Source organism: Rhipicephalus sanguineus, chromosome 7 (assembly GCF_013339695.2).
Source record: "Rhipicephalus sanguineus isolate Rsan-2018 chromosome 7, BIME_Rsan_1.4, whole genome shotgun sequence".
Taxonomy (NCBI): domain Eukaryota; kingdom Metazoa; phylum Arthropoda; class Arachnida; order Ixodida; family Ixodidae; genus Rhipicephalus; species Rhipicephalus sanguineus.
Window position 1 is genome coordinate 137,929,799 of NC_051182.1, and position 72,089 is coordinate 138,001,887.

The 72,089-nt window shown below is 47.9% G+C and overlaps 2 protein-coding genes and 1 non-coding gene across 4 annotated transcripts in view; 1 reads left to right on the forward strand and 2 right to left on the reverse strand.

Annotated features, from left to right (window-relative positions):
* Window positions 1–11,357: 11,357 nt before the first annotated feature.
* Window positions 11,358–19,479, reverse strand: LOC119399067 (uncharacterized). The gene is made up of 5 exons (XM_037665884.2): window positions 19,377–19,479; window positions 18,405–18,549; window positions 16,564–16,740; window positions 14,596–14,727; window positions 11,358–11,607 (listed from the first exon to the last, which is right to left on the reverse strand). Exons 1-5 carry the CDS (start codon window positions 19,418–19,420, stop codon window positions 11,365–11,367), a joined length of 741 nt encoding a protein of 246 aa, XP_037521812.2. The 5' UTR covers window positions 19,421–19,479; the 3' UTR covers window positions 11,358–11,364.
* Window positions 19,480–25,891: 6,412 nt separating this feature from the next.
* Trnas-gcu (transfer RNA serine (anticodon GCU)) lies at window positions 25,892–25,964 on the forward strand. The gene has a single exon. It is a non-coding gene; the product is annotated as a tRNA-Ser (tRNA).
* A 22,686-nt stretch (window positions 25,965–48,650) lies between these two features.
* Window positions 48,651–72,089, reverse strand: part of LOC119400063 (uncharacterized) — a 28,456-nt gene continuing 5,017 nt past the window's right edge. Inside the window, exon 2 of one of the 2 annotated variants that reach the window (XM_037666988.2) lies at window positions 48,651–51,442. In XM_037666988.2, the coding sequence (XP_037522916.1) occupies window positions 48,968–51,109 (2,142 nt within the window). In that variant the 5' untranslated portion in view covers window positions 51,110–51,442 and the 3' untranslated portion in view covers window positions 48,651–48,967. The remainder of the gene's footprint in view (window positions 51,443–72,089) is intronic. The other variant, XM_049417953.1, reaches the window with a different exon arrangement.

Sequence of the window (72,089 nt, forward strand, 5' to 3'; positions counted from 1 at the left end):
TTAACAATAGACTAGTATCAATCATAATTGTGACGAAACAATAGAAAACACCTAAAAACACAAACCCTTTATACTAGTCGGCGACTTCAACGTACACTTTATGGACCTCAGAACCTAGCATTGTCGTCGACTCTCACTGTCGGCTGTCACGGTATATAGAAAACCGTTGCTATAGTCTAAACATATGTGTGTATGTGAATAAGACAAAGGTTTACAATAGAATAACATCAATCATAATTGTGACGGACAATATAAAACTCATACAAGCACAAACCCTTTATACTAGCCGGTGACTTCAACGTAGACATTATATACCTCAGGAACTAGCTTCGTCGTCGACTCTTTATGTCACTTTATGTCACTCAATTTACATTACATATATGTGTGTATGCGAATAAAAAAGGCTTACAATAGACGAACATCAATGATAAATGTGAACATAAAACACCTGCAAGCACAAACCCTTTATACTAGTCGGCGACTTCAACGTAGGCATTATGGACCTAGCTTTGTCGTCGACTCTTTATGTCACTCAGTTTACATTATATGGGGAAACGCTCGGGTAAACGTATTTCGTATTTGTCGGAATGAAGAATAATAGACCTATTGAAGGCTGCTAGTGACAGGGGCCCGGGACAGGGGCCCGTGACAGGTGCTTAGCACCATTTCTTTCCACCGGTCGCGGTGGTTTCGTGATTGCTTACCTGTAAAGATGTTACCCACAACACAATCACCATACGCAATCTACGTGCACGAATGAAATGTCGAATGTAATTTGCAGAAGTAGAGCCCCGGTTTACACATTTGTTCCAGGTTTTGTCTCCTGATTGGCAGCTGGGTTGAAACGATCTAAAAAGGGCTAAGGTCAATATATATCCTTGTTTATACATTCTGTTTCAGGACTATGTTTTGTTTCAGAACATGAAACACATGTTCCTGCAATTTAGATTGCAGAAATATGTGTTCCAAAGAAGTTAAATAACATCATATCATGCGTTTCGTCAGTGACACACGAAAGATGCATGCGCGCGGACCTTGCCCTCGCCGTAACCTATCTCGGGTTGCATGCTTTTGCTTACCGCTCCGGCAATTGCGTATTTCTAAAGCTTTAGTCGAGAGTGACAAGGCAATCAATCAATACATTTACATCAATCAGTCAATACGTACAGAAATATTTGCTTACTTGCGTAGAACGTCGTTGTCTCGCGTAATGATGGATCTGTTTACTCTTTCGAGGCAGAAAACGTCATCCCTTTGGTCACCGTAGTCGCACAAAGAACCACACAAGCCGACGCTTGCTCGTTTTTAAACTCGCTTCACTTTCTAACGGACTGCCTTCAAACAGTTGTAACGCACCTCGGAAGCACTGACCTCAGCAAGCGCCAAATTCAGTACATCAGAGTACGGGGAACACGCGTAGAAATAAAATCCCGACATCTTTTTTGTGGCGTAACACAGCAGACTAACTTTACGAGCGCACTTTTCTGCAGCGCCGTGTGCGCCCCCCATTTCCCCGAAGGGCATTAATAACAATACGTTTCAAAGGCAGTCTAATTTAGTAAGAGTAAATTGTGTTTATATCAGGCCATCACGCTATATAACAGTAAGTATGAATAAAATAAGAATAAAATCTGATGTGTAAATTGCTTTAATAATTACTTTTGAAAGAGTACTGACACAAATATTTAAGTCCGGCCTTTCTTTTTCTTTTTTTTTTTTGTGTGCGGCAGTACGTTGCTATGGGCCTTAGTTATATATGGCATATCGCTTACTGTAGTGTGCTACAGGTAATTAATTACACTCTGTTTATAAACCGACCAGTTTCAGTTTCGATTTGAGCGATCTACGAGCGACAAGCCGCCTTGCGCAACTAGCGTCCGAAACGGCGCACAGAACTGTGACGCCTTGGCCTCCACGATCAGCTCCCGCAATGCATCGTTTCTGCGTTGCCGGAGCTGATCGCGGAGGCCACAGTGCTGCTATTCCGCGCTGCCCGCATCGTCTGCACACGTTCTCTCGCGTGCCGCGCGTGCTGTCCGATGATGTCCACGTCATCGTCGTTATCACTGTCGTCTGCTGGCAAATACTTTCTTTAGGCTTCAGCACTTTCCACACGTTTTCCCGCCCCCATGGACTAGCGAGCGGTCACTGCAACAAGCGCTGCAAAAGGGCAATGCCGACTGTGACGTCATCATTAGTAGCTGCGGCAGCTCAGAGCTCGGTCGCAGTGGTGACGGCTCGGATGCTGGGGGTCAACTTCAGGTCGCCTTATATGATGTCAATGTCGCACGATGCGGCGTATAGCGCTGGATCGCGCACGCAAACTTCCGAATTCACATAACTTACCTTCCAAGCTATATTCGCTGTTGAGATTTCGTAGATGGCGTACGTATGCTCGCGGGAATCGAGCCCGCAGATCACCTCAGCCCGCGAGGTCCTGTGTTAGTGCCCCTTTGTTGGTGCCAGCAACACCGTCAACATCACTGCCAACGTGCCGGCACATGCAGGTACAAGTTTTGTCATAAAAGGGCGAAAACAATTCTTTTTGTTTCTCTTTGTACAAATTGCTCTTTTTACAATCGTACATACGATTTAGAATGCTTTCAGCGTGATTAGACGGGAGATCTTGCATGCGGACGCAGTCACAGCTGCGTTTAACGGGCGGCTCGCGGCTTCTGTCCAAAGGTCGTAAAAGTGCCATGAGGACGTGCCCGCAACAGGCTATTAAGGCGAAAGCCTTAGGTGCCTCATCGAACGCGAAAATTGACCGGCGTCCGATGTCTCCCGTCGGTGGCGTCTACGCGAGCAATGCAAAAAACCATCATCACGTGGTGACGTCACCATATGACGTCACAATGGCGTCACAGATCGCCAGAATTTACGACGTCATCCCGATGTCACTGTGGCATCACATCACGTGACGTCCCATGCTAACGTCCTCACATATGGTATCATCACTTGGTCAAACGTGAGCTTATCACGGAGGCAGTGCAGAACCAGTTGATGTGCTCCGATCCTGGAGGTGGTGCAAAATCAGGTTAGGTGCGGAAAGCTCTTGTTGGGTGTCGGCGAAGGATAAACACATCGAATGAGATAGCAAGAAGATGACTTTCGCTTTCGAGTCATCTTAGGTGAATGCATGAGGAACCCTGTGAGTGTTTTTTCTTTCTTTAGGGGCCACTACTCTGGGATGCAACCACAGGGAGTGTTTTCTTCTCCATTGAGGAATTCATCATTGAGACTAAAACAGTATCTCGCTAAATACTGCCGGCTATAATATTGCTTTACTGATAACTGGCAATTGAAATCTATATGTCAACTATAGCACCTGGGAAGCTTACCCTACAGAAAAAAAAGAAAATTCGCTACTCGGCCAATCCCCTTCAATTTTACCAGATACTGCTTACGCGACAGCATTAAGATTCAAAAATGCTGTGTTGCAAAGCGAATAGGCAAATTCTCGTTGGATAAGTTTAAAGACTTCGCACATCTAAAATATTGCTGGAATAAACGGTGGTGTTTATCTCGCCAGATTACGATGTAGAATTCCGCAATTGAATTATTACCTACATAAAGCTGGACTGAAGGCGTCCTCGTTATGCATGTTTTGCAACGAAATCGAAACAATAGAGCATTTCTTTTTATTTTATCGCCTCTATTCTAATCAGAGAAAAAGATACCTTGTAGCTGCATTTCAGAGTTAGGATTAGCAATAAATGTTCCAGTAATTTTATCATTTGGCGGCACTTCGAGTAGGTTATAGCCACAGGTATGTCTGCTCTGCTGTGTTCGGTTACATAACTGAACAAAAAGATTACCGTGTTAGTCTATTTTTCTATGTTCATAATCTTGATATGAAATGCGTCATCATTTTTCACAAACGATAGTCTGACCGCTGCTCATCGGCAATTGCATTTATTCGATGTTTAATTTTTAATCTAAATATCCAGATTGTTTAGTTTCATAGGTCTTCTACCTTAAGTATCCTGCCGCCCAGTTCTTGGCCCATCCCCCTCTGTGGACGAGCGCCATCAGGAAGAGGTCATCATTACCATCATCATCATCATTGGGTATGAGCACGGTTAGAGGACAACAACAAAAACACAACTTCGTCTCCGTCGAACTCTTTAATGCAGTTTTACTTCTATAGAGATTTAACGGAGTTCGCTGGTGCCCCTGTGACAAGGGCATCAGTCGCATAGTCGCCTCAGTCCTCCCATCCCCTTTGTTTTTTGGACAGTTTTTCCCTCCAAAGATTCATGTGAATTGGACTTGCACCACGCCCATGCCTACATTTGAAAGCCGCATCGTCATCGTCATCAACATTCCGATTTGGCGACAGGGTTCCATCACGCGATCCGCCACGGCAGCGCTTCGACGACGACGTCCTCGGCGTCCCTTCACTAGTGAGCAAGTACGTTTGTTGTTTGATTGGACTCACGTGCTACGTCACGTTCAGCGATCGAGGCATTACCTCTGGTTAGTTATATATAATATGAAATCGGGAACGAACGTCTCGTTGCGGCAAGTTTCCTATTTGGATGAGCAAAATAAAAGGTACGATCATCTTCCACGCTGTGGAATAATATCATATGCAAAATAATACCACAGCGTGGATAGTTATTTAGAACCTAATGAAAAGGGGGCCACTTACACTCTCAAAGCACAGAGAAATACCTAATATATCTGTTGATTCTCACAACGACATCGGTGTAGGAACGGTAATGAGGGTGCCTGGGAGCTGGGCTGTAAAACTTGAATAAAACAATGGCGCAGAGAGAGAGCAACCCACTACAATTTTACGCAAGACCTCTGTTCAGACTTCCCTACTTACGCGTATACTGACAGCAGTGGTTAGATATTTGGTTTATATTCGTTGTTTTTACTATATTACGGATAATATCGAATATTGTTGGTTAAAGGAACGCATATGCTGAGTAGTGGTGCCTGTTTGGTGGTTAATGATGGCTATTTGCTTCCGTTGCGTAAGCGATGACTACTGTCACTGTTGTTTCATGTGGAGTAATGCTTGCTAAACAAGGCTAACATCGACTAATGATGGCTTAATTAATCTTAGTGTCGGTTAGTGTTGTCTAAAGTTCGCTACACGATGGCTCATATCGAACGCTGTTGGCTAATGTCGACTAAGTATTGGATAATGTTACCTAACTTGCCATATCTTGGTCAAATGAGCGACTTCAAACAGCGCTTGAGCACTGCATCACACTCCTGAGTAGAGATATCGCCGTTCAATTTCTTTATTACGCATTTTTTGTCACACTCCTTACTGGGGAGATTATCCTTTAATTTTTTGCTGAGTATGCCTTTGCCACACTTAAATATTCCTGATCCCATTTGCGTACATGGGAAACCTGAGCAGGCATTGAGTACAGTATCATCCTTTTTGCGCAGGCTGAATCTCAGCTGACTCGAGCGAACCTCCACAGAAACACGATGGAAAACCTCTCTGCGGCAAGAGAGCATCCGTCGCTTGCTGCCTTCACAGGGAGGGTTGACATCGCGACCGTTTTTGTTGGCAGAGGCGCGGAATGTTTACGACTACCATGCACAGCTGGTGTTACAACAGCAACGCAGAACGATCAAGTCTGTCCCCTTAACGATTGTCTTCCCATCTGCAACGAGCTGCTCTTCGACATCGGCATTGAGCTACGGGAACAACGCGGAGGCTCCTTGACCTTGGCGACCTATCCGCCTTTTGAAGCCGATATGATGCCTGTTCCCGGCGAACATGCGGACAGGGCAAATGCATTCCTTCGCTGGCTTCTCAGAACCCACGTCTGCATCACCGGCCTCGAACTCATGTACGAACTGGTAAAGATGCACAGCCAACTCGTCTTGGAAGAAGTGCCCGAGGACTCCCGCCTGAGGAAGTTGAAAGTGCATTTTCCCCCTCGAACGCACCGTGCAGACGCCTTTCGCGACACTCTTTCCGAGGCTGAAATACCTGGAAGAGCTCGAATGCTTTATGTCTCCGAGCACAGACGCTGTTGTGGCCGCCATATCTGCGCTCCTAAGAACTACGACCTGCCTTACCTCCCTGGTTTTCCAAGCGTGCTTCGATCACGGCCAACCACCGAGAACATTTGTCGACGCACTAGCCGCGAACCTCGACACTGAAGTCGCTTGAGCTGTGGGCGAACTGGAGTACCACCGAGCCGCCAGGTACCCTCGGGGAATACGTGAGGAGTAACCGATTGATCACAAATCTGAACCTTTTCGGCGAAGAAACGGATCGTGAAGCACTGTCACTCGACGAGGCCCTTGTTCGTACTCTACTCTGTCCACGCTTATTATCGGTAGACTCTGCGGCGGCGAAGTAAACCGCGCGTTTCTTGACGAGGATCCTCGCGGAATGTGCCTCCATAAAAAAACTCACTCTCGGCGGGTTACGGGACGAGTATGTCGATATATCCGAGGCAACACTGACACGCTGCGGGGAAGCCCTGGCACAGAACGAGACGTTGGAAGAGCTCACGCTTTCGTACTCCTTGTGGCACCCGAACACTGGATAGCTTTCTTCGCGTTCCTACCACACAACAAACATCTCAAGAAGCTGGAAGTCTCAAATCACGGAATGCGGATTACGACACAATTAGGCCTGTCCTTGAAGCGTTGACCCGGACAAGATCATGGAACGTGTTTGCTTCGGTGGTTTCCCAAACAAATCAGGATTGCCCGACGACATGCACATAGGGGCCTTTTCGGAAATCGCGATTACGGAGCGGCGAGTCTGAAAGTTGCCGCTTTACAACGGCTGCCTTCGTTGCATCACTTCACTTCTCTTTCGCTAGATCTATTCGAGTCTGATGAACCTCTGTTCTCTACTTTCGCCCAGTACATCCGGGGCAACAACTGCGCTACGAGAACTGCGCCTGTTAGCGGCAAATGCAGCCGACGCCGCGCCCCCTTCATGCTGGACGCTGCTCTTCGAATCGATCTTGGCCAACACCAGCATCGCACATCTCATGATTTCCACGAGCGAAAATCTCAGGAACATTGACCGCCTTGCTCGCACAGTTGGGCTCAGCAGGTACATCAGTCGAGTGACCTATGTACAGTGCAGAGGAGATTGGGACCCAACTGGCTTTGTTTTACACTTGTCGGAGGTTGTCGGCGACAACTACAATCTCCTGCAAGTCTTTCTGAAGGGCGCGAAATTGGGTACCGATGCAACGCGCCCCTTTTTCACAATCTGGGACACTACGCGAAGGAACTGTGGCATCGTGGAGCGCGCATCTGCCTTCAACCAGAATACTCCTCTTGATTGGTAGGGTCTCGGCTTTTTGGTTTTCCTTTTTTAAGCATTAAGTGCTTTTAGCTCCCTTTGTCGATGGCCTTCAAGTGACCTTGAGCGAAACCTAGTGTCGTTATCCGGGCACTAAATCGAGACATCCGGGAGCCCAAACGGGATCATCCGGGCATCGTTGCGAGAACGAAACGATACATGCCGGCAGTCAGGCCAGAAGTTAGAACGAGCTATTTGGCAGTCAACCCTTCGCACAGGACCGCATTGCATACGCTATAGGTACGGTCCAAACCAATTACAAGAAATGATTCAGGGTTATTGTCTGTTCACACTATCACTGAAGCTGCCACATGTCGATGCAACGTCAATTGCGTTTGTTGTGCTGCTATCTAATTTTACAAGAAAGCGATAACACTACATATGTACACCTACGATAGAGGCGTCATATCAGATCAATGTCTGCGGTTTAAGTGTTGGCCCACTTTTATAGCAGTCTCATAATATTACATTTGTATTCCTATGATTCAGCAAGCTATATTGAAGCATTGCTCAACCCGGTGGAATACATTAACGAAAGTTACGTGTGATATTCACATGATTGTACATTAAGTGCACTTAGTTTCGATAATACTGACGTATGTACTCTAACGTGAGATCTTACAGTACGTCGCACCATAAGTTACCCTTTAAACGCCAGCGTTGTCGACGTGCCTGGTAAGCCCACGATGTGCACACAGCTCACACTTACAACACGTCGATCCACCTCGTAACGCTTGGCTCAAAGCCATAAAATACAGCATAGAAGTACTCGCTGACTGCTTCGCATGACACCGATTCCACAAAGCGTGGGTCTGCCGATTTTTTTCGTTTATCAGCTTTCAGTTTATACTTACGCTGCGTCTTCCTTCTAACCAACTGTTATTTGTTTCACCTCCATCATCGAAAATAGGTACACGGCGAACGCATTAGAGAAAGTCTCACGGAATCCTGCGTTGGTGAGAGAGCTCGCAGAGAAGGAGGGCATCGGCGCATGCGAAGTGGCTAGGATGGTCCGAAGTCGGCTCAGAAGCGTCGATGGGCTGCACGACTTCATGCGACTGACCGGCGTCGTAAAGGACGCGTGACGTGCGTGCCACCTGTCGACGACTGCGGCACGCAACTGCAGGACCTGGGGAACGACTGCTGGCGCCTGCTGAGGCGATACTTGAGTTTCGATGATGTAAAACGCTTCACCGTCGGCACACTGGACAACACGTTTAGCTGAACAGGACTGAGCCATGAGCAATAAAGGCTTTATTGGTTGTGCAACCTCGGTTATTAAGGCTAAATCCTTAAATGCTTCATCAAACGCGAAAATTGAGCATCGGCGTTCCGTGTGCATCGGCGTAAACACGAGTATTTACAAGAAAATACTCACGGTATGGCGCACCATATGACGTCATGACGTCACACGATGACACGTGATCGTCATGTGGCGCCATCACATGACATTCTCGCTTGGTCAAAGATGGGCGGATCACGGAGGCGGTGCAAAACTATAGGTGAGGTGCAGAAAGTTTCGGAGTGGACGCCGAGGGATCAATGCATCCATTTGAAAGAAAAAGATGACTTTCGACTTCGGTCGTCTTAGGCGATTGCATAAGGGATCCTGTGAGTTATTCAAGCTCGCCATTCTCGTGTGCTGCAGAGCCGAGTCTTTCTTGGGTGCACGACTGCGCAAAAGGTGACCTTTGAACACAGCTTAGCTCCGTTGCGAGCCCAGGATTTCTGTCATGGGGGAGGAGTAGTTTGAACGAGATCATGGTATTGTGGAAGACGGGGGAAGCAAGCAGGCAATTTGCGTTTTATGCCATTTTCTTGCTTCAGCTGGACGAATTCAACATTAAAAAAAAGACTGAATAACAAGATAATATTATCTGGGGTTTAACGCCCCAAAACCACGCTATGATTATGAGAGACGCCGTAGTGGAGGGCTCCGGAAAGTTCGACCACCTGGGGTTCTTTAACGTGCACCTAAATCTAAGTACACGGGCCTCAAACATTTTCGCCTCCATCGAAAATGCAGCCGCCGCGGCCGGGATTCGATCCCGCGACCTTCGGGTCAGCAGCGAGCGCCCTAACCACTAGACCACCGTGGCGGGGCTGAATAACAAGATCAAGAGTGATGCTGAAGTTTTCTTCTTCTTCTTCACCATTTTACCAAAGGGCTTGACAGAGCCAAGAAGTTGTACAAACTACGGAAGATTGATTCGCGTGGTTTCCCTTGCGTTTATGTTCTGTTTATCTGCCTTGTTGTTCTCTTTCTTGTAATGTTCGCGTGATTGTGTGATATTTTCTATTCCTTTCCGTTCTTTTCTTGTGCTTATCTGATTTGTGTTTCGGACTGTTTGTTTTCTGTTATACTGTTTTGTTTTTACTGTTTGCTGCTCCGAGCACGGTGCGTCCAACTCCAGGCGCTGACGTTCGCTGCGCTCTTTCGCAGACAGACGAATTAGCCCTTCGGCAACGCTATAGCATTCACGTGCAAGCAAGAACTGACATTTCAAACGTGCAGCCTGCTTACGTTATGTGCATCAAACGTGGGACCCTTAAACTGCTCTGCAGTTAAAAGTAGGGGACCTTAATGTCAGTTCCGTGTTTTGAATGGCGTCAGCCTCAGCGTTTAGCGCGGAGGAGTGCGAGGAGGCTGGCGCGCCGCCCGCTCAACGAGCGGCCTCAAGGGCAGCGGGTTATGAACCCAGAGATTCTCATTTCCCTGTTTTATTCTCATCACCCACGCGCGCCCTTGCAGGACCCAATAAGTTTTTCAACCAATCGACCAACCACAAGAAACGCTTGGCCTGCGCGGAACACGCAGCACAGCCACAGCGTCAGCTCGAGGAGCGATCTTTTTAGACCCCGTTGTACTCACTTGGGGCGATCGCTGCAAGTACACCTGCGAGGTCATGATGCACGAATAGCTAGGGAGTAACCACTGCACTATATTCCATCGTTTTTCGAAGTAGCGAGGTAATTCGCGCAATGCTTTGCTGTTACTGTGGCTGATGACGCCGAAGAATTACGGCTAAGCCCTTTGTACGGATGGGAACCTTTAAACCGTGCACTCAATGCGCTATTTACATTGTGTGACGCCCAATGCAATTTCATTCTGCCATGCATATTATACGTGTTAACGTGATTCCTCGCCCGACATGACCCCTGGGTCCTTTTCCGAAAACATTTCAAGCGCCGGCTTGGCTATGTGGTAGAATACTCGGCCGCCACGCACAGTGCCTTGGTCGACTCACACTATTGCATTGCTGCGACGGACACCGTCGGCGGTAGCGGAGAACTACGCCGCCCATATCGGCTGCTGTGCCACCTCATAACAGTTACGCTGCGAAACTGGTATATGACCGCTGAGATACATGAAACGCATAATGGAGCAGTCTTTTTACAAAAGTATGGTCATGGGAAAAGGGTAGAGAAATCGTTCTTCGCCGTCCAGTGTCCCTTTTGGCATAACCTTACTAATGAGATAAAAAGATTCAGCGAGCTCTACGCCGTGAAAACCGAAAGACAGCGCAGCTGTATAGCTCCCTAGTGTGTTTGTGATTGGCTAGAGCGATTACCTGCATAATCACCATCATCATCATCACTTAGCAGCCTCATGATCATTTCCGTTGTCTTCATTCACTTCCTCACCCCATCTGGTCACGTGACCTGCGTAATGTAAACGACTACTACTACTACTACTTACTACTACTACTACTACTACTACTACCTACTACTACTACTACTACTACTACTACTACTACTACACAATAACGGCACAGGGTAGACAAGGACGGCTGCATTTTCGATGGACGCTATAATGTTTGAGGCCCGTGAACTTATATTTAGGCACACGTTAAAGAATCCCAGGTGGTCGAAATTCCGGAGCCCTCCACTACGGCGTCGCTCATAATCATATCGTGGTTCTGAGACGTTAAACCCGAGATGTTATTATTATTATAGGGTAGACAAGGACAGCTTCACTGCAAACAACCAGACAAACATCGTGGCAGACGGGTGATTCTTTTCGATTTATTATACAACGCTGTAGCTTATGCTGTCCATTAGTTTATTCCCCTTTGGGACCCTACGCAGATCACGTGACCAGATTGGCAATCCGGCAAGAAGTCGCTCGAGGGTTGAGCCTGACCCAGGAAGTCGCGAAGCCTCATCAGGAAACGGAACCGGAACCACGTTCCGTTGATCCACCGACGGTCGCACCTGCTAGACCTTCGGTCGTAATTGACGTCGTACACGGCCAGGCCCACTGGTGTAGCGATCGCTCCGGGATTCCAGGCATCGCAGAGCTGAGCGAGACATGTCCACTAAGAACTCTCTCGAATAAACCCATATATCTCTATCACCCGACCAATCAAGCGCTCTCTAATCAGACTGGTCTATAACGCACGTGATTGACCTGGCTGCTGTTATTTAAGGGGCCCTCCAACACCTTTTCAGCATGGTCAGAAAACGCTGCGGCACGGTAGTCGAGGCTCCTAAGAACATGTGAGCCAAACATTATAGCAGGCACGTAGCCAGGATATTTTTTCGGGGGGGGGGGGGGGGGGGGGCAAGGCCTAATTATTCGAAAGAAAGTATTTTCATGTCAAAAAGAAAAAAGTTGCCCGGGAATATAAAAGGCTGAACGAATATCGGGGGGGGGGGGGGTCCCTTGCCTACGTGCCTGCTATATAGTGCATGCAAATGAGTTCTGCGGAATACCGCAAGGTGGCTGAAGGGTGAAGAAAGGGAAAATATACAACCACCCGTTTGTAAAACGAAGCCACAAGGCCATCGTGCTACGAACGGTGGTTGTCTATTATAGCGCGGCCTGGAATTTACAATCGATTCCCAAAGTCAGCTAGAAATCGCCGGCTCTTCTCTCAGAAAATATCATCGTAAACCCAAATCACCGCGCCATAAACACAAAGCATCGGCCATTGGCTTTCTTGAGCATCGTGAACTGCACAGATACCGCGGCCGCCGCGACGTGCCCGCGCGCTCGCTCGCGATCACACTGAAAGTAAGCCGGGCATATGAAAGAGAAAAAAAAAGGAGGAAGTGCTCAAGGTCATGACGCTTGCTGACAGACGGACGTAGCTTCCTTCGCCTTGGAATGCCTCCGATCCTGGAGACAGTGCACACTCACGTTAGGTAGAGAAGTTCTCCGGGGAGGATCAATAGAATCGACTGAGAAGAAAAAAAATTACACCATCTCCCACTAAAGGGAACCATGTGGGGATGCAGCGCATGGGTCGACATAAAGTTCCGTTCATCACGGGCACCTTGCCCGATGTTTACGCGTCCTTGCAAGTGGAGCACACCATGAATTCACTGTAGTTGCTGCTGCTGTTACTCGTCCCGAACTCTTGTTGGAGCACGCCACGCGGTTTCATCGCGCGCCTGCAGAATCTCGTTTTCGGACGCCATCACATAATTGCTGAGAGTGTAATAGGGGGAGAGGCCACAGCGTTTTACCCAGCCCCTTACACAGGCCCGAACGCGCTAGCGCATGCCAGCACATATGGTTCCCTTTAGTTGGAGATGAGCGGACGGTCCCCAGTGGAAGGACGGACACGGCCCCGAGCAAAAGCTGCTTCGCATCTGAAAATCTAAGTATAAGCTAACGTACTTATTTATAAGTCTACTCACGCTCGAAGAACAAGAGGACGAAGACTTCTCGTTGGCGCGAGCGCGCGCTCCATATGCTACAGATGGCTATGCCATTCGTGGTTTTGCCTGCGTTACGCCCAGCTAGGACAGCATACGGCAGCCCGGGTCCCTAAAGTGCTCCGCACGTATCATCACCAAGGCGGTCGAAAAACAAGAGGAAGAAGACCTCTCCTTGGCGCGAGCGCGCGCTCAATACGTTACAGATGGCTATGCTAGGTGGTAGAAAGCGGACGGTTGCCAATGGAAGGATGGACACGGCCCCGAGCAAAAGCTGCTTCGCATCTAGCCCTTCTCCGCGACGTTGAGGGTCTCCATGGGGGTGGCTGTTTCGTAGACGCGGCAGAATATGACGACAACAGGGGCAGGTTTACGGTAGTTGCAATTAACCAAAAGGGGGAATGCGGTGTCGGTATACGCCCAAACTGCTAATGCAGCCGAGCAGCTTACCATCGCCATGGCTCTCCTAGATGAAAATCACAAAAATATATATAGTGATTCTAGGGCGGCCATTCGCGCTTTCACTGTTGGTGCTGTGTGCAAAGAGGTCAAAGCAATACTCGGTGAGAAGTCAATTACAACTCATACCCTTACATGGTTCCCTGTTCATATGGGCTCCATGGTAGGAGGGATTATCAATCTCAATGAGCTGACCCACTCCAGGGCGCGAGGGTTAACTATCCGCGACCATGGAGGACTTCTGGGTCAACCTGGAGGATTGGTAAATAGGGATCAACCGAGCACGTACAATGAAATTACTCTACATTTCGCTATGGGTAGGAGAGTCTTTCCGTCTCCAGCTCGGAAGTTAAACAGGGCGCAGGCTTTGACACTGAGATTGCTGCAAACTGAAACCTATCCTAACCCTGCATTTCTACACAAGCTTTATCCTGTACGAAATGTGGCGGTTTAGCCACCTTACACCACATGCTCTGGGAGTGCCCCTCGGTACGTGGCACTGATACAGCATCGGCCAGCAAGTGGGGCTCCGCTCTGAGGAGTCCGGACATTCAGTCACAACTTGGGTCCAGAGGGCCCACGATGCGGCGGTAGGTCTCGGCCTGACTGTCCCGTCGTGGGACACGCCTCCGGACTTTTTTAATAAAGTTATTCCAATCCAATGCAATCTAAAATGGGACATCATTCGCCTTCGAATAGGATAAGTGACCGTGCGGCTTTCTTGTAACTGAGACGGTTCTGGCGATTTCTTCTACAAACCCTCCGAACGGGTATAGGAGGTATCCGCTGAGCTCGACCATTCAGGCGGCGCCAGCGAGTGCCTAACTCAGGCCACCATAGCCGTGGTCGTTCAGCGATTCGGCATATGACAGTCTGATGTCATGCGCAAAGAAATGAGAACAACACGCACGTCCAAGCACCGTGGTTGTAGTCCTACGATGCTGACCGCGTGCGCGACCACGGGCACGGCGACTGCTACGCTGGCTCCCCTTGCGTAGACACGCAAATACCTTCTATAGCCTAGGACTTTCGGATCAGCAACATAACAACTTAAGCATCCAACGATAATCGTGCAGTTAGTTAGTGTTCCTATCATGCAAACGGGTACCTATATTTCACAGCGTGCCCCGCTGCGCGATACCAGAGGTATGCGTCGCGCCACTCACCTTCGTACGCAACGACATAGCGTTCTCAAACGTGACGGCGAAACCGTCCGCATTGTCATAAGTGATCAGCGACGCGTACTGAGCGGCGTAATAGATGTTCCGACTGTACCCCGACTTCGGGTCGTCGCAAATCTGTAATGCAGAGAAAGCAAAGCGCGAATAGGGTGATGAGTTACCCTGATTGTACTGATTGAATTAAAACGCCAAGCGTATGCTATGGTCCCAGTTTGTTAGCCTCAACTATGTGTTTCGGTGAGAAGGCGTCATATGTATCTGCATGTATATCACACGATGGTTACTAAACTCAGCGTACGAGCCAGAAGGCATGATTATATCCTCACTTGATCGTCACTACATAATTACTAGTTACTATATTTTATGCATCGCTTAGAAATTATGATGAAAATTGGCGCATGAAGACGAGGGGCGGGTTCAAGAGAAGGCAGGGCAGGCGCTGTTTTCAACAGTCCCTCGCCTCTGTGCGCTGTTTCATTATCACGAATTTTTACCAATAACTTGCCCGACTTTCCACTTCGATGGGTCTGAAGGAGCTCACGACTGACGAGTGGTGACGTAAGAACTGTGAACGCAACTGCGGACAACAGAGCAAGCGGGAACAACTAAAGGCACAAAGGAGTAAACGCAAGCATTTTTCCACTTGCTAAACCCTGCCGATATGTCACATAGCGTCAGAACAACAGGACAGAACAGTAGCGCAGAAGACGGCGGTAAGTAGCAAGCGGTACAGTGCCTATGCATACCTGGACAACACCGGGGGAGCTTCTGCAGCACTTTTTATGCCACTTAGATAGTAGTTTCCTTTTCTTTTTTTTCTTTTTTTTAGAGCGACAGCGCTACTCCTCCTGGTACAGACAAAGTACACGCCCTGATGCATGCGTTTGACCTCTACGCCAAGCCAAGGTCAATTTCCTCCTCTTCCTCCTCGTATACGAGTGTCGCCACAGAAACGGACATGCGCAGTGTTTGTTCGTTCTGCTCTTCCGCGCACCCCTCTCCGTCGGTCGCCGAGAACCGCGAGCCGGCAGGTGCGCGCGCGCCTCGAGACCTCAAGTCCCATCACGTGATCTCCTCTCCGGCACTACGAAGAGAAATGTGGACTGCGTGCAGCTGCTAGCCGAGCCGACACGCAGGACACCACCGCGGCATGCTTCCGGAGGCAGCCGCTGCTATCGCTCGACAAACTCGGTTTAACCGCGTTCAACAACAGCATTTTCAAGTGAAGCTTGTATTACATCACACGTGTCATTGACGACGTTGCAGAGGCAACCACACAACAACAACAACAACAACAAAAAACGGCGCCCACGAGGACAAAGAATGTGCACCTCGAAGGTGCGCTAGTCACTTGGGCATCTGTTTGCGCCGTTTTCCAATAACTGACGCATGCTCAATTGTGAGATTGTCGACGATAAGCCGTTTCTGATACGGCAATCTGGTCTTTTGTAGACGTTATCGTGGTAACTAGCGAATTCCTGTTGCCAGATTTTGTTGTTACGTGGATATCAAAACATGACCGTGCTCGTTACTTGTAGTAACTGAAGTGTGTCGCTGCTAAGCACGTGGATGACGGTCCAATTTCCGCATGGTGGAATGAATTAAGAGTGCGCATTGCTCATTGAGAAAGAAAGGAAAAGAAAGAAAGAAAGAAAGAAAGAAAGAAAGAGAAAGAAAGAAAGAAAGAAAGAAAGAAAGAAAGAAAGAAAGAAAGAAAGAAAGAAAGAAAGAAAGAAAGAAAGAAAGAAAGAAAGAAAGAAAGAAAGAAAGAAAGAAAGAAAAGTTGCAGCTCAGCCACGCGAACGCCAAGCTTCGCTTGTCCCCATTATCGCGATAGGGCACGAGCTCTTGAACTTTTTGTATTGGCCCTGCTCTAGGGGCGCGTACAGGTTACACCACGGTGCAGCCACAGAATCCTACCGTCGTAGAAGTAGATCGGGTGGCTGGGCCTACCTCTTGAGATGTGATACGTTGTTCGTATGTGCCAGATCCGCAGTCTGTGTAGAACAGCGTCTGGCCCTGTACCAATGTTCTCAGCTTGTATCGGCGAGCTTGCATCGTGACGGACACGGAAAGGCTGGTCTGGACGCCTTGGTTCCAGAGGCAGGCCACAGCGTGCATGGCGTCATGCTATCGACAGAAAACACCGTACGCGTTGAAAACACGATGAAGCTCGGATTGATCTCGCGCACAAGGTTAGCAGCAGCGAAATCGTGTAGTTTTAAGAAACATCGCCAGTATTTTTTAAAGGGGAACCTTTCTTAGCGATACCTTGGCACTTTGAGCGTTTCTATCGATCTATCTATCTATCTATCTATCTATCTATCTATCTATCCGCCTACGCGTGCTCTCATGACCGCCTCCTTAACTTGATGTAGACCAAAATTAGCATGGGAGGGTAAGAGGATTTGACGAATATGACTGTCGGGTCATAACATGAATACCATTAAAATCCTGTCGCGTACGTCGTCAAACCCTTTCCTCAAAATACGTGTGGCACATACCCGTTTACAACGGGCCGCGGTGCACGGGTATGCGTCACAGGTGATAAACTATCTACCCAGGAACGGCGAGAACAGACATTGGTAATTTAAGTGCGACAGCGTTAAGAAAAACCGACATCGGCAGCGTTGACCCGACGAATGGAAAGAATAGAAATTAGGATCCCAGCAGGAATCGAACCCAAGCATTTTGCGTGGCATTCGGGTGCTCTACCACAGATCCGCGCCAGGGTTATAAACTTGCTTGGAAAAACAGCCTATGCAGGCGTAATGTTGGTGCAACGTCAATTGTGGTTGTGGTGCTGGCTATCGAATTTTACAAGAAAGCAATAAACACTACACATGTGCTTCTACAAAACAGGCGTCATGTCAGATTAACGTCTGTGGTTCCAGTGTTGGCTCCGCTTTTATAGCAGCCTAATAAACGTTACATTTGCATTCCTATAATTCAGCAAGCTATATTGAGGCATTGCTCGACCCCGGAGGAATACATTAACGAAAGCTACGTATGATATTCACATGATTGCACCATAAAGTGCACTTAGTTTCGATAATACTGACGTATGTACTCTAACGCGAGGGCTGACGTTACGTCGCACTATAAGTTACCCTTTAAACGCCAGTGTTGCCGACGTGCCTGGTAAGCGCACAATGTGCACACAGCTACTACACTTACAAAAAATACGTCGATCCACCTGGTAACGCTTGGCTCAAAGCCATAAAATACAGCATAAAAGTACTCGCTGACTGCTTCGCATGAAACCGGTTCCCACAACGCGTGGGATTTGCTGAATTTTTATTAGTACATGTGATTTGAACTAATCTGCTTTCTAACTGTAGAGTGAATTCTCGACGTCGTCACTGCCATGACTAAGCACGATACATTCTGCGAGCAACAACACTCTCCTAGAATCATTGCATTAGGCATTTACATAAATCTATGCATGTATTATGAGTGGCATTGTTATCTTTCAAAATATGACGTTTTATTATTGGTATTATTTTATGTTGTCGCTGTCATATGCTTAATTTGCAACAGTCAATTTCTGCAATTTGTTTTTTTTTCCTAATTAGACATGTATTATGCTTTAGTATACCAAGCCCCTTGTAAGATGGTGCGTAATATCTATTTGGTGATTTAATTTCCAGTGCAGCGCTTGTTCAGGACATATCGGTGCAGGTTAACGAGGCACTTAGTACGCATAGCACGTCCAGCACTTTACGTGCATTCGCTGAACACACCGCATTGAATACGAAAACAGCGCGTGCCTTACGGTTCGATGCGCGACTTACAATGCTGTGACCGTATCCGATTCCGGGATTCAGAACGCCCGGGTCCACGTAGTTGATGGGCGGCATGATGGCGCAATCGGGCCTCAAGTTATCGCCGTAAGACAGATGTCCCAAGACGATAATGCCGGTCGGAGCGAAGATGGTACTGCGAAGGGTGAAGTAGGTTAGATGCGTTTGTTATTAAGGAGAAAATCTTGTATGTCTCATGAGTAAAGACAGTCAGCTCCGCGCCGTGAAAATCGTCTGACAGCGAAGATGTAAGAGCGCGGACTAAGACACCTTAGTCTCATTTCAAGTATCATAATCATCATCACTTGGCATCATCAGCAACATTTCAGGCGTCATGGTCACGATCACCCTCATTAATCATCATCTCGAACATCATATTCACCGCCATTTCAATCATTATCATCATTAGCGTAATCATAATTTCGTTTTATTTATCTCTTTATCCACTCCCCTTCTGGTCACGTGACCTGCGTGACACCGGACACACGTGCAGACGACGTAGCCTCAACTTAGAACTGCTCCGCCGTTAAAATCCGGTGTCTGGCGTCGTGAACACAAATGCTATCAAAAGTCACGAGACCTAGCGATGGCGCCACACGATAACGTCACGTAACAAAGTCGTTATGACGTAATCAGACGGCGTCGTAACGACTTCATCTGATGAAGTGTCCCTGCGCGGTCAGAAGTGGGCCGATCCCGGAAGCAATGCAACACCGTTTGACGTGCATAAACCTTAAGAGAGAAAGGAGAGGGGACTGAGCAACGCACTTAACTGAGAACGTGAAGGAAATTTGATTATTTAATAAGTATCTCGTCCGTACATTCACTTTCACCTGTGTTCTGCTTAGGTCTAGATAAAAGCACAGTCAACTTTTAACTAAACATACGCAGCAAGTTGTTCGAGAGTGCCAACCTCTATACGAAACGGCACTTCGAGTGAGAACTGCAGTGAGCCACCCGTACCGGATATATCCGGCCACTGTGGCGCAGGACTGGTCTGACCTCATGTAGATGCCCAGAAATGTGCCAGGCGTCTGGCCAGCCGCCGACAACGCGTGTTCGTGCATTTCCTGTGATAGAATAACACAAAGTGCACACGCAAAGTTCAGCGGAATCACGCTAGCTCCCAATTTGGATTCGTATCACGCAACGTCAGGCGTCACTAAGTTCTTAAAGGGACGCGTAAATCGCTGAATCCTTTCACTGAATCAGATATGCTGATAAAGGATTCGTTTGCCATTCTAATGACGCAATATTTGTTCTTTTATAGCGATGCTGTAAACAGCATACGTTCTTGAATTCGTGGCGTCCGTCCGCGTGCAAAAATCGTCCAGCGGTAGTATTGGAGTGGCGATATTGAAGCATTAAAGTGAAACCCCTGACGCCTTCTGTGTAGTGGTAGAAGACACTAACGCCTTAACGTGGGCAAAAATCCGCAGCTGGGCGTTTCGTACGTGTTACAAAAAACGCCTGGCGCCCCATAAGGAGCAGTTGTTTATAATGAAGCATTTTGAAGCATTAAAGCGGAACCCTCGACACCCGCTATAGAATGGCGAAAGAAACTATAATGCATTAGAGTGGAAAAACAACATCGGTAAGCGTTCCGTACGTGTTTCGCTGCGTCAGTCCAATCTACTGCGCTCGAGCGGTCGTGCCTGGCATTTATGGGTCGAACACGCATTGTGAGAACGCCCCAGGCACAGCGCATCTATGAAGATTGGTGATGACGGGAACAGAGACTACCGGTGCAACCGCCAGCCCCGCTGAACACACACCTTCACAGAGTGTGATGGTCTTGATGTTTTTGTTTGTTTGTTTGTTTCTTGTTTTTCAATTTTCCCGCGAATATTTTAACGCTGGCACGTCTTGTTGACATCAATGATTTCTAAGTACTGTGTCGTGTTTTGTTAATTCTTGCTGAGTGTAACTTCTCAAAACCTGCAAAGACCTGCCGTCTTACGTCTGTGCACCTCTGTTAAAAACGCCACACATTTTTACAGACAAGGAACTCCGTTGGCCTTCGTAGGTGCCACGGAAGTTCATGACGTCCTGAATGCGTTCTCGGATAACTTCTGTCCGCGGGTTTCGCCATATGCATTGTACACAGCAGCCGACGTCTAAAAAGCATAAAAAAGCGAAATATTGCAAAAGCAAAGAGGTATACAGCGGGATATCAAAGAAAAATAGATAGATAGATAGATAGATAGATAGATAGATAGATAGATAGATAGATAGATAGATAGATAGATAGATAGATAGATAGATAGATAGATAGATAGATAGATAGATAGATAGATAGATAGATAGATAGATAGATAGATAGATAGATAGATAGATAGATAGATAGATAGATAGATAGATAGATAGATAGATAGATAGATAGATAGATAGATAGATAGATAGATAGATAGATAGATAGATAGATAGATAGATAGATAGATAGATAGATAGATAGATAGATAGATAGATAGATACGAGCGCTCACCTTGAGTGTGGTGAGCGCGACACTGACGTCGGCGATCTGTGCATTGGCCTCGTCGATGTGGAGGAAGCCCCAGTGGTAGACGTTGAATACCCAGTAACTCTCGTAATCGGTTTTTCCGTGGCTTGAGCGGAAGGCGTTGCTGAAGGTCACTACGTCCCTGCAGAGGAAGTGGTTTCTGGCATTTCGAAGAAGTCTGGCAGGATCAGTCTACAATGATTGTCTAGGTGACACGGGAGGTGTTTGATATGCTCAACATACTTTATTTTGGCTCCGTTACAATCGACAGAACGGGGTGTGACAAATCGTCCGTTAGGCTTCGTTGCCTCACCAGCCGAAAGCACTGTGCGTCTTAGAAACCTTCAACTATCCCCACATGAGTCGTGCAAATTCTCTTTTCAGCGTGTCTCTTTATGAAGAGTCATAAACGGGGCAAGTCACGACTCACCGCATAGAGTAACACTTTTCTTTTCTTACAGTACATCACAAAACAGACGCGGACGCAGGACTAGAGAACCACACAGCGCAAAGGCTGACTACACTGACAGAAAGGGTGCGCTGTGACATCAAACAAGGCCGGCACAAAACCTGTCCGCGCATGCTCAGGTATCGTAGCACCACCTATCAGAGCAGACTGCGTTCGGTGAGTAGTTGGTACCACTGGTACTTCCATACTCGTAGTACGTACAACGGTGCGAGCTTGCTCACCTGAGGGACACGGACATGCCGTATCGCGTTTTCTTGTCGACTTGACCCTGAGTGACGAAGCGTTGCGCGTCGGCACTCTGTGTGTCGGCGGCGAAACTGTTGGTTCCGGGAGTGATGGCCAACGAGTCGAAAAACGAGTAGTCGCAGAGGCCGTCGTCAGGGATGTACATGTACTCCACACCAGGCGCGAGCGTGCAGACCGTCAACAGTTGGGCGAGTGGCGTGGGCACCGTAACAGCTGATCCTGATGATGAAGGGTCAACGTAATCAAAATCAACAAGGCGGTTGATTCAGATTCACTTTTACTTATTTAAAAAGAAAAGCGCCAGGCCATTGCAGAACACGCAGCACAGTCACAGCGAAAGCGGCAAGAGCGGCTTTTTCAGAGTCCGTTGTAAACTCTCAATGCGCGAATACTACAAGTAAACTTGCAAGGTACCCACTGCGCCACAAATAATTATAATTTTTGCGAAGTAGGAAAGCACCCACTGTGCCATTATTCTTCAGTCCGCGGAGAAGTAAGGTACCCGCTATACATTTATAAGGCAATGTGAGAGTTTTGTAATGAGTGTGAAGCTTTAAACGACTTACTCGTTACCATAGGTCGGCAAGCTCACTCATGAGTCGACTCACTTGGACTCACGCAGACTCAGATCGGGCCTGATCAGTCTGGATCTGATTGAGACCGGTGAGTAATATTTTGGAGAGCTTGAGTCCGAGTGAGTCGGGTTGATGAAAATTTTAGTGAGTCTGAGTACGAGTGAGTTCGGTTGAGGAAAATACTGGCGAGTCTGATCTGCCCCGGCAAACTGTTTCATAGGAAGTGCTTGATAAAAATATTACTTGTGAGTCGCGTATTTCGTAAAAATGTCATTACTGGATACAAACCACTAAAACCTCGTACTTGAATGTACAAGATCAAAAGGCGTATCGTAGAGCAACGATTACGTGACATATTGGCGTTAAATAGCGTTGACACCATGATCGAAACAGCTAATTTTACGCTAACGGACTCATGAGTCGACTCACCCGGGCTCACTCAGACTCAGGTCAAGCCGCGAGTATGAGTCTGAGTGAGTCCGGCTGAGTAAATATGTTGGTGAGCATGAGTCCGAGTGAGTCCGGCTCAAAAAAATGTTTCGTGAATCTGAGTCCAAGTGAGTCCGGTTGAGGAAAATATTGGTGAGTCTGAGTCCGAGTGAGCTTTCAGAGCAAAATATATTTCCTGAGTGAGTCTGAGTGAGCTCCGGTTTTCTTGCCGACCTATGCTCGTTACGCAATTCGCACTGTGTGACGCCTATAATTATTTTACTCTGCCACGCTATACGTTAACGCGATTCCTTGCCCGACATGAAGTCTGCATAGGATCGTTTTGAGAAGGAGTTTCTGACGCCGGCGTCGCTCTGTGGTACAATACGCGACTTCTACGCAGAGGGGTTCAAATCCCGCGGCATCCTGGTTATCTTTTTTTTCCCTCTCGTCTGTTGTGGTAGCGGTTACGGACATCGGCGGCCGCGTACAACAAGGCCACCAAAATTGGCTGTTGTGATCTCATAACAGCTTTCGCTGCAAAGTGGTTACAGGATGACAAGTATACGGGGGAGGACACCAAGGTAAAAGATCTGCAGCGGGACCCTCAGTTACTTATACAAACACTGATGACAATAGCTAACACAGAAAATGAACGCAGTTATCGGTGAAATCAAACATAGTAGATACATTATTAAGCACTATGTATATTATTAAGCATTTCAGTTCAGATCAACTAAAGAAGAAAAAAAAGCAAAAAAAATAGGGCGGCTACGCATTAGTGGAGCGAAGACTATGAAAATAACGGAGCTGCTGGCGTTGTCCTCCTTTCCCTCACACTCACTTCCCTTTCCCATCTCCTGGTTGTAAGTGGCTATGACATCGTCACGTGGTTGTGACGGTGAAGAAGGGTGCAGCAAAATTGGGAAATACGGAATTTCTTATATGGGCGAACTTGTGCACGAAATGAAACTTCAATGTACAAGCAATTCGCGCTGTACACTGATAGCGGCGAGAACAGTCTTCGGCCTTCGAGGAATCTGATCAGCAGTAAAAGGGCGTCGGCAGTTTGCGCCTGTGTGCACGGAACGTTCTAGTGTTATCATTGGTGGCCGGGTTAGTTCGAGAATGAACTCTACTATTCTCGTTGCGCGCTAAAGCTTATCGGAAGATCCTAAAATAATCTAGAAAGTTCCCCGAGATTCGGGCGTGGTTTGCGCAATGCATCATACATGTAACGTACCGGTTACATAAAAATACTAGAAGCGCGCTTGGCAATATGCTTTACCCTCTCCCCTGCTCCTACGCCCTCACCATCATTTCCCTTTCCCACCCCCTTGCTTTGGTACACTATACAATGCAATGCCACGCTTTCCTTCTTTCTCTTTCTGTCTCTTTCTCTCTATGTTAGGCTTAGCAAAATTAAGCCTAATCAGGGTTAATTAGATTTTGCCCAGTCGGGCTTATTCAGGCTCAGCTAGTCTTAATTTGGCTTATACTAACTAGCCTTAGCTCAATTAGACCTAATTAGGCATATCTTAACAAGGATAACTTAATTAGGCTTAACTTAGGCTTAAATGGTCCCAATTAAGTTTAATAAAATTTAGTTATTCTTAATTATACCCCAATGTATTAAACTTTGCCTATTTAGGCTCAACTATGATTAACTTGGCTCAACCAAGTTTAACTAGCCTTGAATAAGCTTAACTTGGCTTCGCCAGGTGACGTCATACCCAAGCGTAGGCTTGGATAAGCTTATCTTGGCATCGATCAGTGACGTCATAGCTAGGCGCAGTTTTCTGTCCGCACCGCATGACCTAACGAAAAGCCAGCTCCGCTGTTTAAATAAGGCGAAGTTACAAGTGAGAAATAAAGTCGATGGTGAAACACCCAGGGTAAGAGTGCAGTCATTGCAGGTCGTGATGCCTAGGCAATATTTACAGACTACGAGGGAAGCAAAAGATTTGGTAGCTGAAGGTAAATCATTCCAAAGTGAAATTGCAGTGAACGCACATGTTTTTATTTTTTGCCGTCATTACTATGAACCACAGGTATAAAAAAAATTGGACCATCTCCCCGAAGGAAACCCTGATGGGATGCGAAGCAGCAGCGTTGCGCATGGGTGGCGTCACGGGCTGAACGGCGCTAACGCGGGTGCTGCGGTGAGTGCTCGAAGATTCGTTTGAGGCGAAACTCGGTGTAGCGTTTACTGGTGTAAACGTTTGTTTGAAACGCAGACACGGGAGGCGAGCGGGCGTTGGAGCCGGCAGCTGTGGGCGCTCCGGCGGGTGAGGGAGAGAGTGACGTACGCGCGCACCTGCGAGGGAAGCGTGCGAGGGGAGCGTGACGTCAACGCCCAGCTGCGGCGTGACCTACTTGGCACCGCTCCAACACCTGCGCCGAGGGAAGCGCGTTGCCTCGCGTTTGTGCGGACGGAGGGACAGCGTTACTCAGGCAAGTCAAAGAGCTGCTTCGCATCTGAAAATGTTATTGGCGGCAAACATTGTTACATTTTAAGTGCGAATGCACTTTATAAGCGACCCTGAATCCGCCGTCCCATAGCAACGGCGCGAGGAGCGGAGAGGAGCGTCTGTAGCAACGGCGCAGCGACGTCACGCCCCACGTGACTGCGCGCGCTCCGCCCTCCGCTCCGTGGCTGCGCGCGCCCCGCGCATTGCCTGTGGTGATGAAGGCCGGCGGCGAGACGCCGAACGAAAGCGTGCGAAGCGAGCCGAGCACCCCGAAGCCGATCTGGCGCGGGGACGCGCGATGCGTGAGCGAGCGCGGGCCCTCGAATTCGATCGGCCGGACGCGCGCTTCAAGCGAGACTTCCTGGACCGCAGCTTCGGATATAGCTGCGCGGTGTGCGATCGACTGTGGTTCGACAACAACCTGAGCCCCATCTCGGGCGTGCGCAACGCCGCCAACAAGTTGAACGCGTTGCGGGTTCTTTGGAACGAGTTCGGAAGACAGATCATCATCATCAGTAAAAGTGCTTTGCACTTAAAAACGGCCAGACCTCCGTGGGTCGGCTGGCGCGTGCTCTCTCGCTGCCGTCTCCTTCGCTCGGCTCTGCAGTTTAGTCGCGCGCGCCCCCTCATAACATCACCCCGTGCTTCGCACTTCCTCATACTCCCCTTCGGGGAAATGCGGGTTTTTTTTTATACTGCAAAATCTCAAGTGCCATGAACGGAAGCGTGGGGTTGTTATGAAGCAACTTGCGGTACAAGACGACTATGTTAAACTGAATCTGCGCCCCGCCGCGGTGGTCTAGTGGTTATGGCGCTGGACTGCTGACCCGAAGGTCGCGGGATCGAATCCCGGCCGCGGCGGCTGCATTTTCGATGGAGGTGAAAAATGTTTTTGGCCCGTGTGCTTAGATTTAGGTGCGCGTTAAAGAACCCCAGGTGGTCGAAATTTCCGGAGCCCTCCACTACGGCGTCTCTCATAATCATACGGTGGATTTGGGACGTTAAACCCCGCGTATTATTAAACTGAATCTCTTGGGCTACTTTGTACAACGTACTTGACAAGGAAAACCATTTTAACACCAAAGCTCTTGTAGGTGGCTGTAGTGTCTGCTGTGGCAATGAATTATCATCATCATGTCGGCGCGCGTTCGCTTCGTCTTCTTCTTCATCCCCCCTAACAGGTGCGCCGGGCGCGTGCTCTACCACAGCGGCGATTACTCCTGCCTGGGATGCGATAACTGGGATGGCCGAGAGAACGTGTACAGAGAGAGAGAGGGGGAAATGAAAGGATAAAGAGATACAGAGAAAGGAAAGAGATAAAGAGATAGAAGCAAAGAGGAAGCGAGAAGTAGAGAGAGAAAGAAGGAAAAGAAAGAGGAGGGGAACGTTACGAAACCTCATGTAACACTAGTCACGTGTCATGCTCCGGCTAAAATCACGTTACACTAGTCACGTGACGTGTTCCCGCCGAAATCACGTAACGCTATAGTCACGTGACACGTTCCCACCAAAATCACGTAGCAGTTACCACGTGACCTAAGATCACGTAACACTAATCACGTGACATGTTCCCGGCAACATCGCGTAACGCTAGTCACGTGGCGTGAAATGACGTAACACTAGTCACGTGATATGTCCCCGCCAAAAGCGCGTAACAAAATCAAATCACGCATTGAGATTTAGTGAATGCCAAGAGTCCCATGACAGCAATGTGGGAGCCCTCCAATCGATTGAAGCATCTTACGCAAAACTCTTACGCAACACTCTGAAGCAACACCCCGAAGCCCGCTTGTACCCCTTGGAATAAATCGGCGGGTGTCTGCAGCCGGCATTCGGTATCGAACACGGTGCCTCCCGCATTGGAAGCAAACGGCCAACCATTTCGCCACCGCTGCGGCACTTAGTGAATGCCGCGTTCGCTTTATAACCGCGCTAAGCCTACGTTATTAATTATGCGCCATGTGAGCTACATAATTATGAGCCCCAGTTTGAGAATTGCCGCATAACTGGTAAAAGTTCTGAAACAGTTACCCGGGAAATGATCCAGGCAGCAGCGATTGACCTCTGAGGTGAGCGATGCATGAGCTCGGTGTCGACAGCACTCATCAAGAAAGATTTGAAACTATCTCAACAGAGCACGTGTCGATGACGGTTAAAGGCTAGGCTTCATTTCTGGCTGATTTATGATATTTCTTCTTTGTTTTCTTTTTTTTTAGGTTTCCGGGTTTTCTTCGGCGCCGCGTATATATGCGCGTTGCAGAAGAAAATAGTTTATATAAACTAATTGTAAGTCAGCGCCTCGTGTTTAATTCTTATTGCCCTCGTCTCGCTAGTTGCGCTGTGGTTTGCCGCCAACTTGCTTACCACTTGTGGTGGTCCTTGGGGTCGATGGCGCAGGATTGGGAAGGCCCCCACTTCCGCTACTACCGTCACCGCCAACTAGCGACCCGTGATCGTCAGGGCCAATGCTCGACGCTGCCACCGTCACTGAAAAAGAGGAACACCGAATCCAACATCGATGTGTACGGGAGGAGCCCGCGTACGATTACTTCCCGCAGAATTTTGTATTGAAACGCGTAGGCGTGCGTAGGGTTCTTCATTAGGCGGGGTCAAGTTTCACTGCGAAGCCCCCCCCCCCCTCCCCACAACTGTCGTTTTCGAGAGATGGCAAGCTCCGCAAGGGATACAAAAGTAAAGATGAAGCCGCGCGTGCGCGCGCGCACGCACGCACGCACGCACACAACACACACACGCACAAACACACACAAACACACACAAACACACACAAGCACCCGTTCCAGCCCATAGAATCAAAACGCAATGCAGAAGTTCCCCGGTTCCTGCTGTCAACCCCTGCGGCCAGTGTTCCCGAGTTTTTCTACTTCCACGACAATTCAACTTTGTATCTCAAAATGAAACAAGTTCGCTTCGGATTGATCCGGTGGATTTCTCTTACAACACGCATTTCAGCATCGAAGGGGGGGGGGGGGGGCTCGTTAGGAGCGTCCCGTTAAGTGTTGAACTGCCATGTACTTACGATGGCGGGTCAGGGTCACTGCCGCGACGACAGCGACGATCAGCGCGAAAACGAAAAGACCGCCGATAAGCACAGTCAGCCCCCATTTGGCGTCGCTGTCCTTGGAGCTGAGGGAACACGAATCGGAGAGGGCGATATCACAACCACTTGTTACCGCTTCCGAAAGACGATACATTTGATAAAACATCCTAGAGCTATAGAACTGGGTAGAGCCGGATTGAACTAGAGATGGATGCGTGACAGAAGTGAATACGTGTTCATGTACTTACTCGGCATCTGTGTAACGAAAAATAGCGAACACTTTAGGCGATCTTAATGTTAACTTTACGTATATTTAATCGCGTTAGCCCTTAGCGTACGGTGAACTTTTGTTTCACTTGGGTAGACTTTGGAGTGATACAAGGCTGTTCAGTAGCGACTAGATGTGTCATCTTGATCGCACCCTCTTACGCAAAACAAAAGTCTGTTCTTTCAGGGTACTCATTCAAATAATTTAAGTGCACTCGACGACTTCAGCTGCGCTTCTCTCTGCGTGGCCTCCGCAATCCGCAAGCAAAGCGTAGTCACGGTGGCGGAAGGGATCGCGGAGGATACGCACATAGAAGCATGTGGTTGAGATCTGCTCCGCCAGGTGTCTCAAAGATCCCAACAGTTCACAAGAAAACAGTTCTGCTCTTGGAATGAACTCATTAAGTCAATTTACCCTGTCAGTCGATTGGGCCTTCTCTTTACTAAACTTATGCTGTGACATCATATGTAGCATATACCACTCGTAACCGTGACACATTCACTCCGTTTTATAAGTTTTATTTTATTCGGGGTTTTCAGATAGGCCAAGAAAAGCACAACATCAGGTTGACAAGAAGCGGACCGGAAGTCGCGAGCAAGGAACATAATATCGCAAGAAACTAGCGCCATAACATCATAATTAATATCCAAGTTTGAGCGAGATACATGGCATCCATTCGATTTTCGAATATACGACAAGCAGCCACGCTTGCTGACACGCCTATCAAAAAGCAGGAATTTCTGACAGCATAAAGCGCTGACAAGGACGCATGGGTAGACGACACGTATACAGTCGTCAGCCAGCTTAACTCGAACGCTCCGCAGTGTGTCCTGAAATGGTTTGATTGACGCCAACGCCACATAGCTTTGGGTTCTGTTGCCTAGATGTTACGAATGCATGCGGACATACTATCCAAGAATACCGCGAAGTATTATATCGGCCCAGCGCTTCGCGGCTGGCATCAGTCAAACCAGTCCAGGCCACGCTGCGGAGCGTTCAAGTTAAGCTTGCTGACGACTGTACATTGCTAGACTTGCGACTCAACATTTACTGCCAACTTTCTATTGACAGTCCACTCATTACTGGACCACCAACATGGACAACCAACCCTCAAATAATAGTGCAGAAGCATCAGAATTATTCAATCATACGAATTGCTCAATTTCCCATAGGCTTCATCCGTCAAAATCCGAACACGCCGTTGGCCGAAATCGCTGAGGTCTTCTGACTGCGGCGCCATCTGTGGGCGAGAAAACAAGCTAATAACCGGCATATTTGCGTGTCTCGGTGCTTAAAGGGACACTAAAGAGCAAAACAATTTTTCTCGCATTAGTAAAGTAGTCTTCCACGATACCAAAAACACCACGCATTCTGCGCGAAGACGCTTAATAAGCGAGAAAACGCGCAAAAAGAAAATACAGGTGGCGACGCCACCTTGGAATTCCCGCACCATTTGCCGTGACGTCAGATATTTTTGACGGCACCTGCTTGGGCCTACGTAGTTCCTAATCGGTTAAATCGAAGTACATTGTCCTCTGAGGGGGCCAGAGACTTGACGTAACGAGTTTGTCGAAATTTCGTCGAGCCGGTGGCGCCAAAATACGTTAAATGCTCTTTGAAGTCTTTTACGTCACGAATTACAAAATTCGGCGCGAAATTTAAAAATGAAACTTTGAACTTGGTTTTCTCCTCTAATAATAAACCTATGGTGGTGAAATCAACTACACAAGAGTTCTCCGAGCACACTTTATCAATCTAAACCAATTCATTGTTTCTCTTTAGTGTCCCTTTAAGCCCGCAAGAGATGTCGCATTCATGAAGCGAGCAGTGTTTTTTACGCTTGCGGCTCACGTTTTGCTGCTGATAATGTGCCTATAAAACTCATGAACGTTTTTTGAAAGCACCTCTAATTCTTGCTGCGGCAAATGTCACAATAACAACGAAGACTGCAGCGATCATGGCGATGCGGTGTGTTTTCTGTCGTCGCTCCCAGGTGGGGCGCCTGGTGGCAGACATGTCACCGCCCCGTTATAAAGGGGACGCTCATAGCATCCATCCATCCATCCATCCATCCTCTACAACCCTCCGCGAATTGGTCCATAGCAATGTCCCGGTTTCGGAACACACTTTCGAGACTTGCATTATTGAAGAACTCTGGAGAAGCATGTCATCTTCGCTTCTGCCCTTGTCAGCACTCGCTGCGGGGAAGTTCTTCCCACCATGCGCACTGAGCAAAAAACTCCGTAAAAGACCATTTTTCTAATTTTGCAAGATGCTCTCCTCGTCTTACAACGGAGCCGTATATGGCACACCTACTGGTATTCTTCGTGTCGCTGTCCGTATGGAAAAACCCCTAGTGCCCTCTAGGGAGCAGCGGAAGAACTAACTCAATGCATTAGTTCCCCCACCTCTCTCTAGAGAGCACCAGATGACTTTTAAGGGCTCGTTTTTCTTTGTTAGACACAATATCAATGAGAACTAACAGATAATAATGCCAAAGAAGGTATAGATGATGTTATTTAGAGTAATTAGAATATAAATGTGAAGAAAGTAAAGTGGACGAAAAGATAACTTGCCGCCGGCAGGGACCATGGCTGCGATCGGCGCTGACTAACACTAAAGTGGACGGGAGGATGACCGCCGCCGTAGATCTGTGGTAGAGCATCGGACACGTTATTCGAAGGTCGCACGTTCGGTCTCTGCCGGCGGCAAGTTATCTTTTCGTCCACTTTACTTTCTTCCCATTTATATTCTAATTACTACAAATAACATCCTCTATACTTTCCTTGGCATTATTGTCTGTTAGTTTTCATTAATAGAGAGCACCAGGGATTTTTTAACTTTTGATCCTTCAAATGTGTATTTGAAGGATTAAACTGGTAAAAACACTGGTTCCCTCTAAGGAGCGGCGGCAGAACTAATCCATTGATGCGATAAAGACCTGTCAGTACGTGCTTCGCCATGTCGACACGAGGTACTGCGTTGGCAAGCTCGTCTGCAGCGAGTGAGCGCCGGCCGCGCATTGTGAGAACGCCCGAAGAACTAAGAATGGCGACGAGAGCAGAGACGGGAGTGTGACCGGCAGCTGCTCTGGTCACCCACCTTCACAGAGTGCAATGGCCTTGAGTTTGACTTTGAGACCGTTCGACATATTTGCAACCAGCTAATCTAGTAACGTTGTTTGCAACAGGGCGCTCTGAAACCGTTTCCAAATAATTTACCGTCCGGCGTTCCAGCAAACGACGTCTCAAGCCGTGATAAGTTGGCCTTGGCTACTTACTGCAACAGAAAGCACTAGATGCAAATATTTTTGTCAGTACTGTTAAGCTTTAAAGGGACACCAGAGGCAAGTAACACTTTATGCCAGAGTGAAAGGTCAATGTGTGAGAACGTATAAAACGTCAGTAGTATCAACAGCAGTGCTCTAGTAATCGAGAAATTAAGGTAAATGTAGGGCACGATGTGCGCCACGAGTGGGACATTTTGGAAATGATACCGATGACGTCAAAGAGTCCCGAGTACAATTACCACTACTCATCAAACTAGTTGCAATAACAAAAGAACCTGCCGTGCATCACAAGACGCAATAAAATGCTACTTGTTCGTTTCTGTTTGATTCCGTGGAAAAAATAACCTCTTGGAACTACCATTGGGAACGGCGCGAGTGGTTCAAATGTTCCGTTTTCGCCGAGCTGCGCGTCTCAGTGGTAGTTTCGGTATCGCGCACTGATATGTGTGCCTGCTCTTGCTATTTTCGCACTGTTGGTATTCTACTGCTACTGCTGCTGGCCAAGCTAAGCTCCGTTACAGTGAACTATACAGTTTCGGATTTGCCTGTGCCTGCGTCTTGACAAGGTTGATGGCCGCTGTTACGCAACAAACCGTAGCGTCGGCGGCTGGGCAGTAAAGGCGGGCAACGTTGGGCACGGCCACTGCTACGTCAGAAGGTCCGTTCAGCCGGGTGATTTGAAGTGCGCTGACGCCGCGCGGACCACTTAAGCGTATTTTCTTTCAAAATAAGCATTTCCTTGGCACGAAACAAGCACTACAAGGTTTCTGGAACGCTATTTCAACAATCAACGTCGACCTAATATTTGCCTTTAGTGTCCCTTTAAGGAGGACGTCATTCTGCTCTGAAGGGAATTTTCGATACCACCTAACTCTGCAATAGCTATCGAAAATTCTTGATTCGCGTCTCGATTATTGCACCAGCATCGGTCACACTAAAAAGGAGCATAGACAAGCGAGAATGAATGGTTGTAATCTGTGATAATTAGATTTTTATGAGGCAACAAATCTTGCGATGCAAATCCAATTGTTGAAATTTACCTCTTATTTGGGTCGCTCCTGTCTCGTAATCTGAAACATGAGTACAAGCAACTTGCAATGGTGTATACTAAACTAATCTGATGAGCTGAAGATATAAGGGCAAGAATCCTTCAGAAGCATGCCCGAGTATCTGTTAAAACAGTGCAGAAGAATTAGTGGACGACTGACACGCAACAAAGCGCAAAAATAAAACAAGTACATGAAACAAGAACGGTGTCAACGCTGTCAACTGCCACACAAGGACCTTCCAGGCCAAAACTGAAACATCGAAAATTTCGGAGTGTACGTCGTAGCTAAATGAATGACAATTACGCTTCATTAAAAATCAAAACAAGCGGGAAGTTCACTTTTTGGAACTTTCCTCAGAGGATACTTACCAGCCCGTTAACTGGCACAAATTCATGTTGAGAATTTAGCCATCAGCCATTACCAGATTCCACCATAATGACGCCTTCCATCGTAATGGAGGACATTGAAACGGGCATGGTGGAGGCATGGCGTGTGACGCGTCACCCTCCCAGCAAGTCCATTGCATCTGCGTCCAGTTCTACACCCTGAGGTGGGACTAATTGAGAGCACTAAACCACGTCAACATATGCACATGGTAGGCGTCTCCTTCGGCCCCTAGACGACGTTTACCGTTTGCAGTTGTTGCTGTGAATAGCTGCTCTCTTATTATCCCCGTTCAGGGTAGTCAACTGCACACAGCCGCGTATGTTTTCCAATTGCTCAGGGTACGCATAAGCCGGATTAATGTGCATTCAGTTAGGCAACAACAGCACCCACTTTTTCTCCACTATGTCCACTATACAATATCCACCATTGTGACGGAAAACATTCAATCGTAATGGTGAATTATGGCAACGGGTGACGAACAAGTGGAGTGACGATCAAGTTGATACGTCACGGATATGTCACAAAAATTATCAGATCTCCTATATTTACACACCATATCCGTGACGCATCAGCTTTTACGTCACTGGCACTCCGGAGTGCACACTAAAAGGAGAAAATGTCGAAAGGTTGTCTTGCAATGACGTAATGCACGCTAGTTCCGACGGAAACTTGAAATACTGCTGCAATGTGAACAGACGAAGATATAAGAAAGGCACACTAAAGCGTGGTCATGTAGTGTCGTGTCTGTGCATTTAGGAGAACATCTTGCGGCTTCGTCTCTACTCACTCCAGCCGTATTCGATCGCTCCCTTTTTAAATGCGAAGCATTTCTTAGCAAACCTCTGGCACTTTGAGCGTTTCTATCTATCTATCTATCTATCTATCTATCTATCTATCTATCTATCTATCTATCTATCTATCTATCTATCTATCTATCTATCTATCTATCTATCTATCTATCTATCTATCTATCTATCTATCTATCTATCTATCTATCTGCCTACGTCTGGGTGCTCTCATGATCGTCTCCTTAACTTGATGTAGACCATAATTGGCATGGGAGGCAGGGGCGTAGCCAGGGGGGGGGGGCTTATGGGGCTTCAGCCCCCCCCCCCCCCCCGAAATTTTTCGTGCTCTCATACACCACCAACCAGCGGCGTCACCCGGGTGGTGGGATTTATTGGGCTTCAGCCTGATTATCATTTATTTAATTATTTATCTTTTTATGACCCTCAAAATGTTAGCAGAAGCAAGTTTGATATCGGGCTCTACACAGATGGCTCAAAAGTGGATGATGACACAAAACATCAACTGCTAGCTTCTCCTTGGATTCCTCCGCCATGCTATATGTTTAAGTCTATGAACGATTTTAAGCAGAAACGAATGTTTACGTGGCTTGGCTGGACAGGTACCGATGGCTTAGCTTCTCAGCGCTTCAAGAGGGTGCGTTTTGCCGAGTGTGTGTCCTTTTTAGCAGAAGTGAGATTGGCAAGGGCCAACATGCGCGCACTAAGGCCCTCGTATCCAATCCATTTCAAAAGTGGAAGCACGCCCTCGAAGTCTTCGGTGCACATGAAGTCACTAAATATCACACTGACGCTCATCTGGTAGCCGATAGTTTTCTTCAAACCTTCTCAGGATGTGTTCCCAGTGTTGTTGATCAGCTGGACCATGGCAGGCAAATTCAAATAAGAGAGATCCGAAGGAAGTTACAGCCTATTGTTGAGACAGTTCTCTTTTGCGGGTGGCAAGGTGTGGCTCTCCGTGGACATAGAGACAGTGGTCCCATGGATTCAAGCACAGCCTCCTCTACAAATACAGGCAACTTCAAAGAGCTGCTTCGCATGCGCGCGGATTGTGGCGACACAGATAAAAAAAAAAGCATTTGGAAAGTTGCCCAAATAAGGCCTCATATTTTAGTTTATATGTATAAAACCACATTATAGAAATCTCTGCTGCAATCATCAAGGAAAGCCTAGTCGCAAAAGTAAACGCTGCAGGCTGCTTCTCCGTACTTGCTGATGAAACGACGGATGTTGCGGGTATCGAGCAGCTTACTGTTTGTGCAAGGTACTGTAATAAGGATGCGAACGGAATCGAAGAAGTGTTCTTAGGCTTTGTGCCAATTCACGACCAAATGGCCGGGCCCTAGCCGACACCATCATAAGGCTCCTTATAGAAATGGGAATTAACATGCAGCATCTCCGTGGTCAAGGCTACGGTGGTGCAAGTTCGATGGCCGACAAAACGAATGGTGTTCAAGCTGCTGTCCGTGAGAAATATCCAGCCGCACTCTATGTATTCACTGCGCGTGTCACTCCCTTTATCTAGTTGTGTGTGCAGCATGCTCCATCACAGACATTCGAAACTCTTTTGGGACTCTGAAGGCGACGTCAGCCTTTTTCCGTAAATCTTCTAGCCGCAAACACGTTTTGCGAAAAGTGATAAGTTTGAGCTGTCCTGAGCCTACAAGGCAGCGCCTTTTGGGACTATGCGAAACGCGCTGGGCCGAGAAGCACGATGCAGTGCTTTCATATGTGAGCCTCTTTCAGCCGTTGATCGCAGCACTAGAGGAAACTAAGTTTAACGGAAATGGCGAAAGTCCAGTGCAGGCAAACAGTCTAATGTTGGCACTCTTTTCACCAGCGTTCCTTGTAAGCCTGCATGTGACGGAACACGTGTTAGCACTGACTTTGCCACTGTCAAAGAAGCTGCAGACGAGGAGTATCGACATGAGCGCTGCCATTGACGACATAGAACTGATACAGCAGACAATTGAAAGTGACCGCAAGAACACGAATGTTTCTTTCTCAAAAATATTTGCACAAATGCAGGCATTGGCAGAAAAACTGAATGTGGAGATCACCAGCCGTCGAGCCGGTGTCCGGAAGCAAAACCTTGGGAGCAATGCATTCGAAAGTGCGGAAGAATATTTTCGCAGAACCTTGTTCATTCCGTTCATGAACCACGTACTAGCCCAGTTAAACCAACGGTTCGAACAGCACAGGACACTTCTAAAGGACTTTTCATTAATTGTATCATCCGAAATACCACCAATGCAAGATGATCGGGAGAAAGGAGCAGAAAATCTCCTGACTGTTTTTGCGCATGACGTCGAAACAAGGGCTGGTTTTGGAGAACTGCGACTATGGTGGACAAAGTCGGCGAACAAAGCAGCAAACCAGAGCCCCGGTACAGGAACCGATGCCCTCTCTCATTGCGACAGCAGGTTCTGTGCGAATGTGTACAAGGTACTCCGGATTCTAGTCACCCTTCCAGTGACCACTGCCAGCGCAGAGGGAACGTTTTCAAGCATGAGGTTACTTAAGAACTACTTACGCTCCACGATGTCTGAGGAACGCATGGTTGGCCAGGCACTTCTGTACGCCCACAGAAATTCGACATCAGCGTGTCGGAAGTCATTGACCGCTTCGCTAAGCTTCCTCGTCGGGTCAACGTTGTCCTTTGATACCGAGCAGGACAAAAATCAGCGCAAACGAAAGGAAAATACACTACTGTACCAGAGTTCAGGTCAATGAGCCCGTAATTCTGACGCAATATTATTGTTCACCACCTTTTAAAGCCGTGAGGATTTTGTACCTTCTAGCAGTTAACACTGTGACCTAATATAAACATAAGAATACGGGCATCAGGTGGACATTACCAGCCAATCGACAGCTTCACCTTGTTCACTGAGAGGTCGGCATACGCGGCGTTACCAAACAAATTCAACTATTGGGAAGCCGTACTAACAGCATTGTTTGTTACTTTGATTTGTCGTTTTTGTTCTTCATTGCTTTTTGAACTAGAAGCGGCAACCTTCCTTTAAATTGAGTGCACAATAGTGGTTCGCACTTTTAAAACAGTTTTGAAGTAGTTTCTTTCGTTATTTCTGCGCTCTTCCTTTATAGTTCTGTTTACATGGTGCGTCCGAGACAGCAGCTTGGCCCAAGGACATATCAATTGGCCATTATGTATAGTGATCATTGCTTAGTTCCGTTTATTGATTGCATATTTAAATGTACATTTGTGAAGTTTTGCGTAAGCATACTGCGCACTGTTTCCGGTGACTTATATTTTGCCCGTATTCGAGGTGTACTTTCCCATTCTTGCTTTTCTCTGGCCGCATCATTTGTGCAAAAAGATTAACATTTTGCGTAAACAATCTGCATTAAAATCCTGGTTATTTCGTGGACTTCATTTTTTGTTATCAGGCACCTCTTCAGTTCAAAGCTGATGCAGTTCCGAAGTTTACGTGATATTTGCCATACCTGTTACACACACACACAAACACAAATATTGAAAAGATTGAAGACAGTTATTCCTGGAAAGATTTTGCGGGCATGCCAACATAATATTTTTACGAAAAAACACATTTCTTACTCGTTCTTAACAGAGGGCAGCATTCAAGAAGTGATTTGCAGCATCTAATACAAATTGTCACTGGTAATACATATTAATGGTAATACCAGTGACAATGTATGTACATGGTAATACATGTACATACCCACGCCGCTTTGGAAAATTATGAAACCGGACGACAAAACCACAGTCTCTCTTTGTGACACTTCTGGATCCCCCGTTGCCGACTGCGACGTTCCATCCGTCAACGATGCATTTTGTTCAGTCTTTACTAACGAACCTAACAACGAACTTCCTGATTTTCCGCATTTTGCTTTTCCGCCAATGCCAAAGATTACATTCAATTCAGAGGGAATTGTAAAAGTTATTAACCAATTAAAGAACTCTTCGTCATGCGGTATAGATGGCATAAACGCCAAAATTCTGAAAAATACTAAACATGTATGTAGTTCCATATTGTCAATCATTTTTCAGCAGTCACCCGACACAGGTGAAGTCCCATTAGACTGGAGAGTTGGGAAGGTCTTTCCGTTCTTCAAGAAAGGTGACCGCTCATTTGCAGGTTACTACCGACCAATCTCGCTCACTAGTGTTTGTTCAAAGATCATGGAACACGTCATCTTTTCTCATGTTGCTACATTTTTATCATCCGTAAACTTCTTTCACCCAAACCAACATGGCTTTCGTAAAGATCACTCATTCGAGACCCAACTAACATTATTCCTGCACGACATTCACCTTCATATGGACCGTAACATCCCAATTGACACACTGTTCTTAGATTTTGAAAAAGCCTTCGATAAGGTACCCCACTCCCGTCTCCTTCAAAAAACCTCGCGTCTAAACCTTCATCGGCATGTTTTTAACTGGATTAAAGCATTCCTAACAAACCGTAAACAATTCGTGCATGTTAATGATCACTCCTCCGACCTCTCGCATGTCTTGTCCAGCGTGCCCCAGGGTATCGTCCTAGGGCCTCTTTTATTCCTAATATACATTAACGATATTCCGCTTTCCGTTGAATCTAACATCCGTCTTTTTGCTGATGATTGTGTCCTCTACCGCCCTATAAATAACCCCACCGATGTCTCCTCTCTACAGCATGACCTCTCACGCATTCAGCAGTGGTGTACCACCTGGTTGATGTCCCTTAATGCGAAAAAAACATTACTAATTTCTTTCCATCGTCGCCGAAACCACACGCCGGCTACTTACACAATCAACAACTGTCATATAGCTGCTACTGACTCGAATAAATACCTGCGTGTCCATCTTTCGAGTAACCTATCTTGGGGCGACCATATAAATCACATAATTCACTCCGATAACTGCGCTCTCGGGTACACACGCCGTAACATTTCCATGACACCACCTTCCGTTAAACTACTCGCTTATGACACCATTGTCAGACCAAAACTTGAGTATGCAGCTGCTGTCTTTGACCCCCACCAAACTAATATCGAAATACTTGAGTCAGTACAGAACCGAGCAACCAGATTCATTGTTTCAGATTATTCCCGCTACTCGAGCGTCTCCGCCCTCAAATCCCAGTTAAATCTTTCTACCCTCGCTCTTCGTCGTCGTATTGCACGTCTCTGCCTTTTTCACAGATTCTTTTATTCAACCCCGCGTCACAACCACCTCATCCAGCCGGTCCATCGAGGTCATCGCACAAGTCATCCAAATGCTGTGATTCCGCCATGTGCCCACACCACCTCATTTCAGCAGCCCTTCTTTTTACGCACCACCCGAGACTGGAATGACCTTCCGAACGAAGCAGCAGTCATCCGCGCTTTTGCGCGCTTCAAAAATGCCATCCAGGAAGCAGACTCAACCACATCCTAACATACACCTTCATCGATACCGCCATTTTATGACGCCCACCCCTCATGTAAAGTCCCATATGGAACCTTTGAGGATATAATAAATAAATAAATAAATGAATAAATGAATAAATAAATAAATAAATAAATAATTAAATAAATAAATACATAGATAAATAATTAAATGTTATTCATATACTTAGTCGTTCTAAAAATTCAATGAGGAGGTCACGCTGCAACGTGAGCCCCCCCCGAACAAAATTCCTGGCTACGCCACTGATGGGAGGGTAAGAGGATTTGACGAATATGACTGTCGGGTCATCACATGAATAACGTGAAAATCCTGTCGCATACGTCCTCAAACCCTTTCCCCCAGACACGTGTGGCACATACCCGTTTACCACGGGCCGCGGTGTAAGGGCATGCGCCACAGGTGATGACAGTTTATATCTACCCAGGAACGGTGAGAACAGACATTGGTAACTTAAATGCGAGGGCGTTAAGAAAAACTGACAACGGCAGCCTTGACCCGACGAATGGAAAGAATAAAAATTAGGATCCCAGAAGGAATGGAACCCAAGCATTCTGCATGGCAATTAGGTATTCTACCACAGAGCCACGCCAGGTATATATAAACTGGTTTGGAAAAACAGCCTATGCAGGCGTAATGTTGGTCCAACGTCAATTGTTTTTGTGGTGCTTGCTATCTAACTTTATAAGAAATCAATAAGCACTACGTGATACTCCTACGATGTGTAATCCTACGATACAGGCGTCATATCGGATTACCATCGCTGTTTCCAGTGTTGGCTCCGCTTTTATGGCAGTCTGATAAACATTACACTTGCACTCTTTTGATTCAGGAAGTTATATTGAAGCATTGCTCGACCCAGGAGGAATACATTAACGAAAATTACGTATGATATTCACATCATCATACCGTAAAGTGCACTTAGTCCGCCAGAACGACGCAGTGTCCTCTTCATTTCTTACGAGGCTGGGCGATGGCCTCATGCTGACCAATGATGATGCCTGATTGATTGACAGCCACTTTGTAGACTGGGCTACGCAGGCCACATACGCCCAGGTAGTCTACGAATACGACAAGCTCCATTCACTGATATTGGCCTACGTAGCACTATCCAGGCCTACCAGCCTCGACGGCCTATACCTCACCAACGCGAAGGGTGATTTCGGGTTCCGACATATCGCCGGCTCTATCGACATATATTTTGTCGACGAAATGACCGAGGCATCCCGATTTCCAACAGCTGTACTATGCCTCATACTTACATGGACCCCTCGTCACCGCGATTCCGACCGGATCCGATAACAAGTCATGACCAGCTCACTGATCACGGTGAAGACTACCTTGTTCAAGAACTGTCAAGAATTTCTTCCACATATGCACACGGGCTCGTGAAGCGTGCCTGCGTTCTCCATCATAAGGGACAGGTATTAACACTACATATCAGCTTACCGCTTCTGGTGTTGGTAATACCAACGTTGCCGTTGGCAGCGTTACCCAACTGTAAACAACTGGTTATATAACACATATGCGGCTCTTCAACATATATGTGTGCGTATAAAATTTATACAAATCCTTAGTGTCATTTTGTAACGTTTCGCTCAGTAAGAAAAAATACGTCACAGTCACCTTCCCGCCGCATGCTTCGCGTAACATCGACTTCCACGGTACGTGGGATCTGCGGAAGTTTTTTCCATACAGGGAACTGCCACTCATCATGCTACTATATAGTGCTCACTGGATAATATTTTTTTTTACATTACAATCGTTCATTCCTTTTGAGTCTACATTCGTAGAGGCCCTGGGACAGCAGCCTTGCAATATAATTTTACAAAGGAACACATATTGCTACTTACAGAGTGAATTGGCCGGTGCGATGTACGGAGCTGAAGATAGAAAGAATAAAGTCACAGATTCGCCGCAAGGTGAAGCAATGACTGAGATAGGAACGAAATTGGAATCTTATTCGAACTAACCTTAGCAGCTACCTCATTTAGGCTCTGTTCTGGCGCTACTCTGCAAGACGCAAGCGCAAGGAAATCCGGCCGCTCCCACAAGCGAAGTGGTTTTTGTGCCATCTATCGCTTCAACGCGAAGACAGTGGTGAGAGCACCCACATCACGTACAAAGGCATGTGCAGTGTGCTGACCTTTGTCGAGATAGAGCGCGCGCGACCACGCCCCTTTGATAAAACTTCGCTGCCCTAGCGCCGCAGCTCCCTCACCGGCATCTCTTCACACTCCTTCGCACGAGAGCCGGCCCGCTCGTTTCATCTCTGCTTGAGCACGCCTGTCTGCAGCCTTCGCACGCTTTCAGCTTTCGCACATAAAACACACGACATGCGGGGCGATGTTATCTATATGGACTTTACGTGGAACATGACCACGACGGCAGAAATGCGCCTCGAGGGTCCATATAATAGCTACATCAATAATAAAGAAGCGCTACGATTGTTCACCACGCAGGGATTAAAGGTGTATGCGCGCCTCTGTGCATATGCGATAAACTGAGCGGCACGCATGTACGAAATCTCGCTGCACTTACAAGCGTATTCACTGGTCCACATGTCTAGTTAACCGCAGTAACCCAATAATAGTGCGATATGCTGGAAGAGAAGCACACATGAACTTACATTCCCACGGGGCCGCCGTTGCGTAGGCTGTGTTCGCGTAGGCTGTGTTCGCATAGGCTGTGTTCGCATAGGCTGCGTTCGCATAGGCTGTGTTCGCATAGGCTGTGTTCGCATAGGCTGTAGCTCCGTAGGAGGGATCTGCGCATAAGGAAAAGGCGGGGTGATAAATGAGTTAAGGATGCTATACGAGAGTATTTGCTTCATTTCCATGCAAGCTGGTTTGAATGTAAGCAGGTGGTTGTCCCTTTAAGAAAATAGATAGATAGATAGATAGATAGATAGATAGATAGATAGATAGATAGATAGATAGATAGATAGATAGATAGATAGATAGATAGATAGATAGATAGATAGATAGATAGATAGATAGATAGATAGATAGATAGATAGATAGATAGATAGATAGATAGATAGATAGATAGATAGATAGATAGACGGATGGATGGATGGATAGATGGATGGATGGGTGGATGGGTGGGTGGGTGGATGGATGGGTGGATGGATGGATGGATGGATGGATGGATGGATGCATGCATGCATGCATGCATGGATGGATCGGTGGGTGGTTGGATAGATAGATAGATATAGATAGATAGATAGATAGATAGATAGATAGATAGATAGATAGATAGATAGATAGATAGATAGATCGATAGATAGATAGATAGATAGATAGATAGATAGATAGATAGATAGATAGATAGATAGATAGATAGATAGATAGATAGATAGATAGATAGATAGATAGATAGATAGATAGATAGATAGATGGATGGATGGATGGATGGATGGATGGATGGATGGATGGATGGATGGATGGATGGATGGATGGATGGATGGATGGATGATAGATAGATAGATAGATAGATAGATAGATAGATAGATAGATAGATAGATAGATAGATAGATAGATAGATAGATAGATAGATAGATAGATAGATTACCGGCGAATCAGTTTTGCTCAGTGACATTTAAGATTTTTTCTCGAGACATAGTTCTTTGCCCTGGCAACGTCGTCAGCTGCCCCTTTGATGCCATACTGGCCTCTGCCTTGGATCAAACGACGAATGCCCATCAAGGAGAGGAGTTGTGACACCAACATTTTCTCGAAGACATTTGCTTTGGGGAGGTACTCCGGTACGGTGAGCGCGGGATGTGGGGGGGGGGGGGGGGCGTGTTCTTATTGGACGAATATCCACCGGTGGCAGTGTTAATGCTACAGTTATCACACCTTCAACCCCTTCTATAACATCGTGTGTTTCGTGCAGAAACCGAGAAAAGTGCATTCGAAATTTTCTCGTTTTTTTTCTCTTTGTCACTTTGTTGGGGACGGGGAATCGCGTTCTGCCATTACCCTGATGCGGCAGGACGCAGTGTGATCCATGTAAGTAACTCTGTGATTACCATCTTGAAATATTGCAAAAAAAGAAAAGTCCAGTGATTTATTTCCAGCTGCGACGGCCGCATTATAACAATCCCGATTCGGCTCAACGCAAGCCCGTCGAGCTCAGAGCTGCCGAGAGACATAATGCAGTGCTAAAACACAATCGCTAAGAAGAGGAACACAAGACGACGGGACTTGCGTTCTCTCGTGTTTCTCCTCTAGGTGATTGTGGTTTAGCGCTGCATTATGTCTCTTAGCAAGCGCCAACTCGCCCGACACGTTCTTCCTCAGAGCTGCCGTTTAAAATAACTCCAGCACGGATGGTTAAAACAAAAAATTAGGAGCCCTTCAGTAGAAGGATTGAAAGCTGGGATAGTTGGTGACCGTACTTGAACATTCTTGAAACAAGTAAAAGAACTCCAGCACGGATCGTTAAAACTAAAAAATTAGGAGCCCTTCAGTAGAAGGATTGAAAGCTGGGATAGTTGGTGACAGTACTTGAACATTCTTGAAACAATTAGTAAAAGAAATCCAGCACGGATGGCTAAAACAAAAATTAGGAGCCCTTCAGTAGAATGATTGAAAGCTGGGCTAGTTGGTGACAGTACTTAACATTCTTGAAACAAGAATGTTCAAGAATGTTTCAAGAATGTTCAAGTAGTAGGAGCCCTTCCCCTTCCATGAAAAATGGGGGCAAGCGAAGTTTCGCGTGCGTGTCTGACACGTATTACATTTTTTCTTTCTTTCATTATATCGCATTCTGCAATGCTACATCCTAACTGTTGTCTTCCTCTATGCTGGGAACTGGACATTCATCCTTAGCAGGTGGACGTTTCTGTTGCTAAGGCAACAATGCCGGTCATGCGTGAAACAATGAAATGCAACTGTGAAATGGGGCTATGTGAAACCAGAAGTGACCTCGATAAAATATATCAGATTGCCACATCAGAAACGGATAATCGCGGACAAGCCGATGACCGAGAGGGCATCGGTTATCGGGAAAAGGTGCATACAAATACGCATGCGACCGGTCCACGGCCGCACTTCTGCGCACCCGAATTTTTAACACTCCCCAGATTTTTCGTGAACAATGCTGCCGCCGCCATCGAAATCTGTAACTCGTAGAAGCTTCGGGTAAAAAAGTCACAGTTTCACCGCAAGGGCGAAGCAATGAATAGCGCCACCATCGAAATCTAACTCGTAGAAGCTTCGGGTAAAAAAGTCACAGTTTCACCGCAAGGGCGAAGCAATGAATGCGATAGCAAGAAAAGCCCCCCCCCCCCAACAGCAACTACCGCGTGAGCAGACAGCGGAAGGGCAAGGTTCTCCCTGCGCAAATATTAGAAGAAGCAAGCGAGCTGGCCGACGACTTTTAAATGCGCCCGTTGCGCTCCGCGCGCCATCTCGCTGGTAATGAAGAAACGCTTATAAGCGCCTGCTGTCTCTGAGTCCGGCCAGCGGTGAAGGGTGTGTATATAACGCTCGCCGTTAGCTACCTGGAGGGTCTGCGTTTTGTGGCGTATTGGTTAGCGCCACGCGCTGCGGAGCGAGAGGTCACTGGTTTGATTCCGCGCTTCGGAAGCATTTTTCTGAATTATTTTTCTTTGTACTTATATATATATATACACACTTATACATATACGGTGTATGACGGTGGCGGCGACGGACAAAAACCAGCTGAGACTGTCCATATAATTGCTATCGCAATAAAATCTTCAGAAGCACCTTACTGAGGCCATCACGAAGGACAATGACGGCATACACCTCACAAACATGCCAACGGGCACTCGCCACCCTTCACAGGCGCCATGAATACAATACGCCCTTAGCGATAACCTAAACTCCATTTTCCCGATGAACAGCAAAGGTCAGCCAAGTGCTGTACGTACCCATCGCAAGAGGAAAGCGTTACTGTAGTAGGCTTGCTATGCTCGATAAAAATGGCTACAGCTGACGATGTTCTTTTGTTTCGTCGCCAAAGGCAAGCTGGCTCATACCCACGAGGGGGATTGGCCCCACTGTCGATTATAAAGGGAAATGTAAACGCTATGCAGCATAAAAAACGGAGAGAGAGAAGAGCGAAACGCGATGTAAATAAAAAGTTATGTCCTACTTTGTTGCACTTATTTCCTTTTTTTTTTGGCTGCTGCATTTGAAAGTTCGCACGTATAGTACTCACGATGGAGCACTTGACGATGGCTGCCTTAATTATAACGGCATCCACCATCTCAAAGGGACTGGCCAAGAATCGGTCACATATTCTTGGAGAATTATCAGATCTTTGTTTAAGATAAACCGTTGAAATCGGTTTGAATAGATAGCTTTTGATTATTGTCATAATTATTATTACTATTTATTGACAGCTACTGTTTAGAAAGAACGGAGAGAAGAGACAGAAGGACTGATATCATTTCCTCAAAAGTTGCGATTCCTCCTGAATGGGTACCCGTCAAACTTCCCACGAGCATCATCATCAGCTTTCTCATCATCATGGAAGAGGTATTCTTATTCCGGGATGAATCTACTAGCTGCAACCTCTTCCTGGGCCCTTGCGACCAAACCTAGCTGGTTCTCGAGCTTGGGTGTGTAGCCAAGGCAAACGGACTACTTAATTGCAGCGGAAACATTCTTATCTACCACCGTAGATAAGATAAAATTGTGCGCGGGCTTAACTGACTTAACTTCGTAAAGACAGGCAGCGGAGCTCAGCGGAAGCCTCCGCGGTGGAGTGCGAAGATATCAAAAGTTAGGCAAAGCAGAGCATAGTTTCGCAAGGTCTACAGGAGTTAAGCACTGCCATCTACCATCTCGCCTTTTACCGAAGAGAGCTGACGTCATCGTCAACGTCATACCGCCTGTACTCGGTGCGGTTGAGCATTGTCTCCCACTCGCCCGTCTCCGCCGTAGCATCTGCGCCACTTCTCCTCCTCCCCGCTCCCATTTGTCCTCCTCTCCTATCTGCGTCCCCTTCCTTGCATGAACATCTGTCTGCTTAGCTATGCTTTACCTTTTCCCACCTCCTCTCCCTCGCTTCGCTTTCACTCTCCTTGCTACACCTCGCTTCACTCTCACCCATGATTGGCTTAACAGTGGAAGCTGGGCGAGTTGATCAGTTCGCGCGTTCGGGTAAAAGTCCAGCGCGGCGCATACGGAGGACAAAGAAGGAGACGACACGCGCGCTGACTCACAACCATAGGTCCGCAGTCTCACTCATGAGTGCACTCACTCAGACTCAGATCAGGCCGTGAGCCTGAGCCTGAGTGAGTAATATTTTGGTGAGCGAGTCCGAGTGAGTCCGGTCGAAGAAAATTTTAGTGAGTCTGAGTCCGAGTGAGTCCACGTGAGGAAAATATTGGTGTCTGAGTCCGAGTGAGCCCTAAGTGCAAAATATATTTCTTGAGTGAGCCTGAGAGAGCTCCACCTTTTGTTGCCGACGTATGGTCCGATCTACTCATCTTCAGCATAATGTCAGCCTTATATCGGCTTATGTTTATACTCAAGTATATTCACACATATATCAGCACACTAGCACTCCTGCGCCACCTCAATATTTATTGATCAGAGGTGTGAGTTAGGGGAAAGGGTGCCATGATCTCGGCTCGGAGAGACTTTAATGGGATGTTCTTGATAAAAATATCTCGTGTCAGTCGCGTATTTCATAAAAATGTCTTTACTAGATTGATGTATGTAATGATAATATGTTATATACGATGATAGCTCGTACTTGAAGGTATAAGATCGAAAGGCATATCGTAAAGCACCGATTATGTGAGATATTGGCAGGTAAAGAGGATTGACACAATGACCGAAAAAGCAAATTTTACTCCAGCAGACTCATGAGTCGACTCACTCAGGCTCACTCAGACTCAGGCGAAACCCAGAGTCTGAGTGAGTCCGGCTGAGTAACATGTCGGTGAGCTTGAGACTGAGTGAGTTGGGTTGAGAAAAAGTTTTGTGAGCCTGAGTCCGAGTGAGCCCTCAGGTCAAAATATATTTCTTGAGTGAGTCTGAGTGAGCTCCAATTTTTTGCCGACCTATGCTCACAACTGAAGAAATTACGCTCAAAGATGTCGGCGTTCTTGTGGTTAGCGGTCTCGCGGCCAATCTTTTCCTCTAGAGTCAGTATATTAACTCTACGGCAAGCAGCTACCTGCGGTCCTTGCTCTTCGTCGTGTTGCCTCGTGTGAGCACTTGCGAATCGGTAACTGCGGCCTGTAACGCAACTGCCAAATTGCTAGCGCACCAGCACAGTCACGCCTAGCGGCCCGATAAGCTGCGCAGACTGAATCCAACAGTGTTTTGCGAAAGCTTTCAGCCATCAATGTGCGGTGCTTGGCTGCAAAAGTGCCAACTGGAAATCGAGAATACGCGACACGTGTCACCGCACGGGACCATCATGTTGGCGATCCTTTGAAGGCGTGCGCGCCACACAGGGTCCACACCGGCACGATTCATAGGAGCACGGGCCGGCACGGAGTTGCGCATCTGTTTTCCAAACGCCGCTAGCAACCATGCATTGCGGAGAAGCTGACGCTCGGGCCAATTTTTGTATTTCTCGACGCCGCCGCTGCAGCTCACTCAATTAACACTAGTCATCGACAGCCAATGTTTATCGCCGGCCTTCGACACGCCAGACATGTTTATCGGCGACGCGGTAGGCATGTCGCCTGCAAAAATGGAGTGCGACTTCACCGCATAGCTGTGGTTGCTAGCGCACCTATGCGCTACTCTGCTACCTAAAGGTAGCATATACAGTGACTCTAGGCACGGCCACAGTGACTTCAGAAAGACCGCTTTCAGGCGGGTGATTTGAAGTGCGCTAACGCAATGCGGAAAACTAAAACATGATTTTATTTCAAAATAAGCACATCCTTGGTACAAAAGTAGCACTACGAGGTTTCTGGACCGCTATTTCAACAATCAACGCCGACTTAATATTTGCCTTTAGCGTCCCTTTAACGAGTGTTGCTGTTGAATCATTTTTTATAACGACAGAAGTAACTGTAAAGGTATTTGCCGTTACAGTTACTGTGAAAATAGTAACAGTGTTAGTTACAAGTTCCTCTTACTTAAAAGTAGCTAGTTAGCGGTAATGCATTACGAGTAACTAGTTACTGCCCAAGACTGCCCGGAAGCGTACATGTTTCGCGAGTCTGCAGCCGATTAGGAACAAGGTGCCGCCGTGCATAGTCACTGCGGCTGCTGCCTTTGCCAGACCCCCCCCCCTCCCCTTCCTCAATGAAACGAATGCATCTATACACTCAACAATATCGCACACAAGCTGTCGACGACTCAATCACAGCACACAAATTGTCACTACTTTACGAAACTCTTGTTTAATGACCCAATGAAAGCGTATAAAGTTGTTTGAGATCACCCAATGTCCAAATTATTAGTCGCGAATGAGGCACTGATGTTTCGAGTAGCAAGTTACGCGTACAAACTCGCCATACAGTAGATACTGCACCAGTCAGTACACGCAGGACGTTGCGCAGAGGTGGCGCGCGAAAACGACACAGCATGAATTCGCGTGATCTTGGATGCACTGCACTTGACCACAGCATAGGACACAAAGATCCGCAGCCTACCAGGCATCCAAGATGTCACCCATCTTCAGGTACTGCCGTATGTGCAGCCAGCAGTCTCGACTGAGGTCGGTCAGTTGCAGCTGACCGTCATCGCGTCTGTGGCAAGTCACACCATACTTGACAACACCTGCCACGCACATGAAGTCGTCCAACTCGGAGAAGCTCTTGACGCTGTTCTCGATTCGCGACACAGCCTCGTTTTCGTCGACGGATGCGAGTGCCTGCACTTTCGCCACCAACCCGGGGTTCCAGTGCACCAATTCGGCAGCTGCGGCGCAGTATCTGTGTCTCGTTCCCATGACGAAGTGCGCGGCGCGCGTCACAAGCGATAGGTTGCGGCGCACGACGTTGCCAATGGCGAACAAGTCGTCGCGCATTGGCCAGCACCTACACAACTGCATGCCGAGGAGCGTGTAGTTGCTTGATACTCTCGGTGACAGCTTCTGGGTCAGCAGGTTGGCCGACCTCTTGTCTAGGTACGGTAGGTAGGACAGGTTGTAAAGCGTCCGACTGGCCTGTAACTTGTCCACGAGCATCTGAATCTCGACCTCGTCGAAATAGATCCCCCTAATGAACAGCTTGCGTATGCTGTTGTTGAAGCACAACGCTTGCATCAGTAGCCTCTCAGGACGGTCCATGGTTGACGAGGTTCTGGGGAATGAGCTAATTTTCAGATATCTGAGCACCTTCGTGGCCTTAATGTACGGTGCCATCAACGACATGGTATTGTCCTCCAACCGCAGCCGCAATCCCCTGAGGGCCAGCGATGTCACGTGATTGCACGAAGGCAACAAGTCCAGGGCGGTATGAAATGAGTCGAAAAAACTGAGGGCAGTCGGGGTGATGCTGATGTAGGACAGCTCCTTGCACTCCCTGAGTGTGATGACGGGGTCGCTGACAACGTGTGGTCTGGAGAAGGAGAAGCGTTCCAGCAGGCCAGTCTCTCGCAGGGCCCTACATATCTCGGTCGTGGGTAAGAAACGATCCACGGCGATGCTCTTCAGGGACTTGTTGGACGCGATTGCCTTGAAGAGAGACCTGCACTCCTCCAGGTTGAAGCAAGAGAGATCCATAGTCAGCCTTTCTACCGTAGCGTTCTCGCCGAGAGCTGTTATCCATGGACAGATCCGGCCGGACACGCCATCCGATTCGGTGACTCTGTGACTGCTGTACAAATCACACTCTACCATGTGGAACGCCCTCAGCGACCGGTTTTCACTGAGCATCTCGGCTACGAAGCGGCTGTTCTCGTTATCCAGCGAGAAATCGACCAGGCTCACCTCGGAGATAGTGGTATTGCTGAACAGCGAGCGGATGATCAGAGACGGTACGTAGTCGTCTTTCGGGCAGCACGACGTCACGCTCAGGCTACGAAGCGTCTGGTTCTCGCACAGGTAGTCGGCGAACACGAAGCCGCACTGGGGCAAAAACCTGCTTACGCACCTGCCTAACGAGAGCGTCGTAACTGTCCTGTTTCGCTTGAGTCCGTTAAAAATGACCACCCCGTCTTCGTCCTCCATAAAATTTGCGCTTAGTTTGAGCGTCATCAGGGATGCGGTGTTCACCAGCAACTCCGAAAGACCCTCGCAGAAACTCCGCTCAAATGTATTCATCTCGCAGTTCAGCTCTTGCAGATGGTTCAGGAGTGGAAACGCGACAGCGAAGCTCTGTGACTCAAGCATGGTGATGTCGCACATGCACACCTCGAGCTTTCGAAGGCTCGGGCTCTTGGGCAACGCGTCGCATATGAGTTGGTTGTGGTTCTCAATAATGCGGCTGGTCAAGACCACGGAAACCAAACAGCTGTGATAAATCAGCAGGCGGTGCAGAAGCGTAGCGGCCGCGTGCTGGCGTCGCGGCGACTCCAAGGGAATGTGTAGGCCATCCACTGTGACGAGAGAAAGTTGGCCAGGGTAAAGCTCCCTTAGCAGGAGACCGACATCCGTGAAAAATTTGTTCCATGTGGTAAGGTCCCTGAAAATATCGCAAGGCCGACCCTCGCTGCTCCTGCACGTAGTCGGATAGTTTATGCTGAAGCAGTGGAAACGACTGTTCTCAAACTCGAAGGCTGACGTGATTGACATCGGTTTGCTCCGAGAACACCCTTGGTCGTCATTCGTACGCTTGCGCTTGGGCATGGCGAATGATCCAGTCACTGGGAGTTCTTCCGTCCACAAATGCGACAAACCGCTGACGCGTGTCCGGTCTCCATGTCACGCGCGACGCCGCCTAATCTCGGAGATGGCAATTTGAGCAACGCACGCAAGCTTCCTTTCCTGACAAACGCAGAGGCAGCACAGATGCGACGCGCGACGGCGCTTGAAAAGCGGCGTTTTTCTCCGAACGGAGAATAACAGTCTAGCTATTGCTCTGTTGGAGTGGAGACGCTAGCAGTAAGTAGCACTCGCGGGCCCTTAGAAATGCAGTCAAGGTTCGAAGTAAACATATCGGCTCTTGCTTTCACCTTGGAGCTTCACAGTATTTCTTAGCTCAAAGTGACTCCTGGTATCTTTGTGCTCACAACGATACTGTTCTCTCCTTAAACCCACTTGGCCTGTCATTCCCCGTCGTCGTCAGACGTTTTTCCATCCCCTTCCTTTTTCCTCTTACTGTTTTGTCACAGCGGCTTCCACACCCATCCACTGGCGGGCTCTCGGTTCGTGCACAACTCGCGGAAAACACCCCCCTCACCACACCATACACACATGTAGCCGCACGGCTCGGATGGTAGGGCGAGAGGACGACGGGGTAGTTAGTAGTCCCAAGCGGAGCTGTCAGTGGCTCGTGTCCACGAGTACGAGCAGCACTGTGACACCAGTGTCAGGCCGAGTGAGGAGCGGCAGTTGCTGCGGCGCACAAAGCTTGGCTCGCCGTTGTTACAGATGGCGAGTCCTGCGCTGGCGTTTGCGTCCGACAATGTCGGTCACATCGCTGGGAACGAAGCTGCCGACGACCTGGCGAGGACGGCACACGACGCAGCGGTTCCGCTGTCAACGTACGCGGACTCCATGGATTCAGCACGCCAACACACGCCAAAACATCCGGCGAGAGCTCGCTCCCAACCACCCCGACCGCCCCGACGTGCGCGGCCACCCCAAACCTCCGGCTGCCCGCCGCGCCATCTGCCGGAAGGTAGGATCAACAGAAAGGAGCGCTATCTCCTCCTCGCATTTCGGTCCGGTTCCGTCTGGGAGAGAGAGAGGGAGAATGATTCGGAAAGAAAGAGGATCATAAAAGGACGCTATTTTCTGCCTCCCGTTGTGGGGCACGGCTCAGACCCTCAGGGACGGGGAAGTAAAGATGACATAAAGTAGGAGAGAAGATAGCGAGAAGGAGAGAGTAGAGGACAAGAGAGTATCTTGTCTGAGCAGGTGGGAGCACAAAGCCAAGGCGAGGTCCGCAGGAACCACGAACTCGAGAAAGGCTCGCAGGGCTGGTATCCTGGCCGGTGCGGGAAAGAAGAGGTCCTCCACAGTTATCGCATGGAGACCGAGTAGGCGATAGCGGCGCACCGTCTCGCATCGTTCACCGCCCAGAGCAGGCAAGGAGCAAATGATGTGCTACAGCGTTTCTTCGCCACCACCATAGGCGTATCTACCGGGGGGACAAGGGGGGCGCTATTCCCCCCCCCCCCAACTTTGCACTATCGACAGTGGTCATTGTCGCCTGCAGATTCGGAAGTTAACAAGCGAGGCAAAGTTTTACTTGAACACAGCAATAACGTAATTATGTAATAAAATTGGTCCTACGGTTCTGCTGTGACGACTGTCCTCGGTGTTTCCTGACCACGCACTGTAGGCTCTATGCGGTGCGGGCTGCCTATTCCATGCTTTCGCGCAATACGGTCGAGCATTGTAGAGGAGGCTATCGCTCAGCAGGGGCTTTATAACATTACAGCAGTCTGTCATGATATTATTTTATTCTGCCTGTCCTGAAATTTAAGTTATGAGCGGCGCAAATACGGGCGGGAACCAGTAAACGTATTACAGCCCGATCAAACGCTCTCCTTTTTTTAGGAAATAGAGTTTCTTTCCTTGAAAACGAATAGCATCGCTACTCATTCATATAAGCTGCTGTGAGTTGATGAGTGTGCAAAAGTGTCGAGTATTTTAGTTGTTCCGAGCCAGGAGAACTAAAAAAGATTCCCACTTTAGTCTCCGATTAGCCTGATTCACCTTGCTTATTATATGGTAGCCTGCAGAGATCGCGGCGGCGTGTAACAAGGCAGTGGACTCGAACACATTGAGAAGCCGAGCTTTCAAGGTTGCCCCGTAACTTGATCTACCTCACCAGAGAGATGATCAGCGTCCACGGTTTTGTGGACTAAGAAGGCTGCCCACCTGCAAAGGATTGTGTCTGTTCCTAATAATGTTTATTTCTCTTTCTATCTCTCTGTCAGCAACGATGAGTTCACAGAGTTGTGTACGCGCAAGAACAGCTCAAACATCGTTGTACTACAACTGAAAGTATCTATTATACACATATGAATCCCTCTCGCCCGCTACTATAAGTAGCCCTTGCCAATGTGATTGGCGGGCAGCCTTCTTGAATTACGTTCACAATAAGGCACTGTCTGGTTATTCAAAAAATTTAATGTTCAGCACAGTAATAAGCCGCTTATTGTGAACACTTAAAGGGACCGACAACTGCCCGGAACATGAAATGAGATGACTGCACTGATGGAAAGATTGTCCGTTGCATTGACTCAAACCAACCCTGTTTATCTCATGAGAGGCGCATTTATATTTTTATTTCTTCATTGAAAGTCGCGAAAAATGACCTTTGGCGCCTCTGGCGGCAAAATCATACACGGTCCGATGAAGCCGGTCACGTGACCATTGATTGGTGTATGCGTTCGATGACTTTTCTGTTAGTACTGAAATATTGTTCATTTCTTTATATTAAAAGATATTACTCCATAAAAATGTACATATAGGCCTGCGTTAGTTGTATGCAACAAAGCGGTGCTGCCTTCGCTTGGCGAGTTACTGTAGCTATGCTTAACCACCTTTATTTCGAGCTTTCCAGCCATTTTTGAAAATAGCATGCTCTTACAATGAGATGATGTGGCTTTTACACCTTCTCGGTATTTGTACAGCGTTGTGCTGGTTGTGCGCGCCTGCGACCAAGGTTGCCTGCGCCTGTGTCATGGATGGCTTTTCGCGGCATGAGATCATTGCAGAACAACGACAGCTTTCACAAGGGCTAGCGGCATTGCTATCAATTCTCAGCGTTGCTGGAGCAAGCCTTCATGCGTGTTTGGAGCCTTTCAGATCGAAAAATACTGCTTATAAAATAACTACGTGCTTTTAGGATAAACATCTGCAGCTACAAACGCTACGAAGGATAAGCTTCCTGTCTCGCCGTAAAAAACAGGGTCGAGAAAAGTCAGTTGTCGGTCCCTTTAAGTTTAACGCCGCGAGCTTTCGCAGACTTGTGACGTCGAGTAACAAAGAGGTGATTTTATGGCACACCAAAAACTTATTGACGAATAACAAAGAGCCAATGACCAACAATACGCCGTATTGAAAACAGTTTATTTTTTTTTGCGTAGTCATGCGTATGTGGTAATTACGCGGTGGATCACTTACGCGTAATTTGTTGCGTCGTGTTACGAGCAGGTGCTGTGAGCCCGACCAAGAAAATTTCGACCAGTCAATAACAGCTAACAACCTATACGGAATGAAAGGATGCGGGGTACTTTGACGTTATAATCGTCCACATTTTTTCACAGAAAGTGTGAGCTTACACAGTGTACGTAGCCTATTCACTTGGAGAAGCCGGAGGGGAGGAGTAAAGGGCCACTTCACCGCTTTCTCGTCCAGCCCCCACCCAAGCTGGGACAAGTAGGAGGGCAAGGAATGACACCAAGTATACAAATTAGTAGTCATTTATAATCTTATAGTATACACAACCAGCTCAATGTGGTTTCTCTAAATAATAATTGACTGAACTTGGTCTTTTTCTTTATAAAGACTTTACATTAGAGGTCTCTAACAGTAAAGAAATTGGCACTGGCTTATTCTGAAGACTTCTGCTAAGTACCTCGCTTTGTCAGCCACATGTTTTGTTTAATAAGTGAGAATTTAAGGTACTAGAGTCATAGCAGATTCTTCATACTCACCGTATTTACAACGCCAAACTGAGAGTGTGAAGTTTGCAGATGGAATGCTCATATGAAGAACAGGCTAAAGGCTATATATATATATATATATATATATATATATATATATATATATATATATATATATATATATATATGGCGGACGGAGCGAGTGACGCCAGCCCCCCCATTCGCGAACGAGTTGGTACGCCACTGCTTTTTCCGGCATTCCCAGTGCAGCTTGTCGCTTGGCACGAAGTTGTCCCTCTGAGAACTCAAAGGTAAGAGGTTCTTGAAACGATGCACCTGCAGGTATTAGGCTGCCGAAATTACTGGAACGTAGGGTATTACCGTCACTGCCATATCTTGCTAAAGCGTTTTTGTCTCACGCATGGTCTCACCTTTCACTTCTTTCTCTCTTTATTCTTTCGGCGAAAAGCATGGGAGAGCTTCCGCGGCAGCTGCAGGTTTTTCGAAGTGCAGTCGTAATGCTGTAGGTTTGACATTGCACTGCACTTCTTACAGCGTAGGAGTGAAAGGAAAGTGGCTGCATCGCCTTTGTTTACGCCAAGGATTTCCACTCTCAAATTTGGCGGGAAACAGCGGTGCGCATTGACAAGGCACAGGCGGCTGGCGAGTGTCCCACCGTCCTGCGAGTGTCTAAACGTGCGCGTTACTACCCGAGTCCTATGAGATGGCGCTGAGCCGTGTCCCCAACTAGAGTCACTGTATATGCTACCTTTAGGTAGCAGAGTTGCGCATAGGTCCGGCTAGCAACCACAGTTATGCGGTGAAGTCGCACTTCGTTTTTGCAGGCGACATGCCTACCGTGTCGCCGATTAACCTGTCTGGCGTGTCGAAGACCGACGATAAACGTTGGCTGTCGATGGCTAGTGTTAATTCAGCTCGCTGCAGCGGCGGCGTCGAGAAATAAACAAATTGGCCCAAGCGGCAGCTTCTCCGCAATGCATGGTTGCTAGCGGCGTTGGGAAGACAGATGCGCAACTCTGCTACCTAAAGGTAGCATATACAGTAACTCTATCCCCAACAGGTGGATAGCAAAATGACGTCTTCCGGTTCGATGCCTAGCTCTTCGCTGTTTCAAGGTGTGTGCCGTTCAGTGTAACCGGGGAGAAAACACGTACTTTCTGCGACGCGGTTGTTACCAGTTATCTTGCCTCCTCCCCGATTACACTGAACCGCACACAACTTGAAGCAGCGACGAGCTGAGCCTTGACGGTTCCTAGAACCGGAAGTGCTGTAGCAGACGACGCGCCGTTTTGCTATCCACCTACTGGGAGACAGAAAGAAGTGCCTCTTTCCTCAACAACCACTGTATAGTCGTATGAGTTTGGAGACTGGTACTGTGGTTGCCACTTGACCCGTCCCGGCGACACAAGGTAAGCGTAGGTCATGCACAAATATATAGCTTGCGTTTAGAACTTAAGGTTTGATATCATCCCCCCTAGATTGTTTTGTTTTTGAGTTCAAGAAGACTTGAAACATGCCTATCATTGCTAGCTGCAGTATTGGAGATGCCAGTCACGCCAGTATTCAGCCAAGTATATCCTGCAATTCGTCGTTATTGAGCTGTTCAGAGCAGCCAGGAAATCCGCAAACTGACTATAGACCGTTTTCACGGAGAGGAGGAGCGTAGCCTAGAAACCGGTGTATTTTCACCGCTTTCTCTCTCTCCACCTCGGCCGACCGCTGCCGCAGTTTTGCACTGCGTGGTGCGTGAGAGGTCAGCGTGTTTCCATTTTTCGACATGCTGAAACAATTGTGCTGCCGCAAATCGAAATGTCGGACGAGAACAAGTCGACAAGCTACCACTGCGCTGTGTTTGGCTGCGGAAACAGCTACGGAAGCCTGAAAGACTGGCAGCCAAGGCATGCGAAGTGCACAATGTTTATAAATGACTTCGCTTCTCTCAGGTCGCACGCCTTCTTCTCCGACAAATAGTATATTATTATATGTGGTGTCTGCACTTATGGCCATTTCTCCAAGTCACCACACCAGCTTGTGATTGTGCTTGGGTGCTGGTACACTTTATCATCTGCACCAAAGAGAACCAATGTCAAGGCTGACGATTAATGCACAAAATGTTTGGCCAAGAGTTGTCATCATGAACCTATCTGATTTCTATGCTACAGCACATGATTTACAATGCCTGCGGCTAGAAAATGTTCCATCTTAGTGCGTGCAATTTCGAGATTATTGAATGAGCACTTTTCAATCTACATGACAGAAGGGCCCATATGACATGTGTTCTTTGGCGTAGGTACGCGTTTCTAACGTTTCGTCGAGAGCACGTTCTTTCTCGACTTTTCGATTTTGTGACGATAACCGGGGTATACCCCGGTTATCGTCACAACCGCACTTTTTTTTTTTTTGCGCGGCAGCCTGAGCGTCGTGAATAATCGGCCCACGTTCGTTAAAGCCAGGTCGTTACCTGGACACGTGCGCTCGTCGTAATGCTTCTGAAATACTCGCCAGAAAACAAATTGACAATAATGTTACCAAAAACGAGCGCCCTTTCGGCGTATCGCTAGTGGCGGCGGCTCGCGCCGAAGCGAACTTACGCCATGCCACGCTTCCAGATGTGCAAAAGGCTTATTTTTATCATCGGTGTTGTTTCTACGCCGAATTTTGAGCTCACACGTCGTACTTCTGTTACTTATCCTGTGCAAGGATCAGAGGCCACAAGCTACGACGGCGACACGAATAAACACATGCGTCGGTGTTTGTGCTCCTGTCGTTCCGTGAACATTGTATTGCAACGTGCCAAGCGGAACCAAAGTGGTCTATTAGGGATTAGAGTTACGTTGAACTTGAATAATCACGGCACGGAAACTCGGGAGGCATCTTAAACACTAATGCGCGCACCTAGCGCGCAGCCGGACAATGGCCTACGTGTTCGCTCGTCTCCATTTACGTTTCTCCGATTATACTTCGACAGTTGTCCTAAATGTTAACGCTCTTTTATAGTGATTATTCCAAGAACCTCGCCCGGCCAGCTATAACAAAACATACAAAGCAATTACCAATTTACACATGCTGCTTAAGAACTGCATTGGCATTATTCTCATCGTCGGCGCTGCTGCGGGAACGTCTCGTGGGCCGCCGCTGCTTGCTGTTTCAGCCATTTTGAAACTGAAAGCTTAGCGATTATTTATCAGCGCCTTTACACTCGAAAAGCGTTGCCCTGTTTTGCCCGTGTACCGCGAAGAACAGCAATACCTTGTGAACCGAGCGCATATACGCTGCATACACCGCCGCGGAACCCCACACACCGGAGGGGCGGCGAAACGTCGCAGACGATAGACGGCGCTGCGGCGGTGGAGTGCTTTAAAAATGGCAGCCTCCTTGTGAAATTGGTGTATAGAGTATCTTTCTGAAGCCCTTCTAATGCAGTTACGAGGAATGTACTAATATCCTATATAATCCGCTATAACATTATGATTGAATTAAGTACTTTTTGCTGCAGCATATTTTTTCCGTATGTTAAAAAACTTCAAGGTATGTTTTCCAAGACATATAAACATGAATTGTTTTCTTTTGCATGAAATAAACGCTGCCCACGATTTTGTGCTCGGAAGTTTCAAATGTACTGAAGCAATGCCACACTGACTGAGATCACTTTGTTAAAGTACAAGCGATATGTCGCACGCTCATATATTCAGCATATCTTGCTCGTGCTCAGAGTTTTAGCTATAGTCGGATACAACTTTATAAGGCAGCGGCATTTCCTCCTCAAAGGCGGATGAACACAAGCCTGCACCAATGGGCGCGCACTCGGGACTGACGTCATGAGCGGGACGGCCTGTGGCTCCGCCTTCGGAGAACATCGGCGCGTGTATGAGCGGGACTATTTCTTTAGCTTCGGTCTGGGCGGGGCCTCTCCTGCCTTCCAATGTTGTATCCGACTATAGTTACGGAAATACGGTACGCAAATACGCTACCGTATGACGCTACCGCTCCTCCTTTCCAGGTCGTCGACCTTTTGCCGGTGAAGGCACCCCAACGCCACAAAAGCTTTTTCAAAAATTACTGTGTGGTGTCACGCCTCATTATTGCCTGTAAGCCCGTGCATTCTTAAGGATCCACCTGTCGTTCGGGGGACGCACTAGTGCGTCACTGGAACTGGGAGCGGACAAGCGAGAGAGGACGACCGCTACCGTAATCCCATACCCTATTTGCCTACCGTGTTTCCGTACCTTGCTAAAATACTCTAATAGCGCACCGTGCACCTGCCGTGTCGTCTCTTCGGCGCCATACGGGCGATTTTTGTCCAAACGTATAATCCGCGTGCAAGTGCTGACGACGCGAAGTCAACGAGCCTCCTATAATTCACGATAGGATTGTGAGAGGTGGTGGTCCTCATACTCTGAAGTCCTGCGCGGTCAAGGGGACATTGAATTTTGAAGTGCAGGTGTGTGCTCATCATTATGACCCTATCAAGGTTCCAGGATTGGTGGAATCCTGGTGACCGCGTGGAGAGAGGGAAAATGGGGTGGACCTCAATCTGATCATTTATTCCGGTGCTGGTGCACCGGCAAGCACCATGCCTGTTCCCTGTGATCTGAATAATGTAAATACTTGTATATATAGGTTTCTGCCTTCCATCAACTTATCCTGATGACTACCCAACAAGACACTACCGACCCATGTTCGCACCGGACACGCAGCCCGATTTCTAACACAGGCTTAGCGCAGCAAAATGGGCATATAGTGTGGTAGCCCGTAATTTGTAGTAATTCTTCCAATTTATTAAGATTATATATATATATATATATATATATATATATATATATATATATATATATATATATATATATATATATATATATATATGAGTGCATGGAACCAGTTTATGCTGTGGTGGGGTCCTTTTAATAATAGTAACTGCTAAAAACAAAAGTCAGCCCCCCCCCCCGCTCCAGTTTTATTCAAGCGACCCCCCCCCCCTAAAATGAGTGGCTGGATCCGCCCCTTCTTGCCGTCGCGGCACGGCAACGAAAGAAAGGCTAGCCCCCTTGCGGATGCACCGTCCTGCCAAAATTTCTGCGGGCGCCTTTGATCCATGCAATGCATGCCTAAGTGTGCAGACAAAGCAGGACCTTTGACTGCATTCCTGTGTTCACTGAGGCGCAGACTGAGACAGCTGGTGTTACAGACCCAGGGCTAATAACGCGCTTTTACCATTTCATTCCTGTCATTCCAAACTGATAAAGCGTGGTGTCACCAAGCTATGTTTTAATAATGCACCCGATAAGCCATGTTGCCATCTGATGCAAACCAGCTTCAATGAGCAAGTGTCGCGACTTTTGACATCCGGTTATCCCACTGCTTTGTTAGTATCGGTAGGTGAAGGTGTACTGCGGCGCCTAAAAGCTAGTCGTGCCGTACGTAGCACCAACGGGAGTCCTGCTGTTGACAAACCTAAACCCAAGGTAGCTGTAAATCCGTATATCCACCAGATATCGCACAACCTAAACAAAATAGCGGCTCGGGACAATGTACAGGTTGTTTTCACAGCGCCTAAGAAACTACTAAGTTTGAGTAAAAAAACTAATCCAAACAAGACTAATTACAACTGCAATAAAAACCACAAATGAAAGTGTTTTTTTATTGCGAATAAGGTGTTCTTTATCGCATTCCGTTATCTTGCCAGCGTTTTCATATCGGACAAACAGGAAGGTGCGTGAACGCTCCTCTTCGATAACACCACTATAAGTGCAATAAGACGCCCGCAGATGGTTTTCTGGCAATACATTGCCAAGAATACGCGTGTGTGCCGTTGGTTGACAATACTGTCATTGTTGGAAAGAGCAACTGCGAAGTCACCCGATTAATAATAGAAAGTGAGCAGATTGGCTATTACAGATGCTCTTGTATCAGCAAGACTTCGCTAACGCTGTCTGACAAAGGAATTAGTTTCCTACGCAAACCGCTTTATTGTTGCGAGTAGAGCCCATGTTTCTAGTGTCTCTTCCTATGTGCCCTCGTCTACACCAGCGCTAAGAAACTGCCTTTTCATTATGCGCCAACAAGCCTTCATCGTTACGCTCGTTCACTCGGGGTCCGAGCTTCATCCGCGTAATGAAGCTCAGACATGGAGGATACCACATACGGCCGGTGCCGGCCAGTTACACGCTGACGTAAAACTGTGATAGTCTACCGATACGCGATGAGGCGGAGAAAGAACGGAGCGACTGTGCTAGCGGGCCGAGCGAGAAAGTTGCGAGGTGATTAGCAGTATTACTTGTCGCATAAACAATGGGATAATCAAAGCTACCACCATAGTGTGCCTCGCGCGTCAAGGCACCCTATACCACCACCGCCTCTAGCGCCATCTGGTACGCAGTAGAGCTGCTGACTGCTGTCTGGTGCGTTTTTCTGTGCACGGGCGTTGAGTGCAGCCTGGTCAAAGTAAAGCTAACGCCGTAACTAGATCGTCTAAGTGTTTTAACGCGGTAGCGTTAGGGCGCACGTTCGAAAACAAAGCCTGTCTGCGTCAAAATTGGGAAGAACTCGTCGCCTTTATTCTTAGTATGTCGAGAAAAGCTTCGTTACTTCGGCTTTTGCGACAATGCTGAATATTATGGGATTTCCCGAGGAATGGAAATTTCTTCGTTAAATCATCAGGTTTCGTTATATCCAATTTTAACCATTTCTAAATAAGTGAACAAATAAAAAGAGTCGTAGAGGAAAAATGCAAGTCCATTTTTGCGTCCATATATGTTAAAACATGACATCTTATGCCGTATATTATTAAACACAGCATATTCGTGCGCCCCATGTCCGCATTTAAATGATGCACGCGTGGCTAACGCTGTTCTGCTTCTTCTGCAACAAATATGTAATAATATACATAATGACTGCAAGCGGTTGTTTCCTAAAACAAAGAGATTACTTAGCATGATACAAACTCACACAACAGAAATATAGGATGAAATAAACAGGCTGTTTTGATACCTAAAGAAGTGATCACATAGTTTGCGACTAATATTATTACTGCACGCTCACTACCTCGTTATTTTTTGCGTTTGGTTGCGCCAACCAAACCTGGGGATAATTAGAAGTGTCCCTTGAAAATTGGCTGCCATGGTCTCTTCAAAATATTACCCAACAATTACATCGCGAGAATAAGTACAGAGCCAATCTGAATGGCGCGCAGTGCTAGCACTTATTAGCATACATGTTTCGCGAGTCTACAGCCGATTAGGAACAAGGTGCCGCAGTGACTACGCACTGTGGCACTACCTCCCCCGCCCCCAACCCTCAATGAACCGAATCCATCTATACACTCAACAGTATCGCACACAAGACATCGACGACTCAATCACAGCACACAAATTGTCACTAGTTTACGAATCTGCTGTTTAATGACCCAATGAAAGCGTATATAGTTGTCTGAGATCACCCAATATCCCAATTATAAGGCGCGAATGAGGTGCTCATGTTTCGAGTAGCAAGTTACGCGTACAAACTCGCCATAAAGTTGATACTCCACCAGTCAGTACAAACAGGACGTTGTGCAGACCTGGCGCGCGAAAACGACACAGCTTGTATTCGCGCGATCTTGGATGCATTGCGCTTAGCAACAGCATAGGATACAAAGAGCACACCACTCATCCAAGATGTCATCCATCTTCAGGTACTGCCGTATGTGCAGCCAGCAGTCTCGATTGAGGTCGGTCAGTTGCAGCTGACCGTCATCGCGTCTGTTGCAAGTCACACCGTACTTGACAACACCTGCCACGCACATGAAGTCGTTCAACTCGGAGAAGCTCTTGACGCTGTTCTCGACTAGCGACACAGCCTCGTTTTCGTCGACGGATGCGAGTGCCTGTACTTTCGCCACCAGCCCGGGGTTCCAGTGCACCAATTCGGCAGCTGCGGCGCAGTATTTGTGTCTCGTGCCCATGACGAAGTGCGCCGCGCGCGTCACAAGCGATAAGTTGCGACGCACGACGTTGCCAACGGCGAACAAGTCGTCGCGCATTGGCCAGCACTTATTCAACTGCATGCCGAGGAGCGTGTAGTTGCTTGACACTCTCGGCGACAGCTTCTGGGTCAGCAGCTTGGTCGACGTGCCGTCGTCGTACGGGTAGTAGGACAGGTTGTAAAGCGTCCGACTGGCCTGTAACTTGTCCACGAGCATCTGAATCTCGACCTCGTCGAAGTAGATCCCCTTAATGAACAGTTTGCGTATGCTCTTGTTGAAGCACAACGCTTGCATCAGTAGCTTCTCAGCACGGTCCATGATTGACGAGGTTCTGGCGAATGAGGTCATTTTCAGATCTCTGAGCACCTTCGTGGACTTAATGTACGGTGTCATCAAGGACATGGCATCGTCCTCCAACCATGGCTGCAATACAGTGAGGGTCAGTGATGTCACGTGACTGCACGAAGGCAACAAGCCCAGGGCGGTATGCAATGGGTCGAACCCACGGAGGTCAACCGAGTTGATGCTGATGCAGGACAGCTCCTTGCACTCCCTGAGTGTGACGATGGGGTCCCTGACAACGTGTGGTCTGGCGAAGGACAAGCGTTCCAGCAGGCCAGTCTCCCGCAGGGCCCGACATATCTCGGTCGCGGGTACGAAACGATCCACGGCGATGCTCTTCAGGGATATGTTGGACGCGAGTGCCTTGAAGAGAGACCTGCACTCTTCCAGGTTGAAGCAAGAGAGATCCATAGTCAGCCTCTCCAGCGTAGTGTTCTCGCCGAGAGCTCTTATCCACGGGCAGATCCGGCCGGACACGCCGTCAGATTCGGTTACTCTGTCATTCCTGTACAAACCACACTCTACCATGTGGAACGCTCTCAGCGAGCGGTTTTCACTGAGCATCTCGGCGACGAGGTGGCTGTTCTCGTTATCCAGCGAGAAACCGATCAGGCTCACCTCGGAGATTGTGGTGTTGCTGAAAAGCGGACGGATGATCAGATTCGGTACGTAGTCGTCATTCGTGTAGTACGACGTCACGATCAGGCTACGAAGCGACTGGTTCTCGCACAGGTAGTCGGCGAACACGAAGCCGCGCTGGGACAAGAACCCGCTTACGCACCTGCCTAACGAGAGCGTCCTAACTGTCCTGTTTCGCTTGAGTCCGTGAAAAATGATCAAACCGTCTACGTCCTCCATAAAACTCCCGCTCAGTGTGAGCGTCATCAGGGATGCGGTGTTCATCAGCAACTCCGAAAGACCCTCGCAAAAACTCCGCTCAAACAGAATCATCTGGCAGTTGAGCTCTTGCAGATACTTCAGGTGTGGAAACGCGACAGCGAAGCTCTGTAACTCAATCTTAGTGAGGGCGCTCAGGCACACCTCGAGCTTTCGAATGCTCGGACTCTTGGGTAACGCGTCGCATATGATTTGGTGGTGATCCTCAATAATGCGGCTGGTCAAGACCACGGAAACCAAACAGCGGTGGGAAGTCAGCAGGCAGCGCAGAAGCGTGGCGGCCTCGTGCTGTCCTGGCGGTGCTTTCTTGGGAAAGCACCGCCAGGACCGCCATCTGCCATCCATTATGACGAGAGAAAGTTGGCCAGGGTAAAGCTCCCTCAGCTCGAGACCGACATGACAAAATAATTTGTTCCATGTGGTAAGATTCCTGAAGATATCGCAAGGCCGACTCTCGCTGCTCGTGCACTGAGTAGGATAGCTTATGCTGGAGCCGGAGAAACAACTGTTCTCAAACTCGAAGACTGACATGATTGACCTCGGTTTTCTCCGAGAACACCCTTGGTCCTCATTCGTATGCTTACGCTTGGGCATGGCGAGCGATCAAGTCACTGGGAGTTCTTCCGTTCTCAAATGCGAGAAACCGTTGACGCGCGCCCGGTCTCCATGTCACGCGCGAGATGGCAATTTGAGCAAGGCACGTAAGTTGGCTCTCTCCTGACAATCTGTTGAACGCAGAGGTACTGAGGTAGCACAGATGCGACGCTAGACGGCACTTGAAAGGCGGCGTTCTTCTGCGAACTGAAAAGATAATAACAGTCTACCTATTGCTCTGTTGGAGTGAAGACGCTAGCAGTAAGTAGCACTCGCGGGCCCTAGTCAAGGTTGTAAGTAAACATATTAGCTCTTGGGTTCACCTCGGAACTTCGCGGTATTTCTTATCACAAAGTGACTGCTGGTATCTGTGCTCACAACGATGCTGTTCTCTCCTATAACCCACTTGGCATGTCATTCCCCTTCGTCGTGAAACGTTTTCCATCCCCTTCTTTTTCCTCTTAATGTCTCGTCACAGCGGCTTCCACACCCATCCACTGGCGGGCTCTCGGTTCGTGCACGACTCGCGGAAAACACCCCCCTCACCACACCATACACACATGTCGCCCCACGGCTCGGATGGTAGGGCGAGAGGATGATGGGGTAGTTATAGTCCCAACCGTAGGTGTCACGGGCTCGTGTCCACGAGTACGAGCAGCACTGTGACACCAGGTCCCGTTCGAGTTAGGAGGGGCGGGTGCTGCGGCGCACGAAAGTTGGCTCGCCGGTATTACAGACGGCGTGTCCTACGGTGGCGTTCGCGTCCAACAAGTGCCCGCCGCGTAGGTCGGTCACATCGCTGGGAATGAAGCTGCTGACGACCTGGCGAGGACAGCACACGACGCAGCGATTCCGCTGTCAACGTACGGATTCAGCACGCCTAGCACGCCAAAACATCCGGCAAGAGCTCGCTCGCAACCACCCCTATGAGCGAATACTAGCCTCCGGCTGCCCGATGCCGCTGCGCCATCTGCCGGAAGGTAGGATCAACACAAAGGAGCGCTCCCTCATCCTCGCATTTCGGACCGGTTCCGTCCGGGGGAGAGAGAGGGAAAATAATTCGGAAAGGAATATAATAAAAGGACGCTATTTTCTGCCTCCCGTCGTGGGGCACGGCTCAGCGCCTGTAGGGAGGGGGAAGTAAAGATTATATAAAGAAAGAGAGAAGATGGAGTATCTTGTCAGTGAATGCGGGAGCACAATCCCAAGGCGAGGTCCGCAGGAGCCCCGAACTCGAGAAAGGCTCGCAGGGCTGGTATCCTGGACGGTGCGGGAAAGACGAAATCCTCCACAGATATCGCATGGAGACCGAGCAGGCGTTAGCGGCGCATCATCTCGCATCGTTCACCGCCCAGAGCATGCTAGGAGCAAATGATGTGCTACACCGTTTCTTCGCCACCATATCTGCGGCACGTCGGCGGCGAGGAACGACACGTGGAGTACATGCGTGCCACAGGCCACGCGCCGTCGGTCGTCTGGCCGCCTCCGCTGTGTACCCATGCCCATTTGCAGTGACTGCAGTGAGGAGGAAATATTCTTCTTGGTGGTTCGGGAGGAAAAGGAAAAAGGCACCTAATTTATGTCTGCCTTTAGGCCACACGGCGCAGTGTTTTATAGGGGTGGAGTAAGGGGGGATAAAAGAAAAGTAGAAAGCATCTCTTTATTACATGCGCCGCTCCCTCTTCGTTACCGGAGAGCTCGCACTTACGACGGAGACAAAGAGAGAACAACATGGCGCGAGCGCTCACTTTCAACTAAACTTTAATGAAGGAAAACGGAAGAAAATAACATACATAGGTACCACGCATGCGTCACTGCGCAGAATACTTAACTCAGCGATATACGTCACACATTGCTTAAAAATCGGCCTGACACAGTGACGAGGTGTTCAAAGATATCTGTCGAAACCTGTAAGGCGCTAGGCAGTGTTGTCCAGACAAGACACTTCTTTATCTATTAGGGCAAGCGACGTCGGGCTCACACACCTGTGACCCTCCTTTTTGATATGGAACGCCTCGCAAACTTCCCTTGTAATCTTGTCCGAGTGACGGAACAAAACTGCGGTTCCTGTGAAGTTCGCGGAGCAGAGCATGCCTAAATGTGCATCCCTGCAATGCATGCCTAAGCGTGCAGAGAAAGCAGGACCTTTGGCTGCCCTCCTGTGTTCATTGAGGCGGTGACTGAGACATCGACCCAATCGACCCGCTCTCTCGCCCCAGCGGGAAGAGCTCGCGCGCGTCTTCAAGAGGCAAGGGATGCCGTGTGCGACGCTGGCCGCTGTACAACACCCGGCAGGAACTATCCAACGCGTCCGCTTTGCCCTTCGCGCGGTGCTCGATTTTATCGATGTCGCGCAACTCGCCAGCCGCATTCAAACAATAGATTCAGACCGCGCCCAACGATCTTTCACTTGGTCGACGAGGAAACTTCTGTTTCTGTGCTCCCGGTGATCTGTATTGTGTGCTCACCCCGTTCTATCTTCTCTTCCATCTTTCTCCCCCCTTCCCTCGAAGTGACGCGGTTGTGGTGTCCTCGAGCGAGAAACTGTTACAGTGCCACTTCTCCCCGTTCTCATATTTTTCCCTACAAGAATCTCTTCTCCACACCCAACCCTCTCCAAAGTCAGGCGCCTTCTTCTTTTGCCCTGAACTGGTGCCACATGCGAACGTCACCCTTTCCACTCCCGCACACAACAGGCCAGTGATGCAGTAATGTGATTTGCCCAAGGGTGGGGATTTACTTTAGCTATAACCGCTAACGCTCGCATGACGTCGCTAGCGCTGCCATGTTGAATAGACAGCTTGCAAAACAGTATACTGCGCATCTGCGAGCAAGTTTCTTTTCCACACGAAAGCACCGACCACAGGCTAGCAGACAAACTTTTTTTCCTGTCACCACTAATACCTTTGTTTCGTTTGTTTTTTTTTTTGTTTTTTTTTTTCGTTTCGCCCTTTCTCTCTGTGCAAGCGGGAACTTACAATGAGGCGTGACATTCCTGCACTGTGTGGTGCTGATCTCGCACGCTGAAACGGGGACGGGGGAAAGCGCTTAGAGTGAGAAAAAGCAGTCTGGGAACGAGAGGTCTTGTGAGAAAATATCCTTGCTAGAAAGCCACCTTACAAGTGTCTGCAAAGTATACGCCGAGGGGCGCTCACTATTTTACAAAACGAGATTAAGAACAATAATGTAGCGCATGCTGTGTGGAAGCTACGGTAACGACGGAGCATCTCCTGATTGAATGTGGAGACATCCACCCAGGTGTATGTTTGGGCACGAGCCTACATGAAGCCTTGGGTTTTAGGGACAACAATGGAAAGCTGAACGCACTATAGAGTATTATTGGTGGCAGAAAAGCACACAAGTACACTCTTAGAAAAATGTTAGTAAACAGTTAGTATGGGGATGTACTGACTAATTTCGAGCGTATTTTACTACCTTCGCGGCATCCCTTTACTAGCCAGCAGCTAGTAGAGGTCGTAACTTTTGCCGTTACTAACCATGCAGGGAAGCCTTCTTGGTGTTTCTAAGTAACTACTAAGCCACCCACGTTGCCAGATCTTTCGTAGATGCTGCCGTAATCGTGACGGTCTTTAGCAAAATTTAAACAAACTAATTTTATTGATTACCATGTAATAAAAGTTTCGTGCTACGTGATGGCACACATACAAGCAAATATAAGGGCACACGATCATGTGTAAAAACATCAATTATTCTTCTAAATACTATGGCTGCTAACCAGTACGCGGTGTGCTATCCCAAAGTAGGAGCATAAATAGCCTTCAAGATGCCGCTATCAGGGTGTCGGAAGGGAACGAAAACCGAAAACGAAAAACGAAAAAAAAAAACGGTATTTTTGACCGGAACGAAAACGTAACCGAAACTTTATCTATTATTTCGTTCCGGAGTGAAACCGAAATTTTTTCAATCGTTTTTCGGTTCACGAGAAAACTTCGCCATCCGGAACAACTGCACTCATGCAACGTGAGCATATCTCAGGGTAAAGTATTAGCGCGTACCTTAGGAAGGAATTCCAAAGCAAAGATATGTTGAAATTGTGCGAAAAACGGAAACAGTGGCAACCAGAGATGTTCATATTAACGCAAGTGGACTTTTTGCGCGCCTGTCACGGAGGCCAAAGTGGAGAGGGCATTGTCGGCGCTGAAGTTTGTTACAGCGAAAACTGTTATGAGATCACAACAGCTCTGCCGCCGCCGGTGTCCGTGACCTCTATCGCATGAAATAAGACAAAAATGAAATAGGAAACAAATTTCTAGGATCGGATGGGATTTTCACCCGCGCCCTCTGCGTGACGGTCGAGTCTTCCACCACAGCGTCATGCTGCTGCTTGCAACTCCTTCGCAAATACGCCAGGCCTGCGCGGAAAGCGCAGCACATGTCACAGCGAAAGCTGGAAGAGCAGCCTTTCTAGAGCCCGTTATAAACCCTATATTGTGGCTACTAATACAAGTACACTAGCAACGTACCAACTACGCCAGAAATCACATTTTTTTTGAAGTTGGAAAGCACCCACCACGACATTATTCGTCAGTCTGCGGAGAAGCGAGGTACCATCTGTAAGGCATTATGTGCACTTTGTTGATGCGACGGTTGAAACGATGAAGAATTATGGCTGGGCCCTTTTTAATGGGTTGGAAGCTTTAAACGACCCACTAGTTACGTAATTCACATTGTGTGACGCCCGGTCGTTACTTAACTCTCCCACCACGCTTTATAACATACGTTAGCGTAAGAAAGAGAGAGAGAGAGAATTGACTTTATTGATACCCTGAGGAAATGGATCACGGAGCCTTTGGGCTTCCTTGACAACCAATAGAAGTACACTTGCGAGGAACCCACTACGCCATAAATCATCATAATTTTTGTGAAGTAGGGAAGCAGCCACTATGCAATTTTTCGTCATTCTGCGGCGGACCGTGGTACCAGCTAAACACCTGTAAGGCATTATGTGCTCTTTGTTGATCCTGTGGCTGATGACGATGAAGAATTATGCATCAGAGCCCTTTGTAATGGGTTGAACGCATTGAACAACCCACTCGTTGCGCAATTCGCGTTGTGTGACGCCTGATTGTTTTTACCTGAACCACACCTTCGTGGCATTTCGAGACAAGCTGTATGTTCAAAAATCGGGGGTTTGTTTTGGGTCCAAGGTTGCCCCCGTTCTCAGCGATATATTTTTTAGCAGAATGGACCGGGACTTGTTGCCAGTTTTGCAGAGAGTTGCCACTAGGGTTTTCCGCTAGGTAGATGATTTTTTGGTACTGGGGAAAAATATGCATATGGAAACCTTCGCGCGGGTTATTTTAGGAGCGTTCAAAGCAAAATGCGGGGGGGTTGAGTTTCACCTGCGAAGAACCAGTTAAAAACACTCTACAGTTTCTGGATCTTAGACTGCTTTTTTCAGCTGTCCATACATGTTATAAGTACGCCCCTCGGTCTAGCAAGCCCCTCTTAAGTTTTCAATCGTTTCATTCAAAGGTTAAAAAGCGGGGTAGCCCTCTCATGTCTGAAATCTGCTGTTACCAGGTCGTACCATCATTTGGTAGACCTGGTCACAGGCACTGCGGCTGTAACAAGCCGGCTTCCCCAAGTCTGTGCTACAGGATGTTTGTAGGCGCCTGATCAAGCATATAAAAGGGGGCCTTCCACGTGAGCAAGAATGGGAACGATCCAGATGGGCGTTAATTACTTACGTGCATGCTCTTTCGCACCGTATAAAAAAAGACCGCATAGGTATGGACTGAATGTGGTCTTCTCAGCCAAGAATAAACAGGGCAAGATGTGCTCCACGATTGGACACGCTCGACGCTGGAGACAGAGGGGCCTCTCGTACTTGCAACGTCAAGCACAAAGTTAGTTTTGTTACATCTGCCTCAAACCTTGTATACAGTATTCCATTAAGTTGTGGACGGACGTATGTGGGGCAGACTGGTCGCTGCCTTAACGTACGTTTAAGGGAGCTCCTCTCGTCGTTAAAAGGAAAGCCGCTCACGCACTTAGCAATGCATTCTGCGCAGTGTGGATGCGAAGCACGCGTTTCTGCCACGGATACCTTATTTGAGCACCGTGATCGCACCACGCGAGAACTGGCAGAGGCCTTTCACATACGCATTAGGGGATCATCTCGCATCAGTCACCCGCCACAAACGATTTCCAACAAAGAAGTTTCGCTCCTAAAGGAAATGGGTTAACAATAGATACGGAGAGATAGTGCCTTGGTTTGCACCGTTGACCGTGCGCATGTGCCGCGAGTGACGTATCCGGGTATATATTGTTACGTCCACAGTAAGGGTTTGGGGTTTATTTACAGAAGGCTTGGACGGAAAGACCGCACAGGACGAAGCTGCCGAGAGATCTTCTTCTTTTCCACCACCACACACTTCGTCTTCTTAGTCCGGCACATACACGGCGTAATATTTCCCCCTTCGCAGACGAAGTGCACCGCGTTTTAGGCATCGTCCCGCCGACTAAAAGGTTTGAGGCGAGCCACATGGGTGACCTCAGTCTTTGTAGATCGTCTCCCACTAGCTGTCAGTCGGGCTATTCTATAGTCCACTGCACTGAGGCGCTCAAGGACAACGAATGGGCCGCCGTAGTTTGTGAGGAGTTTTTGGCACAAGCGATCTTCTTCTTTTCCACCACCACACACTTCTTCGTCTTCTTAGTCCGGCACATACACGGCGTAATAATATGTTTTCTTCTGGCCTAATAAAGCCTTCAGTTGATAGTAGCGCTGGTGATGTTTCCTCCCACTTTGTCGCTGTCTTAGTTTGCGCAAAAAGGTTCTCAAGATGAATACCACACTACATTACATACGTTAATGTGGTTCCTTCCCGATATGAAGCCTGTATATGGTCTTTTTGCAAAGCAGTTTCAAGCACCGACACGGTTTTGAGGTAGAATACTGCGCTCCCACGCAGAGGGTCCAGGTTCGAACTTCGTTCCATCCTGGATATTTTTCTCTTATTTCGTTGTTTTTTTTTTTTTCATTTCGCGCGACAATGGGTATACGGGCAGCGGCGGCGGACAACTACGGCGCCAAAAACCGCCCTTGTTTTGATCTCATAACAGCTTTCGCTGTAAAATATTCTATACAGATGTCATGTCGGGCAAGGAATCGCGTTAACATAAGTAATATAGAAGAGTAAAATAACAACCAGTCATCACACAATGCTAACTGCGCACAGAGTATGTGGTTTAATGGTTCTCACCC

Excerpts from the sequence above, each read along its gene's own strand:
- LOC119399067 (XM_037665884.2), bottom strand. The coding sequence starts at position 19,420 with ATGAGGTCAGACCAGTCCTGCGCCACAGTGGCCGGATATATCCG. Across the intron at positions 18,550-19,376 it reads ACAGTGGCCGGATATATCCG|TACCATCTTCGCTCCGACCG; the intron begins GTACGGGTGGCT and ends CACCCTTCGCAG. Across the intron at positions 11,608-14,595 it reads CTATGTCGTTGCGTACGAAG|CTCTGCGATGCCTGGAATCC; the intron begins GTGAGTGGCGCG and ends TGTCTCGCTCAG.